This window comes from Siphateles boraxobius, unplaced genomic scaffold, assembly GCF_051911475.1.
Source record: "Siphateles boraxobius isolate OS27281-9 unplaced genomic scaffold, OSU_SipBor_1 77, whole genome shotgun sequence".
Classification (NCBI taxonomy): Eukaryota; Metazoa; Chordata; class Actinopteri; order Cypriniformes; family Leuciscidae; genus Siphateles; species Siphateles boraxobius.
Genome location: NW_027509205.1, coordinates 6,998,052 through 7,070,140, shown reverse-complemented (window position 1 = coordinate 7,070,140; position 72,089 = coordinate 6,998,052). Strand labels below are relative to the sequence as shown.

Below are 72,089 nucleotides of genomic sequence, written 5' to 3'. Positions count from 1 at the left end.
GAGGGTTGGAGAACCAGTGTGATACCAGTGGACCAGTGGGCCAAGTGAAGACGGAAGATGTGCGGGACAAGGAGAAGCCGGTGGGAATGAGGATGATGGTGCAGCTGGAGGGATGAAGGTCCCCGGTGGAGCTGAAAGATGGGACGGTGCAGGCATCGCAGTAGGCCTGGAAGTCTGTTGTGGAACCAGGGGGATCTCAGACCAGGACAAAGTCTGAATGATGAGGGATATGTTGAACCAGAGGGACGACAGCCCATATAGTAGAGCCAATGGAGTGAGCAGCAAAGGTGCAGCCAAGTCAACATAAATCAAAACCAAACAACTTAGCAAACTAAAATAATCGCTACCAATAAACTGAAGAAACAGAGGAGTTTGAATAGAGATAATAATGAAAGAAAGAAAAAATAGACACAAGTAAGCATAATGTTTAACCAAGGAAACAAAATAAGAACACTACAAACCTAGGTAACACTGAAAACAGTATGTAAACAGGAAAATTTGAACAAAATTAACATTAAAATAGGAGTCCTAAAACAGAAACAGAAAAATACATATATAATGTTGATGTCTAGTGGCTTCCTTAACCTGACTTAAGCTTGAACCAGCAAGTTTTCAGTCCTACTTTTGAGCCTTGGCTATTATGCAAAACCACACGTATGGGAGTTGTCAATACATGTTAGGTACATTTGTAATTTAGTTAAAATAAATAGTATATACACTTGTAAGTGCAATATCATTTTGTTTACATTGTACTTACAAGTATACTACCAAATTATTTCTTAAGGCATTGAATATACGTTGTATTCACATTGTAATATAAAGTGTAAAGAAAATGTTATATGAAAATGAGTTATTTCTGGTACTACTGTCCGGTTGTGAACAGTTTCTGCTGTGAATGGAAGTATCCATGTTGTCATGACTATGCCACATCTGCGTATTATCCTGTTTAATCTCGAAATGTCCTCATAGTATTCCTACAAACATAACAGATTTTTTTTTTTATTATGTTATAACTTAAAAAAATTCTGAATATGCAAAAACTATAAATACTCACATGAATTCTGTATTTATGAGCATAGTTTTAGCGAACTGCAGTCTTGTTGTCTGCTGTGCATCAAATGAAGTAGGTTTTTTTTCTCAAATAGATGAACAGACGGTCAGTTGTTTTAAACCAGAAGATGATGGTAGTGTCCTCATAGTCCTACAAAACAATAAAACAAAATGTTGTTGTTTGATGTAGTTTTATGCAATATTAAGAAAATGTATGAATAATATGGTTATGAAAAGCACATTCAAAACAGCATTTAATAAATAATAAACATACTCACATCAGGTCTCTCTGAAGATGTTTCTTTGTTCAACTTTTTTTTTCTTTCCCTGTGTTGTTGTTTGTGTGATGGTAAGAGATGAAATGTTCTTTTTTAACCGGAGTAGAGGTTGCTTGTTTAATTCAGATGAAGGATGACATGGTAACATTTTTGAATGAAAATTGGGAAGTTAAATTGTCCATAAACTCCAGATTGTGGCTTGAGAAATGTTTCTGCTACATAATATGAAAGTAACAGTACAGTTTTTGGCATCTTTTTTTTTAAAACCATAATTTACTTAAATTAATAAATAAAATTAGCTGTACACAAAATGTATAATGGTATTACACAATAGGGAAGGAAAACAGTGCTATAAGTAGAACCACACAACTTCAAAGTACTCAGCATAAAATGTGCTGTATAATGGCAATATTGAAGAAAAACACTTTAGCTAGTTCGGGAAAAATATTTGAATTTGATGTCAATTTATCTGACATGCCCGTTTATTGTACAAAATATTAGACAATAAAAAATGACTACTTCAAGAAGTGGTTCTACTGACAAACTGAAAGAAACAAATTACCACATGCAACTTTACAGTATGGACATAGCATTGAGAAAGCCATTCTGAATCTCTGTTCAGAACTGATGCAAAAAAGGCTGTTATTTAAAAAAAGTTTAATGTGTAAAATGTAGTACTACTAAAAGTAAATATGTAATTTGAATCCTACAGACTTGAATACCTTATATGATGGTCTGGCCCCATAGTCAAAATCTCAAGCTACAACCATGCTATAAAGTGATAATACTAATGGGTGTGGTTTTGCATAATACCCTAAATTTGCTGATTAAATCTTAATACAAGCTTAATAAATTTAAAAAACATTTAGTGAGAAGTAAAAAAAAAAAGAGGAGACCTGGGTTGGCTGACACAATTATAAATAAAACTTTTAAAGAATCTTGCCAAAAACAAAAGCAAACAAAAAACTGTCACGGTTGTGGTGTAGATGAAGACAGGCTGAGGCAAAAAAAGCTCCAATTCAAAGATTTACTCAAAAGCAACAACAAACAGGTACAGGCAGGCAGAGGGTACACTCACAAAACACTATAACTTTACATAGACGAGAACCGACCAAGACAGACTGAACAGAAGAAACTAAATACAGAGACAAATGAACAATAATGATGTGAAGACAGGTGACACAGATGATGATAACGAGGAACAGGCTGGTAAGTGAGGGAGTGAGTTCAGGTGTGGAGACAAGGAGGATTCTGGGAAGTGTAGTGAAGATGACTAAGACAGACAGGTGCAGACGAAGACTGTGACAGAACGCCCCCCTTCAACAAGGCGCGACCTCGCGCCGTAGAACATCAATGGGGTGGGGGGGGGGGGGGGGCGGGCGCCCTGAAGGCTGGCCAGGGCGTGGCCAAACTGAGACGGGAAGCCTCCAGGGCGGATCAGGAAGTGCAGGCGGCCAGGGCGGAGCAGGACGTGAAGGCGGCCAGGGCGGAGCAGGACGTGGCCAGGGCGGAGCAGGACATGGGCGTGGCCAGGACCGTGGGGACCCTTCAGGCGGCCATGGCGGTGCGGACCCCTCGGGCGGCCAATGGCGGTGCGGACCCCTCGGGCGGCCATGGCGGTGAGGACCCCTCGGGCGGCCATGGCGGTGAGGACCCTTCGGGCGGCCATGGCGGTGAGGACCCTTCGGGCGGCCATGGCGGTGAGGACCCTTCGGGCGGCCATGGCGGTGCGGACCCTTCGGGCGGCCATGGCGGTGCGGACCCCTCGGGCGGCCATGGCGGTGCGGACCCCTCGGGCGGCCATGGCGGTGCGGACCCCTCGGGCGACCATGGCGGTGAGGACCCTTCGGGCGGCCATGGCGGTGAGGACCCTTCGGGCGGCCATGGCGGAGCCCTATGGCCCCCCCCCAAAAAATTAATGGGGAGAGTGACAGAGTCACTACTAGTCTCTGGGCTGGACGGAACCAGCGGTGAAGGGGTCTCTGGGCTGGACGGAACCAGCGGTGAAGGGGTCTCTGGGCTGGACGGAACCAGCGGTGAAGGGGTCCGTGGGCTGGACGGAACCAGCGGTGAAGGGGTCTCTGGGCTGGACGGCCCCAGCGGTGAAGGGGACTCTGGGCTGGACGGGACCAGCGGTGAAGGCTCTGTGCTGGACGGGACCAGCGGTGAAGGCTCTGTGCTGGACGGGACCAGCGGTGAAGGCTCTGTGCTGGACGGGACCAGCGGTGAAGGTCTCTGGCTGGACGGTCTCTGGCTGGACGGTCTCTGGCTGGACGGTCTCTGGCTGGACGGTCTCTGGCTGGACGGTCTCTGGCTGGACGGTCTCTGGCTGGACGGTCTCTGGCTGGACGGTCTCTGGCTGGACGGTCTCTGGCTGGACGGTCTCTGGCTGGACGGTCTCTGGCTGGACGGTCTCTGGCTGGACGGTCTCTGGCTGGACGTGCTGATATAAGTGGGGGATCGGCGATGCAGGAAACCAGTCCTGGACGTCCATATACTGATCCGGAGGCTGGTTTGATGGTAGGCGTGGTGGAGATGGCTGGAGACGGTGGTTGAGTGGCGATGTCATCAACCTCGCCTACGGTGAGGGTTGAGCCACTCAACCACAGCACAAGATCCAGGTACCACTCAATGGTCTCACCGGGATTTCTGGGCGGGATCCACGAGTAGAAGTGTGAATTGAGTCCACTCCAAAATAGATCCCCCAACTGCTGATCAGAGAGCGAGGTTTGATGGCTGTATTTAATGAACTCCTCTACGTAAGATTCTATCCCACGGCCATTCTGGGTAATAGAACACAAAATTGATCCAGCTTCGTCCATCTTTTGTCTTGGTCGGTTCTTCTGTCACGGTTGTGGTGTAGATGAAGACAGGCTGAGGCAAAAAAAAGCTCCAATTCATGATTTACTCAAAAGCAACAACAAACAGGTACAGGCAGGCAGAGGGTACACTCACAAAACACTATAACTTTACATAGACGAGAACCGACCAAGACAGACTGAACAGAAGAAACTAAATACAGAGACAAATGAACCATAACGATGTGAAGACAGGTGACACAGATTATGATAACGAGGAACAGGCTGGTAAGTGAGGGAGTGAGTTCAGGTGTGGAGACAAGGAGGATTCTGGGAAGTGTAGTGAAGATGACTAAGACAGACAGGTGCAGACGAAGACTGTGACAAAAACAATATACAATATAAATATTATATAAAAAATATACAATATATATAAATATTAAATATACAAATTACCCATTGTACTGATTTCACAATAAACGTCACAACAAAATAATTTTAATTTTTAGACAGCTGCTTTACAGTCTTGTAAATGTAAAGTCTATAAATAAACATTATTTGCTATTACTACCATGATGTTATGCCCCAATTCCTTCAACATTCCCTACTCAAAATCCACTAGCTATGTATTATGGGGTTGATTGGCACAGTTTTAAACCATAAAACAAATATCTAAAAAAATAAAAACAAGTTAAACAATTTTGGAGTGGCCTTGTGACTTGACTCCTTGCCCCCAATGCGTTGGTGAATCTAGATAACCTTGGGCTGATCATCTTGTCAACAGTGGCAATGGCTTATTCAAATATCTGCTCTATAAACATTTAGTGGTAATTTACACACCATGGTGACCATGATAAGGGTGAATCAGAGTTTCTATTCTGAAGAGGGAGCTTGAGAAATAAGAAATTTATATCGATGGAACATAGAAGCTTTTTTAAAGTGATAAAAAAGGAAAAAAGTTTGGTTTAACCATAATTAACAAGACATTCAGTAGTTTGATGAAAACTTACAAACATTTAAAAATGAACCCTGTGCCAATCAACCCCTGTGCCAGCCAACCCGGTCTCCAGTACCTTCCCTCCCCTAGGGAGCCGCCTTGTCTCGTGTCTTTCCTCCCTACCCTCCCCCCCCCCAATGGCAGGCGGAATCTTTACCACAAATTTGATCACAGCAGTGAAATGAGTATTGCCTGGTGAAAACTATAGTAAGTTTGCACAACGTCGATACTTATACCTTCCATATCTTTAGTATAAACGTGATCTATTAATGTACCTTTTTCCGTTGTTGGAGTTTGTACATGTTGACTGTATCCATGGGTTTCCATTAATTTCACAACTGTAGATGAAGTAATGATGTCTTCGTTAAAGGCTCCCCTTGATTATTTTCTGTCCTGGATGCTTTTCCACCTCTTCAAGAACCTGTAATAGCTGTTGTCGAAACATGTCAGTTTTATATGAGTTGGGTCTATACAAGAGAGCAGCAGTCAAATTGACATGTGGAACTGTAAAGGATAAACATTCTAAGTTCCAGTTCTCAGGAGTAAAGATGTTACACTCAATTTTGTCAGAACTATATATTCCAACTCCACCGCCCCTCTGGTGTTTTATATCACTAAAAACAGCAGTACTGTTGTCATAACACTTAGCTCTTGGGTTGTGCTTGAACACAAATTCTGGTATTTGTTGTTCTTGTGCTTTGTCCTCAGCATTCAGCCATGTTTCTGTCAAACAAATACAATCAGCATTCATTAGAGCTTTATGCGCAATAACATCCTGAAAGTGAGCTTTCAGACTTTGTACATTAAGCAGCGCTATTCTGAATGTACCAAGGGATTTAGTGGAACTGTACTCTTCCAAAGGGAATTTTGGCATATCTTTCAAGGCCAACTCAATTTTGTCATTACAAAATATAGCCGACTCTTTAAAGTCCTCAATTATTAACCCACTGAGAGATCTTACACGGCTCAATGCAACATATGCTTGCCCTGCTGTAAAGATTTTCTTCAATGATACTACAGCTTTATCTACTGTGAGTCCTTGCACTTTGTGAACTGTACATGCCCATGCTAATCTGAGAGGAAACTGACGCCTAATACCACCATCATTTGTGACTTGGTCTTCTTGTACCTCAATTACTGTTGAATTTTGGGAGAATCTCTGGTGTGTTTTAGATCTCTGAATTTTACCGACATTTGGATTATCAAACTCCACATGAATGGCTGATGGGAAATCATCATCATTATTTCGACTTTCACTGACGTGGACCACGCTTCCAAAAGCTCCATTGTCTAAACCGTCTGCAAGATCAATATTTTTTTTTAACATAACCTTTGCTCCAATACCCAGGGAAACACATGCAGACAAACATGAATTGAAAATGTTCCTATGAAATCCAACTTTACGTTCCATTCGTCCAGTTTTTGAATTTTTCACATAATCTTGAGCATGTATACTGATTGCGTCTGGGCAACATTCATGTAGTCTTTCAATGTTGTATTTATCAACTTCAGCATTCGTAGCAAATATGTGAAGATCATTACAATTCTCCCCTGTTTCACAGTTTCTCAACATAGCAATATCAGTAGTGGTAAGACATTCATTTTTCTTACGTACTCTGAGCCGATTTAACATTTCAGCAAAACTTGGATCTTGTTGTCGAACAACTTTAGTTAATTCAGCAAGTTCAAAGTTATTCTCCCATAGGTTTACTCCTTTTGCATCAGCATAGAGAGCCGTTCCTTTAACTGGCGGAAGCTGAAAATAATCTCCCACTGCAAGAATGTTCACTTTTCCAAAGAGAGAGTAGTCACCAGTTTGTTTTATTTGTCGCAGCCTTCCGTGAATATATGACAAAAGACGATGGTCAACCATAGACACTTCATCAATAATCAAAATTTGCAAATTACCCAATTTTGTCCGTAAAGAATTAATTTTGTCATCACCAAGAGGCTGATATGGCAGTCTGACGTTTGCACCAATTGAAAATGTATGATGGATCGTTGAAGCTCCGATGCTATATGCGGCGACTCCGGTTGAAGCGGTCAAAAGTACAGTAATGTCATCAGGGTTTTCAGACAGCTGAGATAACAGTCTGGAAGACTCATACTGTATTGCCTTAATTAGATGACTTTTTCCTGTGCCTGCTCCACCAGTAAGAAATAATCGAAATGGTTCAGGGTTTTGTCCAAGTATTTTCTGTAGACACCACTTTTGCACTTTGTAGAACACAGCAGATTGTTCCTCATTTAGTGACCTCAGTAAATGCAGTGCATCATCTCTTGGCATTGTAGTGTGGTTCGTTTCAATGGTACACGCAGTTTGAGGGTTTCCTGTAAGATCTGGAATAAGTTCCTGAGTGTCATCTTCATCAGGCAATAGTTTATCCTTCATCAGTTCTATGCATTCATCGCGCTGTTTTTCTGTTTCAGGACAAATCTGGGCCCAAGCATCTTCTAAATCCATATCTTGCTCTAAAAGCTGTTTAGCTCGGTCTATTTTGTCATTTTCCCTTTCAAACAATTCTCTGTTGCCATCAACTATGGATTTCACTTGTTTGACTTCACAACCACTTTTTATTACACCACTGTTGTAGAACTCCTCATATGTGTCATAGTTGCTCGGCTTCAGATCACAGTCTTCATGATATGGTAAGAAAAGCTGCAGCAATGAATGATAATATTTTTCTGGGTCTTTAGTGGGTGAAAACCTTGGATACCTCACTACTGCTGGTTCAGTTCGTGTCCTTCATTTGACATGGCCATTGTTATTATTGAGTTTAATTATTTTATTTTTCCCTGTTTTGTTATGTGAGGAAACCTCTGATTTGGTCAGAACTCTGTACTCAGAACAAAAACTGGCAAGACAGATTTTCTAGTGGTTCTTTCTCTGGTCTGTTTTTGTACCTGTCAATGAGACTTGTCATCCAAAAACTGCTTTCATCATCAGACTGGTCATTTTCCACTTTGTTTCGGAGAAAATTCAAAGGCAAACTCATCTTTACTGGATTTTGTCCTATTGGAATAAATTGTACTTTACGAGAACATTCCTTCAAATGCATGCCTGTCAGTCTGTACACTGCCTCTTGAGCAGAAACTTCTCTGTTGTGCAGATATACACTTCCCAACTGTTTTAATGACGCTTTAGCATCAACATTTCCATTCATCGCCTCATTTTGCGTGCGCTGTAGTAGCAGTCCCATTTCTTGTTCTGCTTTTGTGATGTAACTAATTATATAGACCACTACAGAAAAAGCATCTGTGACATACTGAATATCCATGTTCCCTTGCCAAGCACGCAGTAAATCTCTGTTATACTGGTTTACCCAAACATCTTTTGGATTTCTTTTCAAGACAATACTTTTCTTTTTGGTGCACCTGTTGTATGCTTTTTCAAAGATAGTTTGATTAATCCCAATAGATGAAAAAAAGGCATCAACCGAATCAAAATTGACATCAGAATTTAAAGCTGTTTTGACTTTCTTTATAATTGCACTTGCTGTGTCATCTTCATCTTTTCCTTTCAACTCGTCTGCATTAGTTTGTCTTGTAATAAACGTACGACTGGATGGTGGTCGTGGAAAATTAAATCTACAAACTGTATTTTTCTTCCGACATGTTTTTGAATGTCTTGTACTGTGCTTCTGAACGCTGTTCACTGTTTCGTAAAGTACAGTATCAGCTTCTGGTGGTGTCTGACAAGTGATGTAAGTGTCAATGAACTCAGCAGTCGCAGGATCATTGTCTGCATCATTATCATTGAGCTTTGGAGCATCTTCCACCCAGAATAGGCAGTGAACATCAGGAGAACCACGCTGTTGAAATTCAACACGGTAAAAGTAGTCTTTTATCTTGCCAATAGGCTGTGCTGGTGAAATTATGACATTTTTTAGAAAGCAATGCCATCTGTGATCAAACATTCTTGCTACAGTGACAGGATTTCGTCTTATGAGTCCACATTTTTCAGACCAGTCAAGCTCATCAACATTTCTTTGTTTCCCCTCTTGTTTAATAATAGTGCTCATCATTTCAGGCCATCTCATATCAGCAGAACTAAAAGATGCAAAGAATGTTGGTATGCCTAGTTGTCTTATCAGGGCAAACAGATCTTTTTGCGTAGACATCCAATATGGAGGAGTTCCTCTTACTGGTCTTAAGAACTTATATCCTTCATCATAATTTAGTATTCTTTGCAAGGAATCAGAGTTTGTTAGCATATCTTGTGTTACCTTTAAACTATTTTTTTCACAACCTTTCCTCAGTGCAATTGATACATTAGACACAATTTGATCAACTTCTGATATATACTGTGCATAAAAAATGAAGTCTGTGCTGTGTGCAAAACGTCCATCTGCATTTAGTAATCTTGCATTTAGGTATCGTGTCAATGTGATTTTTTCCTGTCTTTCATCATGAAATGTTGGACCACCAGTAGGATAGAGAACAGGGAAACACTTTGCCTCATTGTCTTTAGCAGTTAGCAGCCTAACAGGACTGTTACCTTCGCCTGGAGCAACATTTAGTACATCATGAAAATGTTGATCAATTATTTCTGAACCCAAATCAACAGGTTGTAGTGATGTGTCTGACAAAAGACCACTTTGTTCTTTAATATATGTTATATCTTCGTCTGGGTCATCTCCAGCTCCATTGTCATCATCATTTTTATCTGTAACATCTTGTTCCTCCATTTCAAAATCCTCAGCATCCTTGTCTGATTCATCAGTTGCATTCAAAGAGTTTACCCACTGCTCATTAAACTCCACATCATTATACCACTTATTATGTCTCATCAAATAAGACAGCGCATGTCTGACATGATCAGTGCTGACAAATTTATATTCATAATGGCCTTTGTATGTTAATTTCCGTTTCAGTTTTATTCTTATCATGTGGTCATCACATTCATTACGTGGGAGAATACTTGAGACATCTGTGGTATTAACAGGAACACACACTACAGGTCCATGACAGCCATTCTGTTTTCCACGGGGAAGACAAAGCAACTTCATAAAAGGAATATTGCGTGCAATAAGATGTTCTTCCAAAGAGTTCAGACCTTTTAGTTCTTCTGGAACGTCCACCAAATGCATGTTGTTGGCAACACTCTCTTCAGGCAGTTTCCCAGCAAGGATTTTACGATGGCATGTAAAGCAAATCCACAATTTACAAGCCGGATTACCTGATAAATGGCATCTGTTCTCACATTCAGTATTGCATACATGTAAATACTTTGGTGTGATGCATCTTTCAGCCAAATCATTAATTTGTTGACCTCTGATTTTATAGCAATCTTTTCTACATTCAACAACCTGTTTTCTGAACATTAAACGATGACAAACACAGCAAACAAATTCTGGACCTGTACTCACTTCTTGATGAAACTGATTAACAGCGAAATCAATGTCTTTCTGTCTCTCCTTCTGTTTTGCAGAAATTTCCGATTTTTTATTTATTTTACTTATACGAAAGTTTTCATCATTGTTGTATTTCCTTTTAGAAGATTCACAAACAGTGGCTTTAAAGGCTGGGTTTGTGTGATACTTAATCTTTGAATATTCACACATGCTAGCTTTAAATGAGAGATTTCTGCGATATTTATTCTTTGAATATTCACATACGCTCGCCTTAAATGCAGAGTTTTTGCAATACTTATTTCTTGAATATTCACACACGCTTGCCTTAAATGCAGAGTTTTTGCGATACTTATTTCTTGAATATTCACGTACACTTCCTCTAAAGGCTTTATTGCTTTTATACTTGGTCTGAGAATAGTGGCGAACAAGTTTTCGAAAATGAACATTTGTGGAATACTTTATCTTTGAATTTTCACGTTTTGACTGCCGTACATTAATATTGTTTTTATATTTATTTCGAAAATGTTCACGTTTTTTCTCTTTATAATCACTGTCTTCACAATATTTAGTTTTATGGTTGTCAGTCTTTTTCTGTCTGTAATCACTGTCTTCACAATATTTAGTTTTAAGGTTGTCAGTCTTTTTCTGTCTGTAATCACTGTCTTCACAATATTTCGTTTTAGCATTCTTAATCTTTTTTTGCCTTAAATCGGTGTTGCTGTGGTATACCTCGCGTGCTCTTTTGCATTTAGAGTTCTGTCATTCAATTTCCTTTTTCGCAAATAACGATTTACTTTTCTCTGATCGTCCACTTCAACGTTACATGCTTGTGCACAAACATTTTCTTGATTTTTATGTTTAACACATGTAACAACTTCATAATGATTTCCATTAATTATGCCCAGTTGTAAGCGTGTACACAAAGCATCCTGATCTGCAGATGTTAAAGGTTTGAAACTGAACTCAGTATTTACTGTAGGACCAATAATGACATCATCATCCATTAATAAATCGTGTAACTTGCTCATATGTGGGAGTTTTGACTTTTTCTGCACACGTTTATTTTTCTTACTTGAATCCACACCGCTCTCAACCGATTTGCACATAGTTGCTGGTTTGTCTGCACGCGTTTGTTTACCAGGGTCTCTGGCACACTTACTCTGCTTTGCTGCTTTTGTAGGTGAAACATGTGTGACGCTGCTTTTTTTACCAGACTTACATGAACTTGTCTCAGCTGTTAAAGGTTTGAAACTTATTTCAGCATTTACTGTAGGTCCAATAACATCACCCATCAATAAACTGTCATGCAACTTGCTTACATGTGTAACTTCCGACTTAGTCTGCACACGTTTATCTTTCTTACTTGAATCTAGAGGCGTTTCAGCCGGTTTGCCTACACGTGTTTGTTTACCACCGTCACACTTAATCTCTGCAGTGCTCGTAGGTGAAACCTGTGTGATTCTGCATTGTTGACCAGACTGAATTGAACTTGTGCCAGCAGATGTGGCCTTACCAATTACTGTTGCGGTTACACCCGTCACTTCAAATAATTTCCCCTGACCATTCAGTAATATACCAAGGTTAACAACATGATTAAATAACATGTAAATGTCATCATAAAAAACTACTACACTTGTGCCTGTACTAGATACCATACCTTTACCATCACGTGAATGGGAATCGACTACAACAAATATTGACCCCACCTTTATAACTGCACAAATGTAGCCACCAAGGTTTAACAGACATGCATCAGACTGAAACAGGGCCCTCTGAAGTGCATCTTCTATAGACATGCTCACATCTCGCAATGCTCCATCATATTGATCAACACCAAAAACACCACTCAGAGATTCTGACATCTTTATTGAAAATGTTGTGTTAAAGAGTGTGTGCACGGTTGGCAATTCTGGAACAGCAACATAACCACGCCTTGATCGATCATTGATCTTCCCCTGCAAGTCCATTGAGGTGTACAGCTTATCTCCATGCAACAGAACAGCATCCAGGTCCTCTGTTGTCCAGGTACGCACATCCTTCAGCACACTCATCATGACAGCTGTGACACTGTTTGCTGCACACTGTCTGCCACCGTTGAAACCAAAGCGCGAATCACCCTGATGGAAGGAACCCTGTATGACTTTCAGTGGAAAAAGATCAGAGTTATTGACAGGCAAAGCACTGGTAATATCACTCCAGCTTTTTGTAGACATGAGAAGACTTGTGGTAGACTTTGGAACACTTGTGGTAACACTTGTGACAGATTTTGAAACATTTTTGAAAGCCTTATGACAAGTTTTTTGATAATTCTTTGTGTGAAATTTCATGTCTGAGTTTTCCATGTCAACACTCTCTTGTAAAGAGCTGTTAGAAACTGCCTTTTTTTGGAGAGGAGGGACAACCTCTTCTAATTCCATGAAGGAACTGAGCGAATGACGCTCAGCATTCCTCCTTCTGGCCGCCTGGGACCGGCGGAAACCCTTTCCGCGTGGCATCTGCAATTACATAAAAACACACACACAGAACAACAACTTTATTACAGTGCTTACTAAATTGAATTAAAGTTAATTCAAATAATAGAGTTGTTTAACTTAAAGGTTCCCTAGAATGTTTTTTTTTATTTTATATATATATATTTTCTGGGTTGCCCTTTTAATGTTAGTAAGTTTTTTAGATCAAAAATAGTCATAATTTCAAAATAAAAAGCATTTTTCTTAGCCTGATTTTAGCCTCTGATTTGAACGCTCTGTTTGAAGGGGCGTGTCTGCTGTGGGATTCAGTGTAGCCAACCACTGCTGTGATTGGCTGACATGCATGCATATGAAATAGCTATTACACGCGAAACCTTCTCGCATACTTTTACTACAGTTATTATACGTTTTTACTATTATAGCTATCGAGATTAACAAATCGTGAGATGTTTTTAAAGTATTTAGATCTATTCCCATCACATAAAATGTTGCCCAGATGAGCATTGAGCAGATGAGTCTGTTGATCGCGAGAAAGAAGATCTTATCATTGCAACGCAGTTTCTGCTCTCTCTCTAATGCTTTCACCGATGCAAACACGATGATGTAAATACAGTAAGAGCTTCGTTGTGCAGTGTAACGTGCATCGATTTCATAACGAGTTGGCAAGTGTCCAGAATCAGATAAAACTCACGCTGTGGAAAGTTCTTTGATCGGTTTCTGTATATAATTTATTCACAATTTAAATAAGGTTTTTTTCATCCTGCTAAAAGAAACGATGTGAAGTTGATGTTTTAGTCACTGGCTTGACTTACTGATGCATTTACTATTGAACGATTTTGAGAGAAAGATTACCTGTCTGAACTTAAACAATTACACATCAGGAAGTGTTGCTTGGTAGCTCGATCGATTTATTTCCAGACGTTCATCGAGGCCAGCTCTGTACTGGCCCAAGTTGAGGAAACAGTTGTCGGTGAAATGTTTGGAAATTTCCAGAGAAAATAAAATTAACCCATTCTTTCTTCAGAGGCTCGGATGAAGGAACTAAAAAATACTTCTGTGTTCATGCATGTCTACATCCAAACACTGAGCAACTGCCATGCTTCGGCTGCACAGTTCCGCCTGGCATTGAACATGGTCTGGCATATGCAAATTTTTGGAGTCGTACATATTAATGACCCGACTGTTGCGTCACAGTCAGTGTTATGTGGAGATTCGCCTATTTTTCAGGGCTGTTTTTCAAAAACGAGATATAAGTAAGAAGGATAAAACAATGGTGTTTGAGACTCACTGTGTGTCATGTCCATGTACTGAACTCTTGTTATTTCACTATGGCAAAATAAATTTAATTTCACATTCTACGGCACCTTTAAACTTAAACAATAACAAGCAATAGTTTACCATGACTTACCTTAGATTAGTTCTGAAAGTTTTCTGAAAAACAAGGAAAAAGATCAAATTCAGTTCACAGAACATTGATAGGCAATTACAGTCATCAATAATTATAACCAATTTCAATGATTATCAGTATATTTTATTAAAATGGAATCATTCATAATAATTTCACATATATAAGGGCTGCACGATTTGGGTAAAATGTCATATTGCCATCATTGAGGTCAATATTGTGATTACGATATGCGATTGCGAAATAATAAACAAATTGTAGCACGGTGTAGGCAACACCGATTTTTGTCGTTGTTCTCTGTACTGACAGCACTCCAAATTTACAAAAAAATGAGCTCAATGTTAAAATTGACTGGAGTTCTCCTTTAACTCCAAACATCTTTACCACAGATCTTATCACATAATTTGATTGTCATTGTCCAAAGCACACGTTACAATCTTGTTTAACTAAAAAGCTAAAAAGGAGAGGAAGGAGCTCCACGTGACATTCCTGGATTTGGCTAATGCATATGGTTCAGTGCCACATGAGCTTCTTTGGGCATCATTTGATTTTTTCAGGGTACCGATGTCGATAACAAATTTAGTGAAAGCCTATTTTGGAGATTTGCAATTTAGTTTCTCAACTCCAGAATTCAGCACTACATGGCAATGCTTAGAGGTTGGAATAATGGCAGGATGCACCATTTCTCCACTGGCTTTTACCATGGCAATGGAAGTAATCATTAGGGCATCAAAATGGGTAGTAGGAGGAGAGCGCTTGGCTTCTGGGATGCGACTACCACCAATCAGAGCATACATGGATGACATGACAACCATGACTACAACGGTAGCCTGCACTAATCGGTTATTGGGGAAGTTAACAGATAATATTGAATGGGCACGAATGCAATTTAAGCCCTCTAAATCAAGGAGCATCTCCATAATTAAAGGCAAGGTAGTAGATAAAACATTCTTCATTAATGGTGAGGCAATACCAACAGTTTCTCAGAAGCCAGTGAAGAGTCTAGGGAGATGGTACGATGGGGATCTAAAGGACACAGTTCGAGTGGGAGAAGTTAGACGACAAGCAGTGGAAGGGTTGAAGAGCATAAACAGCTGTGCTCTACCAGGCAAACTGAAACTCTGGTGCTTTCAGTTTGGTCTACTGCCAAGGTTGCTGTGGCCACTGACTGTGTATGAGGTTTCTTTGACAACAGTGGATAAGCTGGAAGCGTTAATAAGTTCATACATCAGGAAATGGTTGGGAGTTCCACGCTGCCTCAGCAGAGTGGGACTTTATAGTAAAGGAGTATTGCAGCTGCCAGTCTCTGCTTTAACCGAGGAGTTTAAGTGTGCCAAGGTCAGACTGGAAATGACTTTAGCAGAGTCACGTGACAAATGTGTAAGGGAGACAGCCCCTGTGGTAAAAACTGGTAGAAAGTGGTCAGCAAAGAAATCTGTAGTAGAGGCAAAGGCTGACCTTCAAATTGGGGATATCGTGGGACAGGTACAGCATGGAAGAGGGGGTTTTGGGCTCAGTTTAGCTCCTCCTAAATGGCACAAGGCAGGCCCAGCCCAAAGGAGGAAGCTGGTAGTCAACGAGGTGCGAAAGCAGGAGGAGAGGATGAGATGTATAAAGGCCATTTCCCAGGCCAAGCAGGGAGAGTGAATGAGATGGGAGACTGTGGAACAACGCAAAATGGGCTGGCAAGACCTTTGGTCAATGGAAGAGAGTAGGATCAGTTTCCTTATTAGGTCAACATATGATGTTCTCCCATCACCGCAGAACCTAAACCTCTGGGTAGGAGAGGATCCATCTTGTCCTTTGTGTTCATCACCTGCCACATTAAGGCACATTTTGACAGGATGTAAGGTGGTTCTTAGCCAGGGTCGGTTTACTTGGCGCCATGACCAAGTATTGCGATGTTTGGCTTTAGCATTGGAAGGCAAGCGTAGTATGACCAATAAATTGCCGCCTGTTCTAGCAAAACATTACACGCAGAAGACAATATTCCTCCGCCCAGGCGAGCAACCACCAAGAAAAGGTGCTAACACCAATTCTCGCCCAGGACCACTGGAAGCTGCTAGGGACTGGAAGATGCTGGTTGATCTTGATCAACGGCTTATTTTTCCACCTGAGATTGCCACCACTAACCTACGACCAGATATTGTTTTGTGGTCTGGATCAGCAAGCATTGTTCAACTGATAGAGTTAACAGTGCCATGGGAGGATGCGGTAGATGAGGCATATGAGAGGAAGAAACTGCGGTATGCTCATCTGGCCACAGAAGCAGAACAGCGAGGATGGAGAGTCCAGGTTTATCCAGTGGAAGTGGGTTGTCGTGGTTTTGTGGCACACTCTACAACCCGGTTCCTCAGAGACGTCGGATTCAGTGGCCAAGAGTTGCGTCGTACAGTAAAGAACTTATCTGAAGCAGCAGAAAGGAGCAGCAACTGGCTGTGGTTGAGACGGAAAGATTCTAGCTGGCTGTGTACAGGCCGCCATGCTACGGTTTCGTAGAATTCTTGAAAACTTGAAAGGTCTGTTGGTTTATTTGTATAGGTTGTATAGTATTTACAGTCATTACGTTCCTGTGTATATTGCGTTAATGACGGGTGGTTGGGCAGATATTGTGTTTTGCGGTAGGTGGTATGCCATACGGAACCGTTGCCACTGAAACTGCATATTAACGCACCAGTGGGGCTCGAGAGCCTTAGTCAAACGGGTTGGCGCGTATGGTTGGGTTGCGGAGAGATTGTGAGATTGTGGTTAGGTCTCAGCAGCAACTGTTGGTTTATTTGTATAGGTTGTATAGTATTTACAGTCATTACGTTCCTGTATATATTGCGTGAATGACGGGTGGTTGGGCAAATATTGTGTTTTGTGGTAGGTGGTATGCCATACGGAACCGTTGCCACTGAAACTGCATATTAACGCACCAGTGGGGCTCGACAGCCTTAGTCAAACGGGTTGGCGCGTATGGTTGGGTTGCGGTGAGATTGTGAGATTGTGGTTAGGTCTCAGCAGCAAGAGGGAAGTAGAGGTCAGTAAGCTGGGCTGAGTTGAGTGGGGGACGGAGGGGGGTGACTCTGGGACGCCAGAGTCACTGTCGAGCCCTCTTGAGGTGTCGTGGGCTAGTCGACGAAACACTGAGGACGGAAGGTGCCCACTTGAAGACCCTAGAGATGTTCCCTACTCCGCTCAATCCAGAGGGTTGTTATGGGGGACCGCACTGTGGTTGCAGCCGTTGTGTGTGCTGACGCGCAATACACTGTATTAACACCAGACAGAAGATTCACGTCACCAGATGGAAAGAAGCGTAAATGGATGGAGAAGCCTAGGTTACTGTAAAGCTACGTCTTAGTTGGTGATTATCTTGGCGAAAGCCGAGTACAAATCAGCATGAAGTTTTAACATCTACTCTTGTGTAATGGAAATCATAACACACATATGTATCGGTTAGACTATAAAGGGTCTGTATATAATGAAAAGTAGTAGAATGAAGTACATAAATGATTACAAATAATAATCAGTAAACAAGCTGTTTCCTTGCAGTAATGAAACAAAACACATCAATATAAATCAACAATTAAATTAAAAAAAGAATTGCACATGTATTGTAAATATTTAACCATTACAATACACATGTATGGGTGGACAATATACCAAAAATACCATATCAAGATTAACGTGATTTTATCACAGTTCTTTTTTCCATGTTGGTTTAACCATTTTGCAAGTAACTGAGAATAATAGCCAAACTAATATCACTTTTTTAAAAACAAAACATTACAAGTTAACAAAATATAACAAAATAAAATAATGTCAGACATTTAGGCCAAAGTGGGAAAAAACAAATATTTTCATTATTTTCTTTGTTATTAAAAATGAACAAAGATACACTACACATTTTTCAGCTACAGTAGGTGTTTAACAGTAGTATTTTTTTTTAACTACATAGACTTTACTGTATTATTTTATAGATTGATTAATATTAAAGGCACTATTCAAGTTCTCCGTAAGGAGCAGTAATTTATTTTCTTCTAGTCCCCATTGACTTCCATTGTATATTTTTTCCTACTATGCAAGTCAAAAGAGATCAGCAAGTGTTTGGATAAACAATAACTTATTTTGTGTTCAGCACAATAAAGAAATTAATACAGGTTTGGAACAACTTTAGAGTGAGTAAACAATGACAGAATTTTCATTTTTGTGTGAACTATTTCTTTAAGGACAAGATGCAGCTTGTTTACTATTAGGTTGCTCTGTCACTTTAAGACCTACACGCGACGCGTCTTTATACAACCATTACACGCACCCAATTTTCTCCCAAATGTTTACTTGCTTTCACTTAAGTCATAACTCAAGTGTGTTTACATCAATCTTTTATTGACAGTATTAGCTCAATAAGACTCAAAGATAGTCCAGTAACCAAGACGCTGTTTGACAGGCTTTTAATGCATGCGCTTCGGGTTTAATGCGTTCAGAAATGCGCATCAGCACGCGAACGAAATGTTTAACCGTACAAATGCAACTAATAAACTTTAGGGAATTGCAATGCAGTGACCCATAAGTGTAACTAACTTCCTTTACGTTAACATGAGATGTGAATATACGTCGCGTTGTACACAATGTTGAGACACAGCCGAAGGCGCCAGAACTGAGCTGAATATGTGCTGCAGCACGATACTACGACATTTCTTCAAAAGTAGATCGTGCAGACATTTTAAATCTGAATTTACTTCGATTGATTAATCTGAATCCGAACGCTAAACTTGATCATTCGCACAAACGACAACCGACATACCTCACAGAAGAATATGCAATTTACTGTCATATTTTGTATTGTGATTTTTATGAATCATGATATCTCAAAATAGCACAAATAATATGCACATTTCCTACACGTAGCCTACTGAACTGACGCTTATTATTTCAACCAGCACGGGATTCCAACATTCGACTAACATATTTCTGGCAAATAATTTATATGTTTCTCCCCAAACCGTATCATATACCTTCAAAACACCTACAGCACACGTCATATAGGATTACTTTAGAATACATGCTATTTTATTAAGGTTATGGCTTTGACAACACGGTGAGCAGGCCTCATTAAAATTAAACAGCACCTAGCGCTTATTTGTAAAAAATAAACATATCACCTAATATACAAATACTTGAACCTATATTCGATATATTATGAATGAGCAGTAATTAAATACAGATTAATAAGATAATATAGACGAAACAAGAAAACACGTTCTTACCGTCTCAGAGATGAAGACAAAATGGCTTCCGACCAACCGGAAATATGATCTCTGACAACAGTCGCAGCTCCTCTAGTGGGTGGGAGTAAATAATAATTTACCCTCCTTGCACATATGTAGCATTACTTTTATTTTATTATATTAACATAACTCACAATTTATTCACCAGGACACTTTCTATTCTTATACTATTATTGCAACAGTAAATCAATGTTGTATTTACTGCTATGCAAAACCAAAATCAGAACTCGTCCTTTTTGAGTAAAAATAAGTTAATAACCACATAAGACAGACAGGATGGTTTTTATTTTTTCCCCAAATGTTTAAAAAAAATAAAATAATTAAAGGCCATTAAACTATAACTCATTAATAACTATTGCACATATTTTTACTCATTGTTTACTTCAGTTATGAAAGAAAAAAAAACAATTGTTAATGATTTTTTTTCATGAAGTAAACAATCACAGTGAAAATATGTGAAATACTGCCATTTTAATCTCACTGCATTAAACTCACATTTCTTCCAGTTTGACAAGGACATAGTGCTATACACATAGGCTACATCAATTAATTTGATAGCATAATACCAAACTGGCTTTATCTCTACAAAACTTTTTAACCCAAAACTCAAACGTAATAGCCTACATACAATTCCACCGTTATATTTAGCAATACAACATAACTCTCTGACACAAAAGGTTGTGCTTTATCTTTTTTTGTACAATGATCAATTGCGTATTAATCAATATCACCTGCTGCCTCTAACCCGAACCCTAAGACCAGTATCTTGAAAGTATACTATATTAGGCCTAATCCTCCAATATTAGTTCACATAGTTGAAAAGTTAGTTCACATAGTTGAAAAGTTACGTACATAATTAGTAAGATCTCTAAAGAGGACTATATAAAGTGTAACCCTATTGTACTGCCTACAAGATTAAGTAGTCACTTTTTTGTATTTCCAAAAAATCAAAAATATAATTTTAAATAGAAAGTAAGAAAAAGACAAATCAATATTAATTTAAAGCAAAATGTTTTTTGTATGTATAGGCTACAGCCTAACTATGAGCCTGTCCTAACAATGTCACACATTTCAATGTTATCCAGAACTATTCACAGAGCTATTCTGCCCTATAAAGGCAAAAGACCTTAACTCGCTACAGTGTGGAACTGAGAAAAATGACTTTAAAGATTTTAGTTGTCCCGCCAAATTAATTAAGGTAGGACACTGAAAATCTGGCAATTAGATGTTTAAGTAATGAAAATGATCTACATAACAAAATTTTGAGCTCAAACTTGACTTTTGACTACTATTTTTAAGTTACTGTAGGCTACTCTGCCTTTGTATTGTCAGCAAAGAGTGAGAAGTCATGCCAAGGCAAAAGGCAGTAACTTCCACATTATCAATATTTGGTTGCTGATCACCATTAACAAAATCATTATAGCCTACTAACACCTGTATAAAATCTAGTGATCGTGGCATTTATTTTGTATGATTTACAATTACCTAGCCTTCTTGTGCTTTGGTTGCATTCTGGTGGCCGTATTAATACATTAGACATGACAAAATACCTTATAGCGGTAAAGACTAAAGAGTATCTTCAAGTGGTATCGAGTGGCATAAGACTTGCTAAACTAGCGTTCAAAATGATCACGATAAAACAGATCCTCGCGCACATTCGACCCGGAGACTGGTTTATAGCGGTGCATCTGAAAGACGCATATACTTTCACAGGCGTTTACCGAGATTCGTGTTCGAAGGTGTCACGCTCCGTTCACGAAAAGTAGCCTATACAGTGCTTTACCCCTTAGGACTCAGTAGGGACTAGGGAGCGACTAATGCATTTATAGCACAACCGTATGTGTTCTGCGTCTTTTCAGTATGCGTTGATTTCAGCTGTCTGCCCTATTATTGTGCGTGCACTTATTCACTCGTCCCGCGGATTTATTCCAGACGCTGTGTTTTCTATGCATGCTTTTAACTGATGTTGTATGCACCAGCACTTCTTACTTCATTATGTTGTATGCACCAATATACCCTTGTTGCTTCATTATTATCACTCTGTGATATATTAGTCCCACGTCGGCTCGACCGTGTTCAGGGCGCGGAGCTGAAGGCGCCGGCGATGTTTTGGCACTCTGCCAGCTAGATGCATGATTGTTTCAACTAGGTCCGGTACCCGAACTGGGTGAGGCGGGGCTTTAGTTCTTTGTTGTATTCACCTGCTTCGGCATGTGTAAAATGTTTCTGTCAACTCTGCATATCCTTCGCGATCGATATCGCACGTTTGTCGATGGAGCGGGTTAAGAGCATACTAGCATGTTCTGATCGCATTAGTGCAGGACAAAGCTCTGAGGACATCAGAAGTTACAGGGACGGATGGTAGGTGTACAAAGTACACAGGCTACATCGTAATTACAATTTTAATGGAGAGTAAAACAAAAGCAAAACACCGTATAATCTGATAGGTTGCATTATTTGATAGAACGCCAGCACAGTAACTTCATATTGAATTGACTCAAGATACTTATCCACATAATAAAGGAGGTCTTGAATGTGCCAAAAATATCAATAACTCATTTTCGACCAAAAACGAAGTTACGGTCTTTTGCCTTTGCACGGCAGTATTTTCAATGCATATTAGGGACATATTAGACTACTTAAAATAATAATTTTATATTAATAAACAAAAAATATTAATAGACTCCATTTCAGCCCTATTGCAAGCCTCATAGGGTACTGTAGGTGATGCTGAAACAATAATTCAGCTTGAAAGTCCTGAGACACTATATTTTAACAAAGTGTAGGCTTAAGACATTGGCAACGCCATTCTGACTGTTAAACATAACCTTTGAAACACCCAGGCCCAAAAAATATTGCAACAACATACATTAAAATTAAACATGGAAATTAGCGATCTTTACTGCTCAGCGTACAGCGGATAGCTGCAGTGCCTGCCCAGCTCAGAACATGTCTGACCATTTATAATTCATTTTATTAAAAAGATTCACCCATTTCAACACATAGCCTATACCGAATTTATATGCTGCCATAAAATGATGTAGCCTAAGCATGAATATAGTAATTTAGCAATAGGCCTTTAAAAATTGACCTATTAAACCTCCTAGAGAAAATACAATTGAAAACTTTGACTCACACTCAAAACCCATTTTCCCAAGGATTATTGATTATTCACATTTTTACATTATAAATATTCAAATTTAAATCCCTTTCTCCCATAAAATAAGCAAACAAAACCAATATAATTACATGAAAAAATAAATATTTATTATGGACATACAGAAAGCTTCAAGTGAAACCAGAGCACATGTTACTGTAAAAATAAAAAATAAATCTTAACGAATCTGAACTCGAAAACATCTCTTCTTTCAACCACCAAACAGACACCGCGTTGCCTTCCGCCTTTAGCTGTGCCCCGCCTTACTCTGCAACACTGTCCCGCCGGTCTTCCGTGCCGAGAGCAGGAGCCGCTGCCTCTGACGAGCCTACTTCACGAGCACGAGCTGCCTCGATAGACAGTAGGAAACCGTCCAGGTTTACTTTCAGGTCGAAGGCGGGGGACTGTAGAAAGTGATCCTCGATCGCGTCGTTCAATTAACCGCTGAGGCCGGCGACGCGCAGATAGGTGGACAGCGCCGATCTGGTCAGCAACACGCTCTCCTCGCCGGTGGGAGTGGAGACGATAGCTTTCCCTCCAAAAGAGGCGGAGAAACAGACGGACGCCTGCTTCAGCTTGCAGCCCTCGCACCTGTGCATCACCGACTTCTCCACGAACTCCCTCTGCTTGAACTGGCAGCTCGGACACTTCCGTTGAATAGCCACCTCAATGCCCTTTATTGTGGCGCTTAAAAGTGCCGTTGATTGCTCTGCTTCCTCGTCGCCTTCTCCCTCCTCCACCTCCAGATCAGCGATCTGTTCTATGGTGCTGGACGGACCGGTACAAAGGCAAATGCACCCGTCTCTCTCTTGCGTTGACAGGTTCTTGAAAGCGTACGATTTGCCGCCCTCCGCCGAGTTTACGAAGCTGTCCCACTGCGTCACCTTTATCTCGCCCGTCCCGTCGCAGATCCGCACCTCCTTAAGCTCGCACTCCGAGCCGTTAACGGTCACCACTCTGCTCACAGATCCGTGAAGCTGGACCTTTCCGCGGAGGTCTCCCACCTAAACACACCACAAACACCAGATTAGTTTTCTATCAATTGCGGCCACAAACAGGAGCGGTCAGGAAAAGTCAGCTCTGCGATACACACCTTCTGCCTCGGATCGAGCGCTTTCACCTCCTGTCATGGTTCATCCCGGCGCCGGGCACGGCAAAAACGACCACTTACTACTACGACCACTCTCCTGCCCTGCGCTTTGAATGACGGCGGTGAAGAACGGACAACTGTGCCTAGCCTGCCTTCTGGGTGACACGTTAAATCCTTCCAACGTCTTCACCCTCTTCTTCGGACCTTTGCAGGACTAGCCATCCCTCCTCATCTTTATTGGTGACAGATGCCGTGTTCTCTGGAGGTCCAAATTTGCTGTCTTGGACAAATAACATAATATGCCACCAGAGAACTATTTATCCCTGTGATATGCAAATTAAGATGAGACTGATGATTGGCCATTTCTAGAGAGGGGCGAGCACAATCATTTCGATCATTCAATGCTGTTTGTAACATTTAAAACTTAAACCTTTTGTCTTCAAATCTGCCTCTCTTTATAGCCTACTTCGGAAAAAAATAAAATAAAAACAAATAATTTGCAACAGGCAATTCTCACACCATGAAAAACAACTAAATTTAGGCAATAGGCGCAATCTGAAGCTCCAGCGCTGTTAGGCAATATTTTCAATCTATCCAAATAATTAATTCACGACTTACATTTCCTTTATTAAAAAAATAAATATCTATAGGCTACTCTTCCAAAAGACAGACACTAGTTTAAGCACGCCTTTTCTTTTACAGCTCGAACGAAAAACCAGATTGAGTTATTATAACGGCCTAATTTAGCCTATCTAGCCTACAAGATGTAGCCTATGTATCGAATATTTGTAAAACTTACACTTAAATCGTCACATTTCATTCAGAACATTACATGACTGGAAATAAACTTGATAAGTAGGTCTTGGCTTATGAAACGCGGACCAGTGAGTCCAATACATTGCAAAAACAGACAACTACACAAACAAAGAAAACAAATTTATTTAAAAACTTTAAATCCGCGATTAGCACTGACCTGAGACGAGAGAGAATATTATTTGTATCTTTACTGAAAGAAATGTATGACGTAGAGTCGTAGGCTACATTCCAAAGTAGTGATTTATTATCAGCGTCGGCGGTGATCCCACGCACTCATGCGCACTTTGCAAAACACACCACTAAAAACTTTGTTACTGAATAGAAATAAAAGCAGAATAAGAGCAACAGAAATATAAAATGGCCTTGCACGCATACATGCCGTGATCACAGCTCGCGCTTCTCACCGACTCCACTGAGTGAGGGAGTAACAGACTGCGTAAAGACACAGTACCTTCCTACTGCCTACAACTATTATTTCTCTCAAGTCTTTTCTAAATTTAACTATATTAAAGAGACTCTAAAATCCACTCGAATATCGTATAATTTATATAAACAAATTAAAATAGATTAACCTACTTTGAGAACTTAAATTAATAGAAAACACTTCTTCCCATGGCTTATTGATCTTTTAAGCCTAAAGCTATTATTATTTTTTTTTTTACATTATCTATATACCATATTTAACAATACTTTTATTAATAAATATTACATATAAAATAATTTGTCCCGGTGAAATAAGCAGACAATACAAATTGGATTAAATGAAAAAGGAAACATTTATTAAACATTTGTTGAACATGCAAAACACCTGTAGTTAAAAAAGAAACAATATAACAATAACGAAGCTGAACTCGACATCTCTACTTCAAGCCTCCGAACCAGCAGACACAGCGTTGCCTTCCGCCGTGAGCTGTGCCCCACCTTCCTCTGCAACACTGTCCCGCCGCTCTTCCGCGCCGAGAGCAGGAGCAGCTGCCTCTGACGAGCCTACTTCACGAGCTGCCTCGATAGACAGTAGGAAACCGCCCAGGTTCACTTTCAGGTCGAAGGCGGGGGACTGTAGAAAGTGATCCTCGATCGCATCCGCGTCGTTGAATAAACTGCTGAGGCCGGCGCCGCGCAGATAGGTGGACAGCGCCGAGCTGGTCAGCAACACGCTCTCATCGCCGGTGGGAGTGGAGACGATAGCTTTCCCTCCAAAAGAGGCGGAGAAACAGAGGGACGCCTGCTTCAGCTTGCAGCCCTCGCACCTGTGCATCACCGACTTCTCCACGAACTCCCTCTGCTTGAACTGGCAGCTCGGACACTTCCGTTGAATAGCCACCTCAATGCCCTTTATTGTGGCGCTTAAAAGTGCCGTTGATTGCTCTGCTTCCTCGCCGCCTTCTCCCTCCTCCACCTCCAGATCAGCGATCTGTTCTATGGTGCTGGACGGACCGGTACAAAGGCAAACGCACCCGTCTCTCTCTCGCGTTGACAGGTTCTTGAAAGCGTACAATTTGCCGCCCTCCGCCGAGTTTACGAAGCTGTCCCACAGCGTCACCTTTATCTCGCCCGTCCCGTCGCAGATCCGCACCTCCTTAAGCTCACAGTCCGAGCCGTTAACGGTTACCACTCTGCTCACAGATCCGTGAAGCTGGACCTTTCCGCGGAGCTCTCCCACCTAAACACACCACAAACGCAACATTACTTTTCTATCAATTGCGGCCACAAACAGAAGCGGTCAGGAAAAGTTAGCTCTGCGATACACACCTTCTGCCTCGGACCGAGCACTTTCACCTCCGCTATTTTCATTTCTTTGCAGCTCGGCGGCGCACACCGCAAAAACGGCAGACTGGTCACCTCCACGCTCGTCCCACGAGAGCACAATACGTCGAAGCCGTCTGGATCAGAGAAGCCTATAGGAACAAGCAAAATAGTTTTATCAAAACTGAGACCACTGGCGATCCAGCACTGAACCACAACACATCAGTGAGGCTGTTCTGTAAAAATAACTAGGCTGCTTACTTATACTGCTCCTGACGTTGCGCAGCCTCACTGCGTTGCCGTTCTTTTCGGCTTGACCGAAGGTGGCTTGCTTCTCCATGGAGAAAACGACCACTTTGTGGTACTCCTGCCTGGCACTCTGAATAACGGCGGTGAAGAACGGAGAACTGTTCCGGCTCTGCCTTCTAGGTGACACGTTGTATATGAATCCTTCGACCGCGTCTTCAGCCTCCTTTCGGACCTTTGCAGGACTCGCCATCCCTTCTTCTTTATTGATGTCAGATGCAATGTTATCTTGGACCACCAATTTTGCTGTCTCAGACAATTGACTAAATATGCCACCAGATAACGCCTATTTATACCTATGATATGCAAATTAAGCTTAGACTGATGATTGGCTCTTCTAGCGAGGGGCGAGCACAATCATTTCGATCATTCAATGCCATATAAAACATTTACTTAAAAGGTAAACTGTTTGCCTTTAAACCTGATACTATAGTACCTTAGTACTATAGGCTACTGTACTACACAAAAAACGGATAAAACTACAATCACTGTAACTCACGAAAACGACTAATTAGCCTATTTCTCGTAAATTCAAAGGAATAAAGACTTTTTGCATTCCCTCCGCAAAGTAATATAAAAAGTTCATCTCAATGTCTCTTTCTACAATTTCATACACTCCTTAATAAAGCACGTAGCCTACTGGAGGGTAGATTTGGGTGCTGGAGCCCCTGTCCTGTACTAAAATTAATCAAAAAGTGCCCTTCTCAAACAAATATCAATGATATTATTGTGGCCATTACAACAAAATGCATTTCATTATAATCAATTATTAATGATAATTTGATTTATTTTTACATTTCTGTCAGCCTGAGGTGTCGTTGACATAACGTGTCAAATTGCGTTATGGGTCGCGTCAAATTGCTTGAGGGTCTAAAACTCTGGACTAGTGTGTCTGTGTGTGTGTGTGTTTCTGTGTGGACGGCAGGCGTAACCGTAGCAAAAGTTGCGTTTTGAAATTAAATTGCACTATTGTAAACACAGGCAGCCTATTTCACAGTCTGCTCGACAATCGATGCTCTCAAGCTAGCTATTTCAGTGATGCTCCACGGCAGGAAGGAATAAAACACATTTTAAACGGTTTTTTTTTCAATGGTTTTGTGTTGATTCAATAAAAAAATCCACATATTTCAAAATATTACATAATTTATTGTCATACCGACATCGTTATCTGACACAAGTTCAAATTTCTTTGGAACAGTTGATGCAAATTGAGCACTGCAAAAAAAACTAGCACCAAAAGTGGCTTTGATAAGTAAAATTAAAATCACTTTTTATTCAGTCTGATGTACACTATATTGATACACCGTTTACCATTGGATCAATCCATCATAATTGGCCTTGTGTGAAATGTAGGCGAACAACAACGCGCCAAATGGTGAGGTAAGGACATTTTTCATTATTATGCAGCAATAATATAATAGTAAAGTAGGCTACTACTAAGAGGTGTTAGTGGGGCCAGTATGGTGCTCACCACATGGTAGGACACTGAAAATCTGGCAATTAGATGTTTAAGTAATGAAAACTATCTACATAACAACATTTTTAGCTCAAACTTGACTTTTCACCACTATTTTAAAGTTAGCCTACTATACTCTGCCTTTGTTTTGACAGCAAAATCAAATCAAATCAAATCAAATCCTTTTATTGTCACACAACCATATACACAAGTGCAACAGTGGGTGAAATTCTTAGGTGCAGTTCCGAGCAACATAGCAGCCTCACTGCGTTGCCGTTCTTTTCGGCTTGACCGAAGGTGGCTTGCTTCTCCATGGAGAAAACGACCACTTTGTGGTACTCCTGCCTGGCGCTCTGAATAACGGCGGTGAAGAACGGAGAACTGTTCCGGCTCTGCCTTCTAGGTGACACGTTGTATATGAATCCTTCGACCGCGTCTTCAGCCTCCTTTAGGACCTTTGCAGGACTCGCCATCCCTTCTTCTTTATTGATGTCAGATGCAATGTTATCTTGGAACACCAATTTTGCTGTCTCAGACAATTGACTAAATATGCCACCAGATAACGCCTATTTATACCTATGATATGCAAATTAAGCTTAGACTGATGATTGGCTCTTCTAGCGAGGGGCGAGCACAATCATTTCGATCATTCAATGCCATTAAAACATTTACTTAAAAGGTAAACTGTTTGCCTTTAAACCTGATACTATAGTACCTTAGTACTATAGGCTACTGTACTACACAAAAAACGGATAAAACTACAATCACTGTAACTCACGAAAACGACTAATTAGCCTATTTCTCGTAAATTCAAAGGAATAAAGACTTTTTGCATTCCCTCCGCAAAGTAATATAAAAAGTTCATCTCAATGTCTCTTTCTACAATTTCATACACTCCTTAATAAAGCACGTAGCCTACTGGAGGGTAGATTTGGGTGCTGGAGCCCCTGTCCTGTACTAAAATTAATCAAAAAGTGCCCTTCTCAAACAAATATCAATGATATTATTGTGGCCATTACAACAAAATGCATTTCATTATAATCAATTATTAATGATAATTTGATTTATTTTTACATTTCTGTCAGCCTGAGGTGTCGTTGACATAACGTGTCAAATTGCGTTATGGGTCGCGTCAAATTGCTTGAGGGTCTAAAACTCTGGACTAGTGTGTCTGTGTGTTTTATTAAAGTCACTGAAACAATATAACCCTATAGCCCACATTTTATAGGCCTATACTTTCCCAATTCGAAGGCAGACTCAACAACCGCCCATGGAGACAGGCTTTCTGATTATACAGCTCTATAGAGCTGACTACCGTCTCTACACACGCACGCGATGGGGCATTAGTCAACACAAGTGAAAACGCTTTACTTTACTAAAGGCAAAATTAAAAGGATTATCTAGAGAAAAGCAAAGCCTCAATGCAAAGGAACGTACTTAAATTAAGTTATGGTATACTCTGCCTTTGTTTATCTATACGTCAATATGAATTTACCAAAACAATGCAATTGTAGGACGGTGTTCTGCTTCTGTTTAACTGTCCTGTCCATTATAATTTGCCGCATGTAAATTACGGAGTAGCCTGTGTGCACAGCTGCCATCAGTCCCTAACCTCTGAAATCAAAGGTCCTCAGAGGGATAGTTGTGTCCTGCACAAACCCGGTCAAAAACACTGTATGATCCCTCTCCATCGACAAACGTGCAATATCTATCATGAACACAATACACATGCCATACCAAGTGAATACGGCAAAGATAAAACGCCCCGCCTCCCCAACTCGGGTATCGGACCTAGTTGAAACACCCATTCATCTAGCTGGCAGAATGCCCAAACTGCGTCGGCACCTTGCACATGTATGTATCGCCGCAGCCCGGAAACCTGCAGGTGGTAGGAGCTTACGCCGCAAGTGGGAGGGGCTTATGCCGCAAGTAGGAGGGATTTTAAAAATGTGCAAGTAGGAGGACTTTAACCCGCAAATGGTAGGAGCTTATGCGAAAATCCCCAAGCTGTCATTGCCGAGGATGGCGGTGAATGAGTATGGCAGGAAATTGCGACAGTAATGAAAATAAATGATCAAACATTACGTTCCTAATCAGTCTGATTTCTTACAGCTTTGTTATTATTGTGTGTGTCCAATACCACTCACTGTCAATGATGAAGTCACGTCTTTACACCATTTACCATACTTAAAGTGATGGTGTTTAAAATTTATCACGCTGTAGGCCTTATTCAAGCATATTTCTGAATATTAGCTACATATTCTACAGTATCAAGTAAATTAACATATTAAAATGTGATGCAATTGGACTCAGTGAAGTGAATGTGTAAATACATGAAAAACATTTGGCTAATGTAAAAAAACAAAAAAGTTACCATCCATCTTTACTGCATTTTTTTTTTTATGATAGCAGACTAATGTTCTTCTGAACGTGTTACAGATATATTACATTTAAATCTCAGGGTGGATAAATTATTTTTTTTCAATGAATAAAATCAAGTACAAGTCACTCAGAAGTGATTGCAAAAGTGTTTATTTTGTTTTATTATTTTTAGTATTTTTTGGTTATTTGTAAGGACACTATATCAGCTCATTAGAACTGATCTGCATGCAGTGAAAACTACAAAATCCAGGGTGCAATGTTTCTGAATAAATGCCCTGGAGCTCACCTCGCTTTCCCTTCCCAGCATAACCTGGTGGATACACAAGAAGCACAATAAGAACTAGGGTATAGTTGACATTGAAGATTTACAAACATTACAAATAATTTCTCAGCTCTGTAGGTCCATGCCACGCAAGTGAATGGTCTCCAGAACTTTTAAACTTCAAGGGATGACATAAGTAAATTAGATTTTTATGTTTCCTTTAGACTAACAACTAGTTTATTTATCACCAATTTACACAAAAAGTACCACGTGTGCAGCATTTGTACTCAAACCCACACTCCAAACAAGTGGACATTGAGTACATCCTCCAGAAGAGCTGTTTGTAGTGAGACGACTCATTTTTCCAGCATGCAACACCTGAGGTGAAAAAAAAATTAACATAACATTTAACATTATCAATGATGTTCTTGTTATGCGTTTTACTTTTTAATGTCAATATTTACTTTCTAGCCATAAGAAGTGTGCCTGATTCTTAAAATTGTCATCCCCAACTATGTCCCTGAACCTTGAGCAAGCCAATGACAGGGGCATGTAGGCAGCATCTCCTTCTTGAAAAACAACTTCAAGAAGTATGTTCATCAGCAACGCTCCTGATAACTCAAAAGATAGCAACAGTTAGCACAGACCGTTAAAAAATGTTAAAAAGCACAATATATAACATTATTCAACTACCTTGAAGATTAAGCATGATGGAGGGTCATCGTCTTTTAACAGCTCATCCTTAAAGAAAAAAATATAAGTGGATTCAAATTGTTCTATGATACACATATAAATCATCATTAAAATTGATTATGCATACCTTACTAAAAACAGAGGGCACAACTGGGATTTGGTCTGCTAAAATGAAGTAATTTAAAATTAGCTGACCAATATTATAGTTACATAAAACCCAGCATAGTATATGTATTTTGTTTCATATCAAAGTTCTTTCTTTTATATGCAAGTTCAGTTTTTTTCTTCCCATAGGTTTCAGGGATTGCAGAGCATTCTTCTTCTTCTGAAAGAGGATTAAAAACAAAAAAAGTGATAAAAATTATCCATTCATTTTTAATTTTTACAAAAAAATATCAGCAAAATATAAAAAGCTGACAATACCAGCAACAACAGCTCATTTTCTCTTTCTCCCATATCTTCCACAATTTGAATGTCAAGCAACAAAAACAAATAAAGTAAGCAATAGAACAAGTACAATATCAAACTTAATTGAATGCAAGGATGCATTACATTAATCACAAATTACAGTAAAGAATTGTGTAAAGACAAAAAAATATCTAATTAATGGTCCAATTTTAAATATTAAAAAAAAAAACTTATTCACCAATGAATACAACATTTCAAAATCTTGCAAACCCCTAATAGTATTAATAAAGATATTAAAGGAGTTTGATAGAGCAAGTAGTGTTTACTGATTTTCATCATCACTGAAACACTTTGCTACTACTTTTCACTCAAAGGGACTGCAGAATATATTATTACTGAAATAGTGTTATGAGCGAGTCACTAAATCATTCCGTTCCATGACTTCCCAAAACAGTTTACAGAGTGAACAAGATTTCTTCACTTCTTTAAGACTTTCTTAAAAACACCACGTGTTAAAACTACAGCTAATTTTTTCACACTTACTCTAAAGACAAATTTTCAAGCAAGATGGCACACCACCATTTTCTTATGTTCTTCATGTTTAGTTGTATACATAAAGCAATGAATTAGTATAATTCTCAATTATATTAAAATGCATATAGCTACAAAAAATAAATACTTACTTCAGTGAAATCAAACTTTAGTCCCAGAACAACATACGGTGCATATTATAATATGCAACGAAACACAAAAAAAGTTAAATCGGTAACAGCAATTGATTACGATTGGATACGATCTCCTATTCATAGTGAATATAACAATAATATTTTGGTCAACTTACACCCATGTACTACCACCCAAGATAAATGGGACTGAAGATGGCCTGTTGCCTGGAAGTTCTCATCAAATTTTATATTGTCCTTAGGACAAAGCGGACAGTGAAATTTTGTGCACTTGAGTCACTGGTATGCCTCAAGAGTGTCCTGCACATCTTTCACTGATAAGTGAACCTAAAAGACAATAACATGACTGAGCCTCTTGGTGGCACTATAATAGAACAAAACGTAAAATTGCCATTGAATTCAATACAGTTTTCTGATTTAAATGCTATACTTAACAAATGCATTGGTGTAACATTACGAAACTCAGTGTGTGCCATAAGCAGCATGCCCTGAAGGTACTCAAAAGATTTTGAGACAGCACCACCTTTTGGTCAAAAGTTATGATTAATTTCCGAAAATGCTAGTAACTTTTGAATACATTTGCCTATTGTAATAGGCACTGATCTTAATAGATTCCTTGGGTTATGCCGAAAACATATATACCAGGTTTGCCATAATCAAACAAACTTCCTGTCCGCCATCTTTATTATTTTTTTAAACCTTCTTTTTCGAACTTCTCCTAGACCGTTGGTCCGATTTTCACCAAAATCGAATCGTGTCATCTCCAGACCGTGCCGACTAAAAGTTATGGATTTCGTGACGATAGACGAAACCGTTTTCGTATACCGCAGCAGCAAAGTTGAGACATGCTGCCAAAATGACTATTAAGTCTTTATCTCTGCAATGCCTTGATATTTTGACACCAAACTTTGTATGTTTCATTGTCACCTCACTCTGATCACAATGCATTGATTTCATAACTGCGCCACCTAATGGTCAAAAGTGATAAACCATTAAATCATTTTATAAGTTACTGTATATATAATTTAAGCCATTTTGCCTAAATTCATCTTTAAATGTCTTTAATTGCTCCTTGCTGCTGTCGGTCTGAAACTTCCAGCCATGTTGGCATGTCTTGTCGTCTGCGTTTGCGCTTGGCCCCGGAATGGCTGCTTGCAGCTATATTTATTATTCTTATTGCAACAAAGCATTAAAATTACAAGAAAGGGACAGAATGGTAGTGAAGACAAATCCACAGTGTGTGAGAACTGAAGTGAATGTCAGAAACATTTCTTTGATATAAAGGTTTATTATTATTTATTATAAGCAGTAGTGGTATCATATTCTTATTTTAAGTATTTGTATTGCAACAAAGCATTAAACTTACAAGAAAGGGACAGAATTGTATGGACAGGTCCACAGGATGTGAGAAGTGATTGTCAGAATGATATAAAGGTTTATTATTATTATTATTATTATTATAAGCAGTAGTAGTAGTATCATATTCTTATTTTTATTATTGTTATTGCAACAATAACCAATTCTATATGTATCAGTTTTTAAGCTATATTTGATAGATTCATAGCACTTTGTAAGAGTTTGCAATAGTTGATGCATGTTCCAATCGGGATTCGAACCAACGATTTTCGCCTTTTTCCCCTCTTTTTTTCTCTTCTCCTTCCCCTTCTTTCCTCCTTCCTTCTTCCGCTGAGAAACTGTCACAGGCTCTGTAGGAATATCCTAACAACACCACAACTTGTCATGAAAACAAAAACAATAAGATCCCCAACATGTGAGGCCTGCATCTCGAAGGTTTTTAAAGCAGTTTTTTGCAGAGGTCTGTGGAACAGGATCCCTGTTCTTCCACTGAGAAACTGTCACAGGCTCTGTAGGAATATCCTAACAACACCACAACTTAACATGAAAAAAAAAAACGAGATTCCCAACATGTGAGGCCTCCATCTTGAAGGTTTTTGTAGCAGGCCCCTCATCTGACCCCTTCCTGATGTTGGCTCCAGGTCTGTTAATAGCATGAGAAAAAGTAGATGTCATCACAGGCCTCTGCCCAGTCGAACACCAACAGCTCCCGTGTAAGCTCAAGGACACCTGATCAGTGGGCCAGTGGCGCAATGGATAACGCGTCTGACTACGGATCAGAAGATTCTAGGTTCGACTGCTGGCTCGCTCTGCCTCTTTTACTATGCTGTCAGCCCTTAGCCGTTTTAATATCCTATATTTTTGTTATTATTATTATTGGATTGGTTGAGAAATATTAAAAATTGACAGTCCAACAATAGGCTGCTTTGTCAGTAGGATAACGGTTACCATACAATACTATGCGTCTTTTAAAATGCATTGCATGAGTACTGTCACAAGGACCTTGCTTTACGACCAGTTTGTAGTGTCTATTATACCATCGCAAGAATGGGAGGAAACTGAACCCCCTCGTGAGGCAAATGAGAGCTCCCTCTGTTGAGCCTGATGAAATTGAATTCAGTAAACAATCCCTTCGGATCATTCCCATGTTCTTAAAGGGGACGGTCACACACTAAAAGTAAAAGGGTCTTCTCCAGGTAGAAGGAAGATCCCATATGGTCTAGCGGTCAGGATTCCTGGTTTTCACCCAGGCGGTCCGGGTTCGACTCCCGGTATGGGAAGAACGGGTTGTCTTTGCATCACTTAATCGAAACAACCAGCATGTATGTCTGTAGCAGTTTTAGCCAGTGGCGGAGATTCAGCAACCTGATATGTTGAGGTTCTGTCCTCAATCAGTGTGCCTTCGATAGCTCAGCTGGAAGAGCGGAGGACTGTAGGTGGCAAGTTGGCAATCCTTAGGTCGCTGGTTCAACTCCGGCTCGAAGGAGTTCTTTTTCACACATAAACATTTCCTTGGCCCTGCTTCTCGACGAGGGCGTCAGCGCTTGAGTTCGTAGTTCGCCATTTTACAATCACGACCGCCGGTGGTGGGCAAAAGCTCATTCCCTGACCGGGAATCAAACCCTGGCCGCGGCGGTGAGAGGGCCGAATCCTAACCACTAGACCACCAGGGAAGGTCTGCTGACGACTTGCCCTCAAGCCTGGCTGTTGCCTCTACCAGATTTTGCAGCAAGACCACTAATACTTGTATTTTCCTCCAGGAGAGGAGACGTCACTGACCCTGGCAAACTGACAAACTGTCACAGACTCTGTAACAATATCCTAACAACACCACAACTTGCCATGAAAACAAAGCAACCGAGATCCCCAACATGTGAGGCCTCCATCTCGAAGGATTTTAACGCAGTTTTTTGCAGACGTCTCTTACCCTGGATCCCAGTTCTTCCGCTGAGAAACTGTCACAGACTCTGTAGGAATATCCTAACAACACCACAAACTTGCCATAAAAACAAAAAATTTGAGATCCCCAACATGTGAGACCTCCATCTCTAAGGTTTTTTATAGCAGTTTGTTTGCAGACGTCTCTGTTATTATTATTATTGGATTGGTTGAGAAATATTAAAAATGACAGTCCAACAATAGGCTGCTTTGTCAGTAGGATAACGGTTACCATACAATACTATGCTTCTTTTAAAATGCATTGCATGAGTACTGTCACAAGGACCTTGCTTTACGACCAGTTTGTAGTGTCTATTATGCCATCGCAAGAATCGGAGGAAACTGAACCCCCACGTGAGGCAAATGAGAGCTCCCTCTGATGAGCCTGATGAAATTGAATTCAGTAAACAATCCCTTCGGATCATTCCCATGTTCTTAAAGGGGACGGTCACACACTAAAAGTAAAAGGGTCTGCTCCAGGCAGAAAGAAGATCCCATATGGTCTAGCGGTCAGGATTTCTGGTTTTCACCCAGGCGGCCCGGGTTCGACTCCCGGTATGGGAAGATCGGGTTGTCTTTGCATCACTTAATCGAAACAACCAGCATGTATGTCTGTAGCAGTTTTAGCCGGTGGCGGAGATTCAGCATCCTGATATGTTGAGGTTCTGTCCCCAATCAGTGTGCCTTCGATAGCTCAGCTGGAAGAGCGGAGGACTGTAGGTGGCAAGTTGGCAATCCTTAGGTCGCTGGTTCAACTCCGGCTCGAAGGAGTTCTTTTTCACAGATAAACATTTCCTTGGCCCTGCTTCTCGACAAGGGCGTCAGGGCTTGAGTTCGTAGTTCGCCATTTTACAATCACGACCGCCGGTGGTGGGCAAAAGCTCATTCCCTGACCGGGAATCAAACCCGAGCCGCGGTGGTGAGAGCGCCGAATCCTAACCACTAGACCATCAGGGAAGGTCTGCTTACGACTTGCCCTCAAGCTTGCGTGTGGCCTTTACCAGATTTTGTAGCAAGACCACAAATACTTGTATTTTCCTCCAGGAGAGGAGACGTCACTGACCCTGGCAAACTGACAAACTGTCACAGACTCTGTAGGAATATCCTAACAACACCACAAACTTGCCATAAAAACAAAAAAATTGAGATCCCCAACATGTGAGGCCTCCATCTCTAAGGTTTTTTTTAGCAGTTTTTTTGCAGACGCCTGTGGGCCTGGATCCCAGTTCTTCCACTGAGAAACTGTCACAGGCTCTGTAGTAATATCCTAACAACACCACAACTTAACATTTATTTTATTTTATTTCCTTTATTTTTCCAGGAAGGTCCCATTGAGATTAAAAAAAATCTCTTCCTCCAGGGAGTCCTGGCCAAGATGGCCACACTACAAATCACACACAAACACACAACACATATAAAACATTCCAGAAACATTCCATATTCCTAAATATTTATAAGTTGGTACCCTTTCTATATTTAAACCCTCAATAGTCAGAATAGGCATAACAGTAGACATAGAACGGCTACGTGTAAAAAGAATATACTTCGTTTTATTTACATTTAAAACTAATTTTAGTTTCAACAAAGTAAGCTGACAAGTATAAAAAGAATCCTTAAGAATTTCAATAGCCTGAGACACAGAGGATGCAGTGGAGTAAATAATTGTATCGTCAGCATAAAAATTTAGCTTTGCCGATTGTATTCCCTGCCCCAATTCATTAATAAAAATAGAAAAAAAAAGTGGTGCCAGGATGAGGTGTAATTATCTACAGCAACACATTGAGTTGTATCCGAATAATAATTTTTAAACCAACTCACAGCCGAATTATCGAGGCCAACACTTTTAAGCCTCCGTAACAGTAAAACATGATCCACTAAGTCAAACGCTTTTGTCAAATCAAAAAATAAGGCCGCACAATGTTGTCTATTATCGAGAGCAGTAATTAAATCATTAGTGACTAATGTAGTAGCTGTTATCGTACTATGGCCCGCTCTAAATCCTGACTGAAATGCGTTCAAAATATTATGACTAAGTAGATATTCTTTCAATTGATCATTTATAATAGATTCAAAAACTTTTGCTAAAACCGGTAATTTAGAAATCGGACGATAATTATTCAAATCAGAAGGATCGCCTCCTTTTAATAAAGGCATAACCATAGCCGATTTCCAAGATGGCGGAATTACATTAGTGGATAGACTCAAATAAAAAATCGATAGGCAATAGGTTCGGCAATATTATCTGCTGACAATTTTTAAAAAATTGGTTCAATTTGGTCAGACCCACCTGATTTCTTACAGTCTAAATTTCGGAGTAGTTTATGAACTTGGGACGGCAAGACAGGGGCAAAAGAAAATAAATCTGATTCACTATTAGTCAACTCATCAGTTCTCTGTTCATCAAGGACCAACGAATTGTCTGTTATCAAACCAGCTGAAATAAAATGACTATTAAACGTATTAACAATATCAGTCTTGTCTGTAATCGATCTTTGATTCAATTTTAAAACTTTTGGAAGATTAGTGGATGTATTTGATCCTATAAAAGATTTCATTAATTTCAAAAATTTAGAAGGACAATTCATGTTATCATTAATCAGGTTTAAATAATACTGACTCTTCGAACTTTTTATTAATTTTGTACACTTATTTCGTAATAATCTATATTGAGACCAGTCCTCCTCACCATTTGTTTTCTTTGCTTTAGACCAAGCCACGTTTCTTTGCTTAATAAGATTAGAGACGGATTCATTGAACCAAGGATTATTTCTACCTCTCACCCGAAATCTACGTAAAGGAGCATGTTTATCACAAATTTCTAGAAAGATAGATTTGAAATAATCCCAAGCATCAACCACATCAGGTATAATTGAAACCAACTGTAAATCACTATTATATACATCATGCAAAAAAGCCTGTACATTAAAATTTTTAAATTATATTTAAGATTTGAATTGAGAATTGAGATCCCCAACCTGTGAGGCCTCCATCTTGAAGGTTTTTGTAGCAGGCCCCTCATCTGACCCCTGCCTGATGTTGGCTCCAGGTCTGTTAATAGCATGAGAAAAAGTAGATGTCATCACAGGCCTCTGCCCAGTCGAACACCAACAGGTGGCGTGTAAGCTCAAGGACACCTGATCAGTGGGCCAGTGGCGCAATGGATAACGCGTCTGACTACGGATCAGAAGATTCTAGGTTCCACTCCTGGCTGGCTCGCTCTGCCTCTTTTATTATGCTGTCAGCCCTTAGCCATTTTATTATCCCATAGTTTTTTTGAGGTAGGTGAGGTACGTGCTTCATTAAATTGGGAAGGAAGATTATTAAAATTAAAAAAGGAAGATCCCATATGGTCTAGCGGTCAGGATTCCTGGTTTTCACCCAGGCGGCCCGGGTTCGACTCCCGGTATGGGAAGATCGGGTTGTCTTTGCATCACTTAATCGAAACAACCAGCATGTATGTCTGTAGTCGGGGAGCCAAAGTCTCAAAAATGGGTTGAACCTGACATGGTCTGCCATACTTTTTATTTGTGTTTTTTCTGTTAACTTTGACCCTAAGAACCAATAATTGGAGGGTCTGCTCTGCCGGAAATATCGCGAAAAAAAATTCTGGCCATTTTAGTGTATGCACCCTTTATTTTTTATCAGAAAAATGTGAAAAATGATTTTTTTCCTTAAATCCTCAGTGGAATGGGTAGGCTGTCAATAAATGCATTCCAGATACACAGAACACATGTGCTGACAACATCCACTGAAAAAATAACTCTTAAAACACATTTATACATGATTTTTACTTCATTAGCAATCAACTATTACCTTAAGTTATGACATCAGTCGATATGCCATTCTTTTCACTAAACAGTATACTCATTCCACAGAAAAAAATTATAAAAATCCAACCAAAATCAATGAATCTGTGATGATTTCACTACTAGTTGGCTATCAACAGGCTCAGAACTCAAAATTCTAAAAAACATGCTGCATATTTAGCATCATGGCACACTTACACACACACCCATGATCTTAGTAATTTGAATGAGTTTGGAACAACAAACTAACGGTTACCAACGGATTTTGAAGCTGCTCATCATTGTCTGTGGGAAGTGACAGTTAGTTTAGTGAATACCGGTAGGTCTGCCCCAGCGTTTTGCGAAAATAATGGTATGGATATTGTAATGGTAATTAATTGAAAGGACCACGCCAGTCTGCAAACAAGTATATTTCTGATGATTCCTCATCCCAAACGTATCCCTGTAGCATCAGCATTCATTCTCTACTAGTTTACTTAGCTAGCTTTAGCTGTTTTAGCTAATTTCAGTGGTTTCTTTAAAGGGCCATTACTCCTCACAGGAATGGGGTAGAGACTGACTTTTTTTTTTTAAATGCTCAGAATCCTATGCTCTGCGAGAGGTATGTGTCATATATGTCTATTTTTCTTCGACCGGAAGTTGAGAAATTCAACAATTTCAACTGGACTTGCTAGGTAAAGAAATAGACATGAGCATAAATGCTGCTACAGGGAAACGTTTGGAGCGAGGAATCATTAGAAATACACTTGTATGAAGGCTGGTGTGGCCCTTGAAGTGTTTTTCATGTCAGACAGATAGTACGCTAGTAAGGATAACTAAAGGCTGCACTAAATGTTAACTACTCTTAGCAATTAGCTACATGGCCAGTTGATACGTTCAGGTTCAGAAAAATATAGTATTGTACAGTATATAGTGAGTGATTTGTCAAAAGCTAGTTAGCTATCAGTGTCAAACATCTAGATTTCTTTCACCTGAATGCACAATATTTCCCATTTGCAGATTTGGTTCAGATCTTATTGAGTTTGTTGTGGAGGAAAAGTTAGCGAGAAGAGAAGGCAGCAGAGGATTGAAAAGGACAGTAAAGAGGAGTGGAGTGGAGAGGAGAGTGGATGATTAAACAGAAGAGAAGAGTGAAGAGGACAGGGGTGGACTGAACAACAGAGAAGAATAGTAGAGGAAAAAAGAGGAGTGAATTGACCAGGAAAGAAGAGTGGAGTGGAGAGGTATGGAGAGGAGTTGATTGAATTGGAGAGAAGAAGAGAGAAGAGGAGAATAGTGTAGAGGAGTAGAAGAGGAGAAGAGTATAGAGGATAGGAGAGGAGAGAAGAGTGGAGAGGAGTGGATGGAATAGAAGAGATTAGGAGTGGAGAGGGGAGAAGAGTGAAGAGGAGAGGATTAAACAAGAGAGGAGAAGCGTGGAGGAGAAAGGAGAGGAGGAGAAGGGAGAGGAGTGAACTGAACAGGAGAGGATAAGAGTGACGAGGAGAGAACAGGAGAGGAGTGATGTGAATTGGAGAAGTATGAAGGATGGAGCCTGAGTTCTCAACCAAGAAGCTGGAGAGAAAGCTGCTCAGTACCAACTATACTGCTTGCATAATATGTCAGAAAACAGACAGTGACGTTGGTCCTCTTCAGAAACTGACAAATCAAGGCTACCCTTCCCTCCTATATGCTGTAACCAATAGAAAGGATGCTGTCTCATACAGACTTGACAATGAGATGAAACCTCAATGTGACTTTCTGGGGAGGAATCATTTGTGGCACACACAATGTCGTGCAAAGTACACAAATCGTAAAACGGTTGACCAGAAGAGGAACAAAGGTGAAAAGCCAGAAGGCACTTCATTTGAAGCAGAACTTAATCCTGAGCCAGACAGCAGCAGGCCTAGTAAAAAAACACGGATGTCAATGCCACAGCCCATCAAACACAGGGAAGAGTGCTTCATTTGTGGAAGAGCACGCACGACCGGGGGGAATAGATCCCTCGTTTTGATTGCCACGTATGACCGACAGAATGCAGTATGGGAAAAAGCAAACAAACTTGAAGATGAAGAGATGCTACACACGATTCGTGGTCCTGATGAAAACAAGTGTACTGATATGATTGCTGAGGACTTCCGGTACCACAAGGAATGGCATTTGGTGCATAGCTGCCCTACTGTACTATTGGAGGACCTGAAACCAAGTTGCGCTGCTCCAACATGGAGTTCATTCCAAGTATTTCTCATACCAGATACCATCCCTGCAACTGTGATCAGCTATGGTCCCTTCTTCCCCAAGTCACCAACAAACCCAGAAATGGTTTAACAGTCTGTTCAGTACTGCATGGATGTGTCGAGAAAACATGGTCAAGAGTATGCCATCATCACATGTGACCAAGCAATATATGAGGTGGTTCTAAGTCTGCAAAAGAAGAACAAAGAGAAGTATGCCAAACTTATCTTGCGCATGGGTGGCTTCCATATTGCTCAGAATTTCCTTGGAGCCATTGGGCATTTGATGCAGTCCACTGGAATCGAAGACATCATGGTCGAAGCTGATGTATGTCTCCGTGGAACAGCAAACAAAATCATCAGTGGGAAAGACTACTATGCAATGCTTCACGCCCACACTATGGTGTATGCAGCCATGTTTGCCCTACACTGGGAAGCATTTGCCAGATGGTTGGTCGATGAAGAGAAGGACCTGGAGTACATGAGTGTGCTTGGCAACAATATCCAGCTACTCCTAGATGCCCTGTCAGAAAAGGATTTAGAGAAGGCAACTTCTGTGTGTGCTGATGCAACTGACCAACTGAAAAAGCTGTCATGTTTGATGGCTGAGTTTAATGAAGCACGTACCTCACCTACCTCAAAGCTATGGCTAATGTACATGGATATGGTGATGATTCTTAGACGGTTCATCCATGCTGAGCGTGCAGGTCTGTGGGAGGAACACCTGGCTGAAGTGGAAAAGATGTTACCATACCTTGTAGCTGCTGGCCACTACAAGTACGTATCCAGCCTGCCCCACTATCTAGAAGCTATGAGAAGCTTGCCTACACTAGCTCCAAACATCTATAGGGAATTCAAGGATGGGAAGTTCACTGTACGTCAAACAGAAGGGCGGTTCAATGGTGTCTGGACAGACATGGCACTTGAAAAAACCTACAATCGTGATGCCAAGACAAAACTCTTCACTGGCATCAGTCAGCAGCCAGCATCCATGGAGAAATACTTGAAAGCTCTTCCAGTTCTGACAGCTGTGTCAGAGCAGACAAAGGCTATGGCACACCTGGATGCGGATGACACCCAACACCACAAGGACAAGGACAGCCAAGGTGCAAATGAGGCAGAAGGAAAATAACAGATGTCATCAACAAACAGATGATCAATCCTTTCACATCTGAAGAACAGGAGCTGATCAACATTTCAACAGGCCACAAAGCCACATCTGCTGACTTGACCTGTGCTTGTGAAAAAGGACTGGAGGCATTGGCTGCAGCAAGAAGAACAGGCAGTGAGAAAGTAGCCCAAATTAAACTTTCAACCTTCGCAGCAAAGCCAAAGAAGTCAATGTCCATGGCATTCAAAGCCAAAAAGGTCTATGAGGAGGAGAGTGCAGTTGTACGTAACCTGTACTTTGTTCAGGACTTAGAGGAAGACAGGAAGGTGGAAGTGTTTGGCCATGAATGGACAAGTTGCCCAGCCTCCCTGTTTGAGCCAGATCCGTCCCTTGACCAAAGTTATGCAATGCGTAAAGGAAACAAGGCAGACTACCTGGCTGCAATCAAGACAGCCCTTGGCAGCTCATGGGGGGAAGTGGACAAACTACCGCCGTCTGACAAGCCTGTTGTAATGGTAGTAGATGCCATGGCGTTCATTCAACATTACCAACATCTTGGGAGCAGCACCTTCCATGAACTGCAAGGAAAGTACCTGAGCCAGCTCCTTGGAATCCTACCAGACAAGTGTGACTGCATCCACTTTGTTGGTGATCGATATGATGTCTCCCCTGCTGAAAGTCTGAAAGGGGAGGAACGAGAGAAGAGGATGAAGACCTGCCCCAGCAAAATGAAGGAGTACAAGCCACATGATACTCTCCCTATACCTGAATGGAAAGGCTTCATTCACAATCCAGTGAATAAAGCTAATCTGTTGAACTACATGGGGGAAGAATGGGCAGCTCAGAACAAGTCACTTCCTGCAGGATGCACACTTATTCTTGGTGGAATCTTTTGTGATCCTGGTCGCACTGTCCTCTTGTCAGCGGATTGTCAGGTTGAGCTTCCAGAACTTTCCTGTGAGAAACATGAGGAGGCAGATACCAGGATGTTTGCTCACATTGCCTACTCAGTTCAAATTCTGCACCTCAAACAGGCTGTAGTGGTTGCGACTGACACAGATGTGATCATGATGTGCATGTACTACATCACACACATGGATGGGCTGCAGGAGCTGTGGGTGAAGACGATGGATAACTTCCTGCCTGTTCATGCCATCACAGAAGCTCTGGCGAGGAAGTATGATGTTGCAGCTTCAGATCTTACATCCCTTCTCCTCAGCACCTACATACTTACTGGATGTGACACAGTGAGCTATCTGTACAGAAGAGGAAAAAGGCGGGGCTACACAACTGCTATTAAACACCTGACAGACCTTCTACCGCTGTGCAGGTACGGTGACCCTGAGGAAAGCCTGGATGTTCAGGAAGAGGTTATAACAGCAGCACGGCAATACATGGTGTCACTCTATGACAGGAGTGACTTTGGTGGTACTCTAGATGCACTGCGAGCCCATCTCTTTGTGAGCATCAAAGGAGACATGCGTTGCCTTCCACCAACTGAAGATGCCTTCCTATTACATCTTCGCCGAGCCCTGCATCAGTTGGCTGTGTGTAAGCGGGCACACATGGTTCAGCCAACCTACCCAGCTGCCTCTGATTTTGGGAGACAACTTGTCAATGGAAAATTGGTGGCAACCATGATGCTGAAAGAGGCAAAACCTTCCGAACTTAGACACAGCAAATACTGCCGCTGCAAGAAAAGCATGTGTGCCCGAGGATGCTCCTGTGCAAGAGCCAATGTGAAGTGTGGCATTGCATGTCTCTGCACCGGGGACCCCAACAGATGTTCAAGGATTGAACTTGCGCTTGAAGACAGGGACATGTAAGTAGGCCATGTGTGTGTGTGTGTGTGTTAGAGAGAGAGAAGGGGGGGGGGGGGTGCATCTTTTATCGCGCAGCTGTATAACCCACCCTGCCGGTCTTGTTTGCTGTCTCCTCAGTTGGTGAGGGTGAAGGTCTGTCCCCAGAGCAGTATCTGCAGTGTGCCACCCTCCTGATTATCCCACCTCACAGGGACCTGCACCTAGTTAATTAAGTTATGTTAAATTATTTTGTTCTGTTAAAGTTGTAATAGTTGTCATCTGAGGCAATAAAATAATGAAAGTCATTTTGCTGTATTATATTTCTTGTGTGACACATTTCCATAGGGAGAACAGGGTTATGTTGAAATTAAAAAGATGCCTAGGTCATGATGTTTAATAATGTGGACATTAACAACCATGTTAAAGTCATCATGAAATCAAATTTTACCATTCGTATTTTTATATGTAATATTGTAGTGTTTATAATAAAGGATTTATCTGTGCACTTCATTATTTTTTTTTAATGCATGTACCCTTATAATCTTTAATCAAATACGTTACCCTTCCCTCCCCCCTTGAAACGACTTCTCTTCTCTTCCGGTCAAAATCTATTACTAGAGGGCATGACTATCAGCCGCCTCATCTTGGTTCACAGGAGGCTCATATAAATATGGGGTGATTCCTTACGGAAAATTTGGCTGCTCGTCCTCGTTCTCATCGTCGGTTTCCTCAATTAAAAATGCTTCATGGTAGGGTAACGGTGGTGAGTCCGGTGGAGAGAAATCCTCCACAACAGACTGTAAACTGGCATTCAAATCTGCCTCCATTTTGTTAGCAACGCCCAACCTCCAACGATCCAATTAATTCCAGAAGGACGAAATCAAGCCCCGCCCTACATTTTTTTTTCCAATTTCAGAAGCCGTTTCACTCGGATATACGTCACAATAAGGAAAAAAGGACAATCTCAACTTCCGTTTCATGACGATTTTAAATATCCAGTATGTCTTTCAAAATTTTGAGAGTAGCCTAAAATTCTATTGAGATTCTGAGCCTGTTCATCGCCAACTAGTAGTAAAATCATCACAGATCTATTGATTTTGGTTGGATTTTTATAATTTTTTCTGTGGAATGAGTACACTGTTTGGAGAAAAGAATGGCATATTGACTGATGTTATAACTTAGTTGATTGCTAATGAAGTAAAGATGAAAATATTGGAAAAAAGTGAGAAAACGCCTACTTTTTTGCATTAAATTGATGCAAAATCAAGTATAAATGTGTTTTAAGAGTATGGAATGCATTTATTGACAGCCTACCCAATCCACTGAGGATTTAAGGAAAAAAATCATTTTTCTCATTTTTCTGATAAAAAATAAGAGGTGCATACACTAAAATGGCCAAAAAAAAATTTCAGCAACCTGATATGTTGAGGTCCTGTCCCCAATCAGTGTGCCTTCGATAGCTCAGCTGGAAGAGCGGAGGACTGTAGGTGGCAAATTGGCAATCCTTTGGTCGCTGGTTCAACTCCGGCTCGAAGGAGTTCTTTTTCACATATAAACATTTCCTCGGCCCTGCTTCTCGACGAGGGCGTCAGCGCTTGGGTTCGTAGTTCGACATTTTACAATCACGACCGCCGGTGGTGGGCAAAAGCTCATTCCCTGACCGGGAATCGAACCCGGGCCGCGGCGGTGAGAGCGCCGAATCCTAACCACTAGACCACCAGGGAAGGTCTGCTGATGACTTGCCCTCAAGCCTGGGTCTGGCCTCTACGAGATTTTGCAGCAAGACCACTAATACTTGTATTTTCCTCCAGGAGAGGAGACGTCACTGACCCTGGCAAACTGACAAACTGTCACAGACTCTGTTGGAATATCCTAACAACACCACAACTTGCCATGAAAACAAAGCAACCGAGATCCCCAACATGTGAGGCCTCCATCTCGAAGGATTTTAACGCAGTTTTTTGCAGACGTCTCTTACCCTGGATCCTGGTTCTTCCGCTGAGAAACTGTCACAGACTCTGTAGGAATATCCTAACAACACCACAAACTTGCCATAAAAACAAAAAATTTGAGATCCCCAACATGTGAGGCCTCCATCTCTAAGGTTTTTCTAGCAGTTTTTTGCAGACGTCTCTGGCCCTGGATCCCAGTTCCCAGTTCTTCCGCTGAGAAACTGTCACAGGCTCTGGAGGAATATCCTAACAACACCACAACTTGCCATGAAAACAAAAACAATAAGATCCCCAACATGTGAGGCCTGCAGGCAGAGTAACTTTTACCACCACTGATCTCCAACGCCACTGTGCCGGCAGTGAGAAGCTCAACAGATTCCTGCTCAACACCATGCTCAAGGGAATATAAATGGAAACGGGTGAATGGCGGAGGAAAACGAGGAATATGTGGAACGCGGCCACTTCAGGACTTAAAACTAGCGAATCGTTTTGAGGTGTTGATTCATGACTCACCTCCTGTTCATGACCAAATCCCTACATCTCCTGCACTTTCACTGCCATCGCCTGTCTCTACTGTGGTGATTGGGGATTCTATCATCCGGGGACTTTCGTTCCCTTCCCACGGAAGTAAAGCAGCAGTACACTGTTTTCCCGGAGCTAAGGTACTGGACATAAACACACAACTCTCTGACGTGCTTGGGAAACACGTAAATGCAAACACAGTGATAGTGCACATTGGTAGCAATGACACTTCATGTTGTGAATCTGAGATTTTAAAGGAACATTTTAAAACGCTGCTAGTTTCTCTCACTAATACTGGGAAAAATATAGCTATCTCAGGTCCACTTCCTGCCTATAAAAGGGGTATTGAAAAATTTAGTCGTCTGCTTTCCTTGAACTCATGGTTAAAAATGACATGCGAAAATTTCAATGTAATTTTTATAGATAATTTTGATCTGTTTTGGGGACGTCCAGCACTTTTTAGGTGGGATGGCCTGCACCCAAATCACAGGGGCTCTCACATGCTTGCACATCATATCGAACAACATATTTTAATGTGACTACCTATCCAATACACTTCTGTAAATTGTATAAAACCTATTATATCAGTTCGTTACACTACTGCTAAGAAAAACACAGTGGGAATAAATATGAACAATCTACTGAAAATTCCCACTTCCAGCATATCATCACTTACGGAAACAAAACAAAAAGGAAAATTAACATGGCTCTTTTTAATGTAAGGGCATTAACAAACAAATCATTTTGTATTAATGATCTCATTAGTGATTATAACCTGGACTGTTTGTTTCTTACTGAGACATGGCTTAGCACAGATGCACCGGCCACACTGATTGAGACCTGTCCTCCCGACTTTACTTATTCATTTTCAACTAGAAATGGAAAAAGAGGGGGAGGGACTGCAGCAATCTACAGAGAATCCCTAAAGGGAAGGGATATAGACCTTGGTACATTTTCTACCTTTGAATATAATGCTATTATTTTAAACTTCCAGCCACGCCTTCTTGCAGTGACACTATACAGATTACCAAAATTACTTATATCTCCTTTCATAAAGGATTTCTCTGACATGCTATCTGTTATTCATATGAATTATGACAACTGTATTTTAACTGGGGATTTTAATATACATGTTGATAATTTGTCAGATATCAGAGCAAATGAATTCTTGGAACTGCTAGAATGTATGTCGTTTAAACAACATGTAAACATACCGACCCACAAGCATGGTCACACATTGGATTTAGTCATAGCATATTGATTAAATATCAATATAACTTCTGTTGTTGATCTTGCACTATCCGATCATTTTTGTGTTTTCTTTAATAGTATTGATCCTTCTGTGCCTAATACAACTGAACGTATTGTTAAAAAACGTTTTATTACCTCTGAAGTAGCAGAAAATTTTACAATGCAATAATATTTTACCATCATCCTGTGATGTCTTAGTTGATGAGTTTAATAAAAAATTGAGAACAGCCCTTGATGCAGTTGCTCCACTTAAAACAAAAAAGGACACTAATAATAAGGTCATTCCTTGGAAGACAGATTTGACCATGAAAATGAAAAGAAACTGTAGAAGTGCTGAACGAAGATGGCGAAAAACTAAATTAGAAATACACCTAAATATACTCACTGAAAATCTTAAAAACTATAACAGAGAAGTTCAAAAATCACGGCAAGCTTACTTTTCAAACCTTATAAATGAAAATATTAATAACCCGCGATTCTTATTTAGTACCATAGATTCACTAATAAATCACAAAATTGATTGCAGTTCTGCGTTACCAACAGTGTTGGGGAAAGTTACTTTTAAAAGTAATGCATTACAATATTGCGTTACTCCCCAAAAAAGTAACTAAGTACGTTACTTAGTTACTTTTTATGGAACGTAATGCGTTACATTACTTTTGCGTTACTTTTTCTCATCTGCATGGGCTTGTTTGTTTGTTTTTTAATAACAGCTAAAATAATCTATTTTTGCCAATTGTTAAGGCCCTTTCACATCAAAAGTTAAATGAATAAGCCTAAGGCTGAAGGAAATGCATATTTACTACTGTACAGTAGAGGGCGCCGCTCACACAAACCTTTCAGCTGCTGCTGTTCTTGATTAAATAACAATAGGATACAGGAGAAGGAAGTTCAACACTCTTATTTCTAAACCTAATCTAAAGTCATTTTTGCTTAGTATGGTTGAATTAGATCATTGTAGGTCAGCAGCAAAGACATTGGTTAATAAAGTGAGATTAAATACATAAAGTATATGTGTAATTTAACATAGTTAATTATAAAACTTTTGCACAAAATTCTGAGATTGCATTTGACTGTTTTTATTCATTTTGAGGAATACTTAATGTTTTTGTGCAAGTGAGATGAGTAAATGCATGTTCAATGCAAATGCACACAACACCTCACTTTATTTCTCTCAACATGGGGACAGGGAGCTGTCAGTCAATAAATGTGAAAAAGTAACTAGCGTTACTTATTTGAAAAAGTAACTCAGATATTTTGTTGTAAATTGAAAAAGTAATGCGTTACTTTACTAGTTACTTGAAAAAGTAATCTGATTACGTAACTCAAGTTACTTGTAATAAGTTACCCCCAACACTGGTTACCAAGTTCCAAATGTGAAGAGCTTGCTATAAATGTTATAACTTCAGAGATAAAGCTATAAATATTAGATCAGGAATCTGCTCTGCAAACAAAAATAAAAACAAGATGTTCCCTCCTTTACCTAGCGCATATAATACTATCCAGATGGAAAGGTTTACTTTGGTTGATGCTGAGACCTTGAGAAAGGTAGTAACAGAACTAAAACCATCCACTTGTTCTCTTGATCCAATTCCTACCTCTCTTTTTAAATCTATCTTTAATGTAATATCTAATGATACTCTTGAGATAGTAAATCACTCTCTACAGCTTGGCATTTTTCCGTGTGATCTTAAATTGGCCCTAGTGAAACCTGTACTAAAAAAAGGAAATTCAGATATCTTAACTCCTAGTAATTATAGACCCATCTCAAATCTTGCATTTTTGGGTAAAATATTAGAGAAAATAGTTTTTAATCAGTTAAGTATATTCTTAAATACACATTCAAAATTAGAGATGTTTCAGTCAGGTTTCAGAAAACTTCATAGCACAGAGACCGCTCTTATTAAAGTAGTAAATGATATAAGAATAAACTTAGATAGAAATTGGCCTTCAGTTCTGGTGCTGCTGGACTTGAGCGCTGCGTTTGATACAGTGGATCACCAGATTCTTTTAAATAGACTACGCGAATATGTTGGCTTATCTGAAACCGTTTTAAATTGTTTTTTATCATATCTTAGTGGTAGAACATCTGCAGTATCTATTAATAATACCTTGTCTGAACATTATGAGGTACATTGTGGAGTTCCTCAGGGATCAATTTTAGGACCACTACTTTTTAATCTTTATATGTTACCTCTCGGACGTATCATCAGGAGACATAGTATCTCTTTTCATAGTTATGCTGATGATACACAGTTATATGTAGCCGTATCTCCAGATGACACTGCAGGGCAAATTGATTCACTTGCATATTGCATCCAAGACATAAATGATTGGATGTCGCAAAATTTCTTACAACTCAATCAAGATAAAACAGAAGTTTTGATAATTGGATCAAAAAAAATAATCCCTAAACTAAATATCCTGGGATTAAACCCAAGTAAAGTGGCAAAGAATTTAGGTGTGATCTTTGACTCTGATTTTAATTTTAAAGCGCATGTATGTAATGTTACTAAAATAGCTTTTTATCATTTAAAGAACATTGCAAAAATAAGACCATTTCTCTCCCTGTGCAATACAGAAAAATTAATGCATACATTTATAACTAGCAGGCTTGACTATTGTAATGCCCTCCTCTCTGGTCTACCAAAGACTACAATTAATCAACTACAATTAATACAAAACTCTGCTGCTCGAGTATTGACAAAGACCAAAAAGAGAGAACACATTACACCTATACTAAAATCACTACATTGGTTACCTGTTAGTTTTCGTGTCGATTTTAAAAGTCTTTTATTAGCTTATAATGCACTGCATGGACTTGCTCCAAACTATCTTTTAAAAATGCTTACAGTTTATAAACCTGTAAGGACCCTCAGATCATCAGATTCTTTGCTTTTAACAGTACCACACAGTAGAAGTAAAAGATTTGGTGATGCTGCTTTTAGCCGCTATGCTCCTCGTCTCTGGAATAATCTTCCAGAAGAAGTAAGACGTGCCGAAAATAAAAATAGTTTTAAGTCTAAATTAAAAACTTATCTTTTCAGTTTGGCCTTTCTATAATATTTTATGATGTTTGTAATTTAATGTCAATCATTTTTTACTTGTATTTTGTATTTGCTTTTAATTTTTGTGCCTGTAAAGCACTTTGAACTGCATTCAATTGTTTGGAAAAGTGCTATATAAATAAAATTTGCTTGCTTGCTTGCATCTCGAAGGTTTTTAAAGCAGTTTTTTGCAGACGTCTGTGGGCCTGGATCCCAGTTCTTCCACTGAGAAACTGTCACAGGCTCTGTAGTAATATCCTAACAACACCACAACTTAAAATTTATTTTATTTTATTAGGGCCCAAGCCTTGAAAAGGCGAAGGCCCTATTGTTTTCCTAAGGATTATTATTAGGGCCCAAGCCTTGATGAGGCGAAGGCCCTATTGTTTTCCTAAGGATTATTATTATTATTATTATTATTATTATTATTCGGGCACTTTTGGGGCTCTTAACGTGCACGAAAACTCTTGAAACTTTGCACACAGGTCAGAACCCGCGGCCATCAGGGCCGGGCTGAAGGTGGTACCCGGGCGTGGCAGGGGGGCTCGACAGCGCCCCCTGGAACGGGGTCCGAAAACTTGGTCCATAAATCAAACACGCTTGCATGTAATAATATGAAACTCGGTACACATATAGATCTCATCGGTTTATATATCCTTTGTACTTTTACTTTTTACCCCAGCCCAACAGGAAGTCGGCTATTATGGTTTGTTTGGAAACGCATGCAATGGAATTCGAAACAGTTCTCCTAGGAAATTCGTCCAATCACCACCAAACTCGGTGTGCATGAAGTCAAGCAATGAGGATGAAAAATTGCCAGCGGATTTTTGATATCTCGAACGGTTTGGCCGTGGCGAGGAAACGAAATTATGGCGAATAATGGAAACAGGAAGTGTGTTATAACTTCTTCATACATTAACTGATCTTGATGAAACTTCAGTAGTGTGTTCGTTGTAAGAGGCCGATCACATGGATGTGACTCTTGTGAGTCAAAGTTATAGCGCCACCAACTGGCAGAAGGAAGTGTGTCACTTTCAAAATGCTTTGAAATCACCCTCTTATTTTAACCCGATTTGCTTCAAACTTCACTACTATAATGTAAACACACGGCAGATGTAGACCTGTGAATGGATTCTTGATATCTTAGATACTGTTGTCGTGGCAACGCATCAAACTTTAATATTCTTTTTTTATGCTTTTGAGACTCTTAGCATACTTGAAATTGCATGAAACTCGACAGACACATCACATTTATTAGCCAGTAGACATGTGCAAAGTTTCAGAAACGGGCGTGGTGAGGGGCTCAGTAGCGCCACCTTTTGTCAAAAGTGGGGGGATTAATTTTATCTACAGTAATAAAAATCGGTATGTGTATTGTTCTCCTCCAGCCAGACAACTTTCTAATTTACACTCAATAGCTCCAACCAACAGGAAGTCAGATATTTTGGTTTGAAAATAGTCATTTTATGTCTCTCTCTCTCTGAGACTACGTCTCTGTGTGTGTGTGTGTCTGTGAGTGTGGGGAGGGGGAGGGGGAGGGGGGCTAGATTAACCATTTCACTGCTGTTTGGTCTGGCCTGCATTAAAAAAGAAAATAAATGTCTTACGCCTTGTATTTTTTAAATAAGTTTTATTAATAAGTAAAGGCATATAACCAGTTGAATTGTAGTGCATTGAAAATAGTTTTATATAATTAGTTTATTAATTAAATTAACTTGGTCCATAAACTTGGTCAGAAAATTTGGTCCATAAATTAAACACACTTGCATGTAATATTATGAAACTCGGTACACATATAGATCTCATCGGGCCAAACAACTTTAAGCCAGCCCAACAGGAAGTGGGCTATTTTGGTCTTAATGTGGATTTTTGGCAAAATCAGCCTCTGATTTTTTACCCACTCCTCTTAAGTGGTTTATTCAATTCCCACCAAACTTTTTCAACATGATGAAAATACATTAAAGAAGCTAAATTGTGAATGGCTATTGAATATCTCAAATTGTTTTGCTATGGCGAGGGATTAAAGTAATGTCAAAAAAGTAAACACTAAAAGCCTCATATCTTCTAAAAAATTAATTATACACCATTTATTTCTAGATAAAATTACACAAATATCAGAACTAAACCCATTTTATTCTTGTTTTCAATTTAAGAATAATGTACAAGTTTAAAAACAGCCAGAATGTGCTATTCAGTTAAAAAATAAATACATCAAGTAATACAAAGGGCTATACTGCCCTCTTGTGTCCAAAATGATATCAACTCAGTACATAAAACTTTTTTTATCAGGTATGGCTATTGTAATTAAATATAAATATATTCGGTATGTGGCTGTGAGGATCTTTTCCCACCGGTTAATCGACGTTAGACACCAGCGAGGGCTTTTAGATCGCTAATATAAAAGTGAAAGTAAAGTATAAGGACGTCCGCACGGACATTTATAGTGGTGGCGCTCGCAGTGCGCTCGAATGAATTTCTATGGAAGTAGAAATGAAAAAACGTTCGCTCTGTTCTGCTCGCTCGTCGCCATGGACGCGCACCGTTATGAATGCCAGTGCAGCCGCATACTTTTTAGTGTCACTTTAAAATTAGCACCATATCGGGGGCCGATTGTTTCGGGTTTTCAGGTAAAACACAACAACAAATGAGTAAATGACAGATTCGCTTAAATAGGCGCTTTTACACAAAATATTCCGTCATCATTTTTTTCAGTCAGCTCTTCACTCTCGTGATTAATGAATTTTGACTCCTGTTGCTGATCTTTGCTGCAACTTTCGTTCAGCTCACAATTTAGTAAGCAAACACGCTTCAAATGTGTTTTTATTTTATTTTTGTGTATACATGTGTGTATATATATATATAGCTTATGTTTCAAATATGAGTCAATTAACAATCGTTGGAAAGAATGATACTTTTAAACATATCACTAAACCGTCATTAGGTGTCGCCAGGCGACCGTCTTAATGAGCGAGTCATTGATTCATTCGTTCAAACGATTCGTTCGAACAACTGAGTCATTCATGAATGAGACAGATTATGGATTGGTCGTTGAATCTTTGAGTCAACCGATTCGTTCAAAATGCTGAATCATTCAGTAATGAGAACGCGTTGCTGTGAGATCCTCGATGGTTCTGCTGTGATCTTTGTTTAACTATTTTCGCTGCTGAAACAGAAAAAAAGTCAATATTGCATCTAAAATGTAAGTGATTTGACGTGTGTGTGTGTGTGTGTGTGTGTGTGTGTGTGTGTGTGTGTGTGTGTGTGTGTGTGTGTGTGTGTGTGTGTGATTGTGTCTGTTACAGTGATTGTTTAACCCTTGTTAAAGTTTAGGCCTTGTCTTTTTGGATATATATCTTTTTATATAAAAAAATAGCATACAACCCATATGTTTTAAATGTATTGTTTGCTTTAAATTACATTGAGATTTGTATGTTTGGTAATTGAACCTGAATGAATTTTAAATGAATGTGCTATATTTCAGATCATATATTTGTTTTCCTTAAAATTTGAACTAACACTAACTTTATTCTCATCTGAATGATAGATTATTTATTTATGTATAAAATAAAAACACATTTGATTTTTCTTTTTTAATCAATGTAGAATGTGTAACTGAAAAAATAAACAGATTAGGGCTCTGTTCGAGGACAAGAAATGAAAACCAATGCAATATGATGAATGTCCAAAAGATTTTTTTGCTTTTAAACTATGTGTGTGTGTGTGTGTGTGTGTGTGTGTGTGTGTGTGTGTGTGTGTGTGTGTGTGTGTGTGTGTGTGTGTGTGTAAGAGATTTTGGTTGGGTGACAGTTGTAGTTTAGCAGTACAGTTTGACAAAAGCACAATGTTGTGTTTTATTGCGATTGTACACAAATATAAGTAAACACTTTGCAGTTTGAATAATGTCCTGTATGAACAAAAGGACGGAGTATGTTTTTTTGTCTACATTGTTCAATCACGCCTCACACACACACACACACACACACAAACTATTTTTCTAATCAGATCAGGCAAATATTCTGTCTTGGCACACTCCATATAACTTTCAAACTTGTGTACTTATTTCATGTGTCCATTGAGTCCACCTACATTAAGTAGGGTGTCTCATTTTTCATTTTAGGTTTCAGAAGGTTGCTCACGCATACTTTGTGGTTGATATGTGCCCTCAATGCACACTTTTGCAGAGCCCACACCAATGCAAGCTCTACAGCACACATCTTCTCAAAGCTCAAAGCGGGGTTACGTTATTGCCCGTCATGCACAGTAACCCCAAAGGCACCGGGGTGGCGGTGCCACCGGCTTGTTTATATATATATATATATATATATATATATATATATATATATATATATATATATAAATATTGCTGCGAGCAGCGATGAAGGGCCTAAGCCGGCGGCACCGCCACTCCGGTGCCTTTAGGTAACTAAAGGCACCGGGAATGCGGTGCCACCGGCTTGGGCCCGTAATCGCTGCTCGCAGCTATATTTATTATTATTATTATTATTATTATTATTATTATTATTATTCTAACGACTATTCGGGCACTTTTGGGGCTCTTAACGTGCACGAAAACTCTTGAAACTTTGCACACAGGTCAGAACCCGCGGCCATCAGGGCCGGGCTGAAGGTGGTACCCGGGCGTGGCAGGGGGGCTCGACAGCGCCCCCTGGAACGGGGTCCGAAAACTTGGTCCATAAATCAAACACGCTTGCATGTAATAATATGAAACTCGGTACAAAACAGAGAATATTTATTTTAGTTTTGAATTAGATATTTTAAAAGTACAAATTTAAATGATTATAAAGATATATTGCTCGTGCTTGTGTGAATAGTATTCGCTGAGCTTTGTTTAAGTTTAGAGACGTGCACCAGAAAAAAATTTAACGGAGACAGAGAGGCAGAAAGCACACCCTGTTTATTTTCTTCATTTTACAAAAGCACACGGTTTTGATGTTAATGTGAGTGTACACAAAAAAAAGAAGACCCTCTATAGTTTATAATCATGTGTTGATTTTATTTATATGACCAAAAATGACGGAGTATTTTAAGTCTATGTTGCTGCTATGTGGAAAAAAAACAGCAAAAAAAACAGGTTTCTCGACCCCAGAGAGTTAAAGACTTAAAAGTTCATTCTTGTAACTTGTGATCGTTACAGGCACATAATGCGTGTTCTATGTTTGCTTTTCTGCAATTGCATGCTGACACAGAAACAAACATGCAAATTTAGGGTCCGTGAAGTTCTTAAGGGTAATAGTCTTTTCTGTTTGGGACTGTCATTTCTTTGTGAGGGGCGTGAGTCATTTGTTGAATGAAACACTTGATACTGTGGACGCATAGATAGTACGCTATTAGAAGAAATAACAGCAGAATTGCTATTTCCTTTATCCACAGCCAGGGTTTCCCAATCAAGTTTCCGAACCATGAAAAATTAACTTCAGTCATCTGGTGTAATTTTGCTGAAAGATCAAGAATGTCTTGTTGGATTTTGTTCAAGTTCTCTGTTGGATCCATTAACCCGGTGCAGCACTCAGGTCCGATGATGGTGCAGGCTCCTCCTTGCGTTGCTAGAATGTAATCCAAGGCCACTCTGTTCTGTAAGATCATTATCTTGTGCGAAGCGAGAGTGTCCGTGATGTTACCAAGGGCCAAAGCCGTATCATTGGCCAATTTCTGTACAGAATTCGATAAGCTTCTGACTTGATCAAGGGCTTGCATGACACCATAAGATGGTATTAATGCTCCAAGAGTTCTTGACCACCATGTTTGTGCACAAGTGAGTCCTGGAATGCAGCCATCTGCTTCGTTAGTGGTAGGAGCTGAATTTTGTAGCTGTGGGGAGCTTGGGGTGGAGTGTGTATTTTCTCTGATAGCTGGTAGAATATAAACCAGGGTGCACCTTCCGTTAAATTGGCTGGGGAGGATGCTGTAGACAGAAGTTCCACATAACCAAAAAGTGTCAGTTGGTGGAGAGATACACAACTGATTTATTTCAAAAAAATTTGGTAGGGATGGGTTTCTGGAGAAACACTCTGTTTAGTCATTTTCCTCTTTCTTATCTGTTGTAGTAACGTACACGTGGGATTCTGCTCCTCTTTCAATCACAAAGCTGCAACGTTCACAAGGAATTTCACCCAGTGGAGTCGATGCTGGAGCATAATTTTCTATGCACCAATAGAACACCATTGGCAGGAGTAGATCTGTCATGATGGGAGTAGCTGAAGTTAGGTTGCAGGATGGTAGTCCTGGAATGCAACACGGAGAAGCTGGAGGAATTGTTGTATTGTGACATTTATCCTTGTTGTATAATTCACTGGTATGATGATTGAATAAGGTACACGTGTCACATTTGGAGATAGGGTGTGCCACCCAGGGGATTCCTGCTCCTACTGAAGGTGCGTGTGGCATGCAAACGTCCTTTCCAGCAAACAAGGCATTTCTTGACATATTCATTAGCTCTAAGAATATGTTGTTTCTGGAGTCCACACTTTGTGCGATGTCCATGATGCTTAGTAGAACGACAATCTTGATCATGTTGATGGATGATTGAAGGTTTCGTATGTGAGTCTCTGCGTTGTGTATTTTTTTCTTTTTCTTTTCTTTATCCTTTTGTTATAGTTGGCTCGGAAGAGGGTCAAGTTGTTTCTTGAGGTTTTCTTGTGGCTTCATACGCAGATGACGAGGTCAGTGCGTATGGGTCTCGGGAAGTCATCAGTGGTATCTGCACAGAGTAAGAAAGAAAACAAAAGACAGGAGAGCAGTATTTGTTCAAACACTAGGGTTGTAAACTTTTCCGAGTCTGCTAAGCAGTAGAGCAGTATTTGTTCAAACGCTAGGGTTGTACATTTTTTTCTGGGTCTGCTATTGTCGTTCCATCTTTCCCTATTTCTTAATTCCTTTGACACCTAAAGAACGCAGTGAGGTGAGGATGGATTAATGGATGGGAAGGCCTATGAGGGAAGTCTTCGCCCCAGGGTTAACCCCCGAAGCCTGTTGCGTTTCGGTTCTTCCCGGGGCTCCTCACTGGTTCCGTGTCCTAACCTATCCCTGTTGGTGGGGGAACAACCTTACAGTGTGTACAATGAGTCCAGGTTTTCCTTCCCTGACACAAGACTGCAGCTGCTGTAATCAACATCACTTGATGTGGCCTATGTCACTTTGGTTCTAATGGAGGAAACGTCTTTGTACAGATCAATTATTGATTCAGGAGGCATCATTTTCTTCTGTGCTGCACTACCTGAACACACTTGTACAGTTGCATAGAAACAAGCCTGTTTAGCTGCCATATCAGCAAGAGCATTACCTTTAGCTTCCGTAGTATTAGTAGTGAGATGTGCTTTCACTTTGATCACTGCTAATTTCTTTGGAAGTTTCATGGAAAACATTAGATCTTTCACTAATTCAGCATGCTTAATGGGGGATCCAGCAGAATTTAGAAACGGTCTGGTTTGCCAAATGACACCAAAATCATGAATTACCCCAAAAGCATATCTGGAATCTGTGTAGATATTAGCAACTGATCCTGAAGCTAGCGTGTATGCTCTCGTTAGGGCTACTAGTTCTGCAGCTTGAGCTGAAAAATGATCTGGAAGACGTCCTGAAGCTAACACTTCCGTGGTGGACGTTACTGCATAACCTGCTCGTCTGTTACCTTTTTCTTTTACTTCACTCATAGGTCTATATGTAAGCGTAACACAATTGTGAGTAATTTCTCCTTCATCCTCTAACAAAACTTCAGTCATAGCAGACATCATACATGAGGACGGATTCGTGACAGGTGCACGCTGTAAAACAATATTCGACATTATTGTGGACACTGCATGAGGGCTTTTTTTACGTTTACAGTCTGACCTAACACTATTAATGATGAAAGGCCTGTGCTGTAAAATAACATTTAAGGCTGTGAGTCTACTTTAACCAGTGTCCCCCAAAGGAAAAAACTGAGATACTCACTTTCCTTTTGTTCTATTAAACAAAAACAGAAGTTTTTTTATCTCTGTTGCAAGTTAGTGGGGAAATAAAGCACTCACAGCCCAAATGGTTAACGCGTCAACCAGCTGCCCCAGTTTAATGACGAGGGGAGGGGCTGCTTCAGAGTAGCAAGCAGACTGAGTAGGAGCTGAGTAACATTGTTAACTTGTTTAAAGTTCTTTTTGTTTTTCCTACACTCTTTTCCCCAATGTCCATGTTTACCACAATAATAACAACTACTGCCCTCTCTCTTAGGACATTTGCGTTTCTGTTGATTGTCTGTGTTGACCTTAAAGGATGCTGTAGCAATTTTTACTCTTTCCTTGACATCAGAGTCTCTTTCCCATGCAGCCAAACTGTCTAAGTTGTTTTGTATGGTTCTAGTGGACCATGTTAAGTCTAAGAAAGGCAATGCTTTTCTATGTTCTGACAACAGACCATCAAACCATGTGCGAACTAGGGGACCATTATCTTCTAGCACCTTCTCTGAAGTGTCAGCTATACCACTGTATGCTGCTGCTGACTGGCAAAATCTTTGAGTGTACTCACTAACAGTTTCACCCTTCTTCTGTAAACAACTAGTGATCTTCGACCAGTCAATTTTAGGTCCAACAATGTTCTTCAACGCTTTCAGAACTCCCTCTCTCAATTCATCTTTTCTGGCATGTTGTAGTTCAGAAGTAACAGCAGACTCAAAACTGTTGAATTCAGATTCAGTTAGCATTTGTGACATCAGCTGTGTGACTTCTGCCAACGACATGTCGTAAAGACGCATTTTACTGATCAATGCCCTTCTAGATTCAGAAACATCAGTGCGTACTGAAGGTAAGCTTTGGGATAGTCTTTCTATGTCTCTAGGTCCGAGTGCTTTGGCAACAGTTTGGTTTTGGACAACAGAAGAGTTGGGAGTAACACTTTCAGTTCCCTCAATTCCCTGAGATCTTCTTGCAACACAAACCTTTACTGAATCTACAGGCTTATCAGTTACTGATGGGATGTCTACATCTGTTTCAAAGAATGCTTTTAAGTCAGGATAAGTTTCATCTGACTGTTGGTCTTCTGAGTCACGTTTGGTTGAGGCCTTGTTATGGCCCACCTTAGTGTGCATTTGTTTGTTCTGTTCTTTTAACTCTCTGGGGTCGAGAAACGCGCCGGCGCGTTTTGCTGTTTTTTTCCACATAGCAGCAACATAGACTTAAAATACTCCGTCATTTTTGGTCATATAAATAAAATCAACACATGATTATAAACTATAGAGGGTCTTCTTTTTTTGTGTACACTCACATTAACATCAAAACCGTGTGCTTTTGTAAAATGAAGAAAATAAACAGGGTGTGCTTTCTGCCTCTCTGTCTCCGTTAAATTTTTTTCTGGTGCACGTCTCTAAACTTAAACAAAGCTCAGCGAATACTATTCACACAAGCACGAGCAATATATCTTTATAATCATTTAAATTTGTACTTTTAAAATATCTAATTCAAAACTAAAATAAATATTCTCTGTTTATGTAATCTATTAAAAAAGAGAGAGGTGTCAGCCGATCTCAATATCGTTCTCTCAGCTCATTATTCTGCTGATCTGACACGCCCACGGAGAGCGCGCGGTATTCAAACGCAAATGATCTGAAGCAACACATGCAAAGTGTCAACGCCCCTCATAAACGCGATAACACAACAAATGTAATCATCAGATTAATGTAGCCTACTATTTCTTCTTGCGAGGCTGTGTGAGGAGTAATCCTGGGACATTTACCTCAGAACATGTGCTGTTTTTTTTTCATTTCGAGGAGCAACGGATCCATCTGATAAGTAAGTTCTTTATTATTATTGTTCTAATCGCGATATCATAGTGTATGTAAACCGCAAAAAGACTGTTTAAATATGAATTGCGTCTGTGTGTGAATGAATGAACTGAACAGTTTTTACCAAACCCTATTGCTATACTGAGATGAGTGAAAATCTACTGAAATATGTTGAAATAACGTTAAAATGTCTTTGTATTAGCAACGTATTAAACTGCAAATTAATATGTATGCCCTAATATAGGCTATCATAAAAAAACGACATGTCTATGTTACAGACGAAATATGAAAGACAACATTTCGTCGACTAGTTTTGGATAGATTATTAACTGTTTACTGTAAACTAGACTACTGCCACATTGAATAAGCTTCTGTTCACCAATTTCTGCTCAAATGTTATATATTAGGCTATGTTTGTTTTGTCAAAAATAAAGTAATCAACTAGGATGCTATTATAGTCTTTGTTCCAATGTAGGCTTTATTCAAACTAATGAATCCTTAACTTTGAAATATGTATGATAAAATGTATACTTTAGTTTTTACAAAGAAATATGAAATATCCATCTGAGAAGTAAGTTTTTTTATTAGTGTTCTAATTGCGATATCATAGTGTATGTAAACCGCAAAAAGACTGTTTAAATATGAATCGCGTCTGTGTGTGAATGAATGAACTGAACAGTTTTTTACCAAACCCTATTGCTATACTGAGATGAGTGAAAATCGACTGAAATATGTTGAAATAACGTTAAAATGTCTTTGTATTAGCAACATATTAAACTGCAAATTAATATTTATATGCCCTAATATAGGCTATCATAAAAACAACAAACGATATGCCTATGTTACAGAAGAAATATGAAAGACAACATTTCGTTGACTAGTTTTTGGATAGATTATTAACTGTTTACTGTAGCCTAAACTATAGACTACTGCCACATTGAATAAGCTTTTGTTCACCAATTTCTGCTCAAATGTTAAATATATTAGGCTATGTTTGTTTTGTCAAAAATAAAGTCATCAACTAGGATGCTATTATAGTGTTTGTTCCAATGTAGGCTTTATTCAAATTAATGAATCCTTAACTTTGAAATATGTATGATAAAATGTATACTTTACTTTTTACAAAGAAATATTACACTTGAAATATTGTTATTTTAATTGTTGCTGTAATTGTAACCTTTTTAATAAAATAGCAAATAATATATTTACAAGGTAGACTTAAACAAAATCTTAAAAGGTCAATATAAGCCTTCTCTTCAAATTATTTGTATTGTGTTTTATTAGTGACAAATTTGGGGAGAGGATACATATCCAAAACTTTCTGAAAATACAGTATGAGAATTAACTACACAATTACTAGAAATGTTCACCTTGGATATTATACAATTTGCAAGCAAAAATACAAGTGGAAAAATACTATTTTTTTATAGATGTTTCCAACTGTGAACCAATTTTGTAGTATACACATGTCACAATATAACCAGGCTGAAGACCAGGATACAATTCACAGAGTTTATTTAAGGCAATTCCACAGACTAATAGAAGTTCAGGAACTTAGGAAAAGTCTTCAGACAGAAATATCACCTTAAACTATAATAGAACGCAGGAAGTCCATTCTTGAAATGTCTCTTAAGGATAACTCACAGAAGATACAAGAGGTCCTCTTTCTCGGACAGTCAACAGAACATAACTCACTGAAGATAATTGATTCACAGAAGAAGAGTGAAGTCCTCTCTCAAACGATCCACTGAATATAACTCACAGAAGAAGAGTGATGTCCTCTCTCGGACGATCCTCATCATATAACTCACAGAAGAAGAGTGAAGTCCTCTCTCGGACGATCCTCATCATATAACTCACAGAAGAAGAGTGAAGTCCTCTCTCGGACGATCCTCATCATATAACCCACAGAAGAAGAGTGAAGTCCTCTCTCGGACGATCCTCATCATATAACCCACAGAAGAAGAGTGAAGTCCTCTCTCGGACGATACTCATCATATAACTCACAGAAGAAGAGTGAAGTCCTCTCTCAAACGATCCACTGAATATAACTCACAGAAGAAGAGTGATGTCCTCTCTCGGACGATCCTCATCATATAACTCACAGAAGAAGAGTGAAGTCCTCTCTCGGACGATCCTCATCATATAACTCACAGAAGAAGAGTGAAGTCCTCTTTCAAACGATCCACTGAATATAACTCACAGAAGAAGAGTGATGTCCTCTCTCGGACGATCCTCATCATATAACTCACAGAAGAAGAGTGAAGTCCTCTCTCGGACGATACTCATCATATAACTCACAGAAGAAGAGTGAAGTCGTCTCTCGGACGATCCTCATAATGTCTTATTGATAACACAAGGATCCACCTCGCTAGCAGCACAACAGACACTAGCCCTGCACAAGAACTTTAAAAGGCACAAGGGAACAGAATAATGTGTAACATATAATACCCAGCAGTGGGGGAGTGAGAGCAAACAGAATATAAAGGCTGGTGATGAGATGATTATGACGTGATAGAGATCAGGTGTGGTGATGAGGGAATCGAGTGCAGGTGAGGATCCAGGGGAATGCTGGGAAATGTAGTGCGGGACAGGACCAGAAAACCAGAGGAACCGTGACAGAACTCCCCCCTCCCCGGAGGCGCGTCCTCGCGCCTAAACAACAGAAGGGAGGAGAGAGTCAGGGAGAGTCAGGGAGAGGTCATAGTGAAAACTAGGGTGGAACCAGGATGGAGCCGGGGAGAAGCCAGAGAGGAGTAGATTGTGTGGTCGACCAGGGCGGACGTGACTTTCAGGTGACCGGGGTGGAGGCTTTCTCTCGGGTGGAGACCCTATTTCGGAAGGCCAGGGCGGAGAGAGTCGAGTGGTCAGCCATGGTGGAGTAGGCCGAGTGACCGCCCACGGAGGAGCAGGTTCTAAATAGGGTTGGTCAGGGTCGATGATTTGCTCCGACTTGGCTGGGCAGAAGATTTGCTCCGACTTGGCTGGGCCGACGAGAGGTAATAGTTTAACTGTGCAGAGGACAGTCTTGAGTTTGATTTCGACTGGACTGACAGTTGGCACGAGTTTGCCTTGGTAGACCGTCGTCACAGACTCGTCTGGGCAACTCTTAGCATTCGGTCGGACTTGACTCGTATTCGACTGGGTAGACAAACGACTCAACTTGACTGGGCAAATTAATTGAACTGGCTCTTCTGTGCAAAAGAATTGAACTGATACGACGGGGCTAATACATTGAGCCTGTTCATCGGAGCAGACGATGACTTTAATGTGGACTAGGCTTGGACCTTGACTGACTGAGCATACGAATAGCTCTGGTTCGAAGACGGGCTCTGGCTCTTGCTCGGAGACGGGCTCTGTACTGGACTGGACCAGCGGCGAAGGCGGCTCAGGACTGGACGAGAGCAGCGGCGAAGAGGGACCTGAGGTGGGCGGAACCAACGGCGAAGAGAGCTCCGAGCTTGGTGGGACCAGCGGCGAAGAGAGTTCCGAGATGGGCGGGACCAGCGGTGAAGAGGGCTCGGCTGGGCTGGACGGAACCAGCGGTGAACAGGTCTTTGGCTGGACGGTCCCCGGCTGGACGGTCTCTGGCTGGACGTGGCCGACGCGAAGCTCTGGCTGGACGTGGCTGACGTGAAGCTCTGGCTGGACGTGGCCGACGTGAAGCTCTGGCTGGACGTGGCTGACGTGAAGCTCTGGCTGGACGTGGCTGACGTGAGGCTCTGGCTGGACGTGGCTGACGTGAAGCTCTGGCTGGACGTGGCTGACGTGAAGCTCTGGCTGGACGTGGCTGACGTGAAGCTCTGGCTGGACGTGGCTGACGTGGCTGGACGTAACCAGCAGGGCAGGCTCGGCTGGACTGGGCGGAACCAGCATGGAAGTGGGCTTTGAGCTGGGTTCATGGGCTGTATCGGATGTGTGTGCTGCCCATACACACAAAACAGCCATGGACCCCACAATGAGCACAGTATCTTCCAGAGAAGCATGGACGGTCTCTGGCTCTGGACTGGCAAGAAGTGCAGGCCTGAGAGCTCCACGGACGGACATCAAAGCGGGGTCAGATAACTTGGACATCATGTTGGCACTATTTGAAACGAGATTACGTGCTCGGGGCCATGCACTGAGTCCAGGACGAATTAGGGGTTCTTGCTCAAAGGGCTGTGCTTTAAGCGACTGAGCAAACTCGGCATGGAAACTTTTGGTAAAGTAACTCAAATTCTGGAAAATAGAAGCATCTGAAACCAACAGATTTTGTGCCCACCTCTGGGCGTGGCCAGTAAGAAGGGAGAGAATGAAGGCAATCTTACTTGTGTCAGAAGTGAAATGAGTTGAGTTTACCACAAAGTAAAGTTCACAATAGAAGAGGAAGTCCCTGCTATCATCTTCCCCCGAATATGTAGGCGGTAATGCCATGGGACTGATGTAAGCAGAAGGAAGAACACTAGTGACGATGTCTTGCATCAACTGAGGTGCCACGGTGGAAGCAGCAGTATCCATAATTGACTGAAAAGCGTTGGTAGCGCAAGTAGAGGAAGTGGGTGGAGCTTGCCTTGAGGTGGCTGGGTATTCTGTCACAATATAACCAGGCTGAAGACCAGGATACAATTCACAGAGTTTATTTAAGGCAATTCCACAGACTAATAGAAGTTCAGGAACTTAGGAAAAGTCTTCAGACAGAAATATCACCTTAAACTATAATAGAACGCAGGAAGTCCATTCTTGAAATGTCTCTTAAGGATAACTCACAGAAGATACAAGAGGTCCTCTTTCTCGGACAGTCAACAGAACATAACTCACTGAAGATAATTGATTCACAGAAGAAGAGTGAAGTCCTCTCAAACGATCCACTGAATATAACTCACAGAAGTAGAGTGAAGTCCTCTCTCAAACGATCCACTGAATATAACTCACAGAAGAAGAGTGATGTCCTCTCTCGGACGATCCTCATCATATAACTCACAGAAGAAGAGTGAAGTCCTCTCTCGGACGATCCTCATCATACAACTCACAGAAGAAGAGTGAAGTCCTCTCTCGGACGATCCTCATCATATAACCCACAGAAGAAGAGTGAAGTCCTCTCTCGGACGATCCTCATCATATAACCCACAGAAGAAGAGTGAAGTCCTCTCTCGGACGATACTCATCATATAACTCACAGAAGAAGAGTGAAGTCCTCTCTCAAACGATCCACTGAATATAACTCACAGAAGAAGAGTGATGTCCTCTCTCGGACGATCCTCATCATTTAACTCACAGAAGAAGAGTGAAGTCCTCTCTCGGACGATCCTCATCATATAACTCACAGAAGAAGAGTGAAGTCCTCTCTCAAACGATCCACTGAATATAACTCACATAAGAAGAGTGATGTCCTCTCTCGGACGATCCTCATCATATAACTCACAGAAGAAGAGTGATGTCCTCTCTCGGACGATCCTCATCATATAACTCACAGAAGAAGAGTGAAGTCCTCCCTCGGACGATACTCATCATATAACTCACAGAAGAAGAGTGAAGTCCTCTCTCGGACGATCCTCATAATGTCTTATTGATAACACAAGGATCCACCTCGCTAGCAACACAACAGACACTAGCCCTGCACAAGAACTTTAAAAGGCACAAGGGAACAGAATAATGTGTAACATATAATACCCAGCAGTGAGGGAGTGAGAGCAAACAGAATATAAAGGCTGGTGATGAGATGATTATGACGTGATAGAGATCAGGTGTGGTGATGAGGGAATCGAGTGCAGGTGAGGATCCAGGGGAATGCTGGGAAATGTAGTGCGGGACAGGACCAGAAAACCAGAGGAACCGTGACAACACATTTCTTTTCTTGTGTCCTTGTATTCTTTCTTGTGGCTCAGTGACACACCTGTGAAAAGCTCATTATGCAGGCTCATTAAGCAGGTCTTTTGTCTTCACAGGTGTGAATCAGACCATTATACATGAGTCACGCCCATTTCGCATATTGCCTTTCCAAACAAAAAGTGTTTTACTAAATTTAAATCAATGTATTGTTTTATGTGAATGATTTGGAAGGATGATTTTCAGATCATTTTGAAGCAAAAATCCTAGGCGAGAACATCCATTAGTCAAAAGTCTTGTGGACACATATTTAGTATGTGTTTTGTGGCCTTATTTCAGAGACTTTAAGTTTTAGTTTTTTCAATAACCATGCATAAACAATATTCTCTCAAAAATACAAACATGTACATACATCTTGCTAACATATTATGGTAGCCCTGTTTGTGCTATATAGAGTGAATTTACACCTTTGCCATTAACATGTTTATAAATAACTGAAAAAAGCACAAATGTTAGAGCATGTCAGAACACCTCTAGGACCCCAAAACACATAGGACCCCAGAGGGTTAATTTAGCTATACACCTAGATTGTTCTTGTGCAATGGATGAGCTAAATTCCCTATGGCAAGAGATTATGCCTTTCATGTTTTTCTTTCTGATACATGCACCTAACACCTTCTTGCATTCTTCAATAGACCAAATCTTATCTGGATGAATCTCATATTTCTGTGTTAGTTCTTGTCTAACTTTTTCAGTGACTATTAGATCCATCTGTTCTCCTAACAGTGTTTTAAATTCGCTATCTGACCACAAAGGATTAGCAAGACCACCTTTTTTAGTTGTGGAAATTAGTCTAGCACTTTTCTTAATCATTTTGTGGATTTCTTTGTTACCACACAAACAAACACTAAAAGTTCTCTGATCCACAGAAGGGTACACTCGTTAACACAGATTACTGTTGTTAATGCTAACCTTCTCTGCCTAAAGCAAAGGATACACAAATTACTAGCAATTTATGCTAAAATCTTCCCTGCCTGAAAAAAAACATTTGCCACTTCCCTGGCAAAGCAGAGGATCAAACTTTCCTCTCTAAAAGAAAAACTTTTAAAAGGGTAACCAAAATAAATAGCCTGTAAGACTACCTCTTCTCTGCTTGCACAGAGCCTAACAATATTTTAACTTGAATGCTAAAATCTTCCCTGTCTGCACAGAGGATACCAACAACTTCCCTGACTATTCAGAGGATCAAACTCTCTTCTCTAAAAGAAATTTTTTAGAGGGTAACACCACAAGGTAACAAACAACAAAACAAATAATTAGCAAAATAATACTAATCTTCCCTGCCTGACACAGAGGATATCTTTTTAACATGTGATGTTAAAAACGTCCCTGCCTGAACAGAGGAAATATTTTCATCTTTAAAAGACAACTTTTAAAGGATAACTTTAGGTAATCAAACACTACAGCTGTCTGATAACTCTTTCTCTGACGGCACAGAGGATAATTTTTACTGGTTTTTCAACGGTTCTTTGAATGGAGTGAAACTCACCAAATTATTGTTGTATGGAAAAAATTCCGTCTGGAAACTCAGTCAGAGATCTTTGTTGAGCTTGGTTCTGGAACTCAGTTAGCTTTGTTGAGATCTTTGTTGAGATTCAGTTCTGGAACACAGTCCGCTTTGTTGAGATCTTTGTTGAGATTCAGTTCGCGAACTCAGGCAGCTTTGTTGAGATTTTTCTGGATTCAAAAGATTCAGTCTGGAACTCGAAAGTCAGATCTTTGTTGAGATCTTTGAGCTTTGAAGTTTCAAAAGTTCATTCTTTGTTGAGTTTCAGTTTCTCCATCCGGGTCACGGCACCATCTGTTGTAAACTTCTTCCTTCTTCAGTGTAGAAAAACTCAGAAGCGAAAACCAGGAGACTTATTTAAGCAGGATTCTTTATTCGCTGTAGTCTGCTTCGTACCCAAATCAAATCAAGTCTAACTAAGGCAGTATACATTTAGTTCATATACCCTTTCAGGGGGAGGAGTTACATAAAGGTGGAAACAAAAGCATGTAAATGAGGCATCTGGGTTAAGGAATGTGCCCTAGACTGAGAGTGTTACCAATCCTAATCCAATCAGCATAACAGTGTAATGTAAGTATCCTAATCCAATCAGCCAGACTCTTCACCGATACCTTCACATTATCTTAATGGCCAGGCAGTGCATAAAGACAAAAGGTGATAGTCTCAGTGCTCTGACCAATTTAACTTACAATAGAGAGCTGGACAGACAGGAACAGGCAGGTTTGTGACATCATTTAACTTAGATACAAAATTCACACTAATAAACTTTCTCAGTTTCTATGCTATTGTATTGGAAGCTCAATTATACATTTAAATAAAATTTGTAATCCTACACATGCCTTTTTAAAATGTTTGTGAATCAAGTTTTTATATAACCGCTTAATAAATACATTAAGTGACGTTTCTGTTTCTGTACTGATTGCATCCACAAAGACCCTCTAAGTACACATAAACTGGGATGGGCAAAGATACACCAAACTATTTTAAAATAAACTAACAAATTTGTACATGTGTCAACATTAACTGATGACAATAAGGCACAGTTGTATTTAACAAGTTACCCCATCTTGTGGCATTATAAAGTAATGTACAACCATTTTTTCTTGCACAACCTATGAAAACTTAACATATGCTGAAAATAGCAAACTAACATTAACTATGAGAGCTGCTTCTCAGGTCAAATAGCTAGGACATTATGTACAATGGTAATCAACTTAGCATAGGCTACGAACACCAAAACTATATCAACGTTGTTTATCGCAGATAGTTTGTCCAAATAACGTTTTTTGGCAGTGGCGTTTAGTTTCTCCCGGTAGGGTCCTTTCTCTTTTTCTTTAAACATCTCCATTTCATCTGTTCTTCTTCAATTTTACCTCGTTTTAGCCAAACACCCACTATTATACTAAAGGTAAACAGAGGTCGTGCCCACGTCCCATAATGCAACACGCGTGACGTACCTCCACATTCCCTATAAGCAAGGACAAAAATAAAACAATTTATTTTAATTCTCTACTAAGCAATACATTACAATTTAGCAAAATTAATAAACACTAATCATGAGCACATTGGATTCCCTGTATCTAGCTCAGAAAAATAAATAAAAATAAATAAAATTAATCCATTTCACGTGACCTTAGACTATATATACACGATGACGTTATAATTTTTATCAGATGACCGTTATTATTTCCTCAGCCTACTGTACCCTCAACAGTTTGATCAATTATCCCACATTAATAACCTTTAATTAGCAATTAACTGTATATATTTTGTATCTGTTCATTTGTTATACGTGTTTCTACTACTGTTGTTTTATTCATTCATTATTAGCCGGCTTTAAGTTTATTTGTCGTCAGTTCGTCAAGTTGTTGGTAATATGAATTAAGCAGCCTTTTGATATCTTGAAGTTTGTTATAAAGAATTATTATACATTAATATAACACACAGACACAATAAACCACAAATAACGTTACAAACAGGAAAAAACACCGGAAAAGATTAGTGTGCGTTTTCCTTTCTTCACGAAATAGCTGTGAGTGATGACAACACGGAGCGGGAAAAAAAAGCTGCTCTGATTGGTTTAGACCAGGGCGTCCAAACTCGGTCCTGAAAAGCCCCTGTCCCATAGAGTTTAGCTCCAACTTGTCTCAACACACCTAATATAAGCTTGATAAGTTGGTTCAGGTGGTTAATTGGCGTTGGAGCTGATTTCTTCAGGACATTGGCTCAACAGGAGCAACATTGGACGCCCCTGGTTAGACGAAAAGAGAAGTTAACGTGCAAACGTGAAGCTCTGTTCTACTTAACACTGGTTTCCGAAACCTTAGTGGACGTTATCGAGTGTAAAATCACTCACTCAACGGCTGTCCGAAATCGCTAATTTGTTTTCCTTCACTCCTCTGAATTAACTATGAATTAAGTGAGCCATACTGTACCATGCAGTGGAAAGGCACCATTACTGGCCCAATGTAGGGACGATGTGTGCACGAGGGGGAGAGTGACCCGGATAATACTAGCGTGCACGGTTACACAAGCACTAAACATGATGGTCATTATGGACACACACTATTTGTTAACATGCATGATTAAGAAGTCGTGTTAAACACGATTAAGTTACCTTAATGACGATGACACTCATCTATAGCGGGTGGATTGTGCCACGGATAACCTTCCAAAGTAGACAGTCGTGCACTTTTACGTGAGAGAAGGGGTACGTCGCACCACAGACTAACGTGTGACTCCAACGTGTGTATTTTTACATTGTATTTATGTATAGTACCTCTCTCTTTCCCCATTTCTATCACTCACCTCACTAAGTTTTGTTTTTTCTTTATGCATTCAGGTTTTCCTTGAAATATTCATAATATGGCTCCTTCAGAATCCTAGTTATTATCCAATCAATGTAGTTTAGATATTTCGTTTCACATGCAGTTTACTTGATATCGGCAACATTTATAAGACAATTCTTTCATGTGTTAAAGTCAATAAAACTGTAACAATATAAACAATTTCAGCCTATTGTGTGAAATAGTGAACAGGGAAACAGTTTAGTAAAAAAATTGAATATAGAAAGAAACAAATGTAAGTGTTCCAAATGCAAGTAATATCCACAGAAGGCAAGTTTGAATAACCCAAGTGCAGCATTTATTCAAACATAAGATCATTTAACATAAAACATTTGAACAAGATCAAAAATAAAAAAGACATGGTGTGGCATGAATCTCAAAACAAAAATGTGAACATAAAGAGTTACAAACAGTGGATACAAGAACAATACTTGACAAAGACACATGGCAAACATGAGGGCTTAAATACACATGACTAATGA

At 40.1% G+C, this 72,089-nt stretch overlaps 2 long non-coding RNA genes and 9 other non-coding genes across 11 annotated transcripts; 7 read left to right on the top strand and 4 right to left on the bottom strand.

Moving 5' to 3' along the window:
• Positions 1 to 12,323: 12,323 nt before the first annotated feature.
• LOC143725663 (uncharacterized) lies at positions 12,324 to 12,996 on the bottom strand. The gene is made up of 2 exons (XR_013198296.1): positions 12,880 to 12,996; positions 12,324 to 12,609 (listed from the first exon to the last, which is right to left on the bottom strand). It is a non-coding gene; the product is annotated as an uncharacterized LOC143725663 (long non-coding RNA).
• Positions 12,997 to 30,837: 17,841 nt separating this feature from the next.
• Positions 30,838 to 31,582, bottom strand: LOC143725480 (uncharacterized). The gene is made up of 4 exons (XR_013198236.1): positions 31,532 to 31,582; positions 31,303 to 31,456; positions 31,106 to 31,216; positions 30,838 to 30,886 (listed from the first exon to the last, which is right to left on the bottom strand). It is a non-coding gene; the product is annotated as an uncharacterized LOC143725480 (long non-coding RNA).
• A 3,604-nt stretch (positions 31,583 to 35,186) lies between these two features.
• On the top strand, positions 35,187 to 35,258 carry trnae-uuc (transfer RNA glutamic acid (anticodon UUC)). The gene has a single exon. It is a non-coding gene; the product is annotated as a tRNA-Glu (tRNA).
• Positions 35,259 to 35,377: 119 nt separating this feature from the next.
• On the top strand, positions 35,378 to 35,464 carry trnay-gua (transfer RNA tyrosine (anticodon GUA)). Its single transcript is given in 2 exon segments — positions 35,378 to 35,414; positions 35,429 to 35,464. It is a non-coding gene; the product is annotated as a tRNA-Tyr (tRNA).
• A 944-nt stretch (positions 35,465 to 36,408) lies between these two features.
• Positions 36,409 to 36,480, top strand: trnae-uuc (transfer RNA glutamic acid (anticodon UUC)). Its single transcript has one exon. It is a non-coding gene; the product is annotated as a tRNA-Glu (tRNA).
• A 119-nt stretch (positions 36,481 to 36,599) lies between these two features.
• trnay-gua (transfer RNA tyrosine (anticodon GUA)) lies at positions 36,600 to 36,686 on the top strand. Its single transcript is given in 2 exon segments — positions 36,600 to 36,636; positions 36,651 to 36,686. It is a non-coding gene; the product is annotated as a tRNA-Tyr (tRNA).
• Positions 36,687 to 36,801: 115 nt separating this feature from the next.
• On the bottom strand, positions 36,802 to 36,873 carry trnae-cuc (transfer RNA glutamic acid (anticodon CUC)). The gene has a single exon. It is a non-coding gene; the product is annotated as a tRNA-Glu (tRNA).
• Positions 36,874 to 39,059: 2,186 nt separating this feature from the next.
• On the top strand, positions 39,060 to 39,132 carry trnar-acg (transfer RNA arginine (anticodon ACG)). The gene has a single exon. It is a non-coding gene; the product is annotated as a tRNA-Arg (tRNA).
• A 124-nt stretch (positions 39,133 to 39,256) lies between these two features.
• trnae-uuc (transfer RNA glutamic acid (anticodon UUC)) lies at positions 39,257 to 39,328 on the top strand. Its single transcript has one exon. It is a non-coding gene; the product is annotated as a tRNA-Glu (tRNA).
• A 6,970-nt stretch (positions 39,329 to 46,298) lies between these two features.
• On the top strand, positions 46,299 to 46,385 carry trnay-gua (transfer RNA tyrosine (anticodon GUA)). Its single transcript is given in 2 exon segments — positions 46,299 to 46,335; positions 46,350 to 46,385. It is a non-coding gene; the product is annotated as a tRNA-Tyr (tRNA).
• Positions 46,386 to 46,500: 115 nt separating this feature from the next.
• Positions 46,501 to 46,572, bottom strand: trnae-cuc (transfer RNA glutamic acid (anticodon CUC)). The gene has a single exon. It is a non-coding gene; the product is annotated as a tRNA-Glu (tRNA).
• Positions 46,573 to 72,089: the final 25,517 nt, after the last annotated feature.